Here is a 67556-nt window from a genome sequence, read left to right as displayed (position 1 = left end):
ATTTATCTCCTATAGGCTACCTGCCAGGAGAAATCGGTGTTTACATGTGAGTAAACAGGTCAATTCATTATTTGACTCATTAAAATTAGGGGTGGGGGGCTCGCTGTAGTTTTTTTAAGAATGCTTGTAGGGTAGTATGGATGCCCCCTCAATTTGTAAACCGTTCTGCGTGAAATCCCACTCGCTTGCATTCCGAATGACTTCCATACCACTTCCATTAAATATATATCTGCTCCACCACCAAAGGCGCTAATGTGGGCTCTTTCCAAAGTGGGCGAATTGTTGAGGGAGCCACTAATGGACTGGGGGGGCTTCACTCTGGGGAAACTTCTGCAGCGGCACTTTAGCGTAATTGTGATGAGCATGATTGCAATTCACAAACTGTTGGCTTTTCCAGAAAAGCATGTGCATGTTTTATACAATAAGCACGACTTTGATTCCTTATGTAATGGCGTTTGCTTTTAAAAATAAATGCCCTCAAAGAGACAAACTTTATGTCTACGTTGGAAACCACTTTTGAGAGTAGCATATATATATATAAAATACGTATATATATCTAAAATGATGAGTCATATAACCATAAAAGGTTGGACATATGTTTTTAAACAGACTACACCGCCTCACCAGATACGGCCCATTGGGATCCTTAACACGTCCCTCGTTCATGCTTAACATCCTCCCACGCCGCCTTGTTGGCCCCTCCCACAGGCACAATGCTCAAACACCGGGGACTCATTAGCGCACTGGCTGGCAAGGAACACAATCGAGAAAACACAACACATGGACATGTCACCTAATTCCGCTGACACAAACAGCCTGCAAACAAGCTAATAGGACTGTGATGGAATGAACACAAGCGAGGAGATGAGCGTAGATTTGTTTTTCCAGGGGCACAATCCATTTACTCTATATAAAATGCCATAGAGGGATTGACAGAGGTTACTAAGGTGATGGAATGTATCACATGAGTTTGGTATTGCTGTGTTGTCACATACATTTCCAGCAAGTCACGTTTTCTTTATTACCCCGCCATCACTGTATTAAGGCTTGCATTAAATTCACAATAAAAATGTAGCCAAATTTGAACGATTGCATAAACGTATTTTTTGTGTATGTAGCCATCAGTGGAAAAAAAGATGATCTGATGCACGATGGAATTCTAACAACAAAACTAGAGGAACTATTTCCATGAGGCTAAAGACTGAAAAGGCTGCAGATATATATTTTTCTTTCTGTTGTTACTCAACAGGATTTACACGCACAAACGAACGAACCAATTTGCGTGCAACTTTGTTGACTCTTTTAATCTTCCTGGCTTTTGGTAATTCAGAGTATTGTTTTTTTCTTTCTTTTGTTTGCCTGCAGGATTACACAAAATACAACTTAACCAATTTCCACGGAGAGGTGGAGCCGGAACCAAAAAAAGATGACTGCCCCATCTGAATGAAAAAAAAAAAAGGTAAGCCGATATTCATATTCAATTTAGTGCTGATCCCAACGAAAAATATTTGGCCTTGAGTGTATGTGCTCGCTAAATCTGGGCTGAAGGGAGTCCGTATTAAGGGTGGTTTAGGCATTTAGTGGGAGCAGAGGAGCAATTGGCAGCTCCCATCTGGGCGATTGTCGATCAAATGAATTACCGGAGTGTGTGAAATTTGCACAGTTGAAGATGAGCCAAAATATATTACGTACACATAGGTGCTTATTTCTTCAATCATACAATACGATCGTTCAAAGGAGAGACTGAAAAGCTGACCGATCATTATACAGTCCGACTATGGTTAATTGTTAATTATCCCCATCGTGGCAGGCAGGCACATAATACCTCCAGTTAATTGCTCATTAAGGGTTTAAATTCGCCGTACCGTTTTTAAATCCCAATTGATCCCTTTCTTGTAGCTTACAAAAAGAAAATCTGGACATCTGGTTGTCTGTAGCGGAACAGACAGAAACCTTGCCACCTTTACGATTTGTTTTGATAGTTGACAACAGTTTGAAAGGCCATGCTACCAGCCCCTGCAGGGCTTAGGCGGAACATCGCCATTTAAGAAATTTAGGACGTGACTGTCTGTAAAAGTGAACACTTTAGTCGTTAGCTTTGACTTTTTGCTACAGGCGATTAACTTCCCAAAGCGGAATTTAACAACCACTCATAGGAAGATATTTGAGTCCCATTTTGACCATCCCAAATGCACCATCTTTTGCCTCCTTGACATCAATCTAATCCTAATGCAGTTTTGGCCCATTTAGAAATCCAAAAGTGGACTGTGCACCATGATATGTCCTTATTGTGAGGGCAAGGAAACAGCTGTAGCCAAGCACTGGGCAGACGTGGCACGGGATGCAAAGAAGGATGACGGGCAGCATCTGTTTAAGAGCTCTCCAACAAGAGATGAGAGGCCAGCTGAGCTTGTGAACACTCCATCCAGGAGACTTGCAAGCGGCCGGATCCGGTTGTTGAAAGAGCCATTCAGCAGAGGGCAGTAGTGTTTGAAGGTTGTAATAGAAACGGACAGTTGTGGAGGATGAGCGGCACAAGCCGTCTCGGTCTGACTTGGGCTTGGATACCTTTCTGTCAAACTTCCAACATCTTTTAAGGCAACTGTATCTGCGTCAAGTCCTGGCAGACAAATGTTCGAAAATAGATGAGAAGCCGAAGGAACCCCGCTGATGTAATGATGGCACGCAGTGTCTGTCATTTTCCTTCGGTTCCACTTAATGTAAGACCTTCTTATAGACGACAAGCAAAATTAATTGAAGCTCTCTCCTGGAATAGAATAGCATGAGATTTTCATTTTCTTCTTGACTATTCCTTTTTCTTCAGTCACTTTTTTAATTACGTAGAACCAGCAATAGTGGAAGTCTGATTTAGTAGTTGGACATAAACAAGGTGAAACCAGCCAAGTGAAACGTCTTAAAAGCCATCAAATGAGCATTTGAAAGGATCATGTGGTATTCAGAGATGTAGTCTAATTTCCTGCGGACTCCTTATGTCGCTCCCTTTGACACTTCATCGTTCAATGATATGAAATAATGTCGTTCATTACCAAGCTATCTGCTCACGGACACTCTTATGCGCACCATTTTGTTCACATTATCTCCCAGGCATCCCCTGATAGTATTGTGACTTGATGGAGCCACATTTTACGGTCTGTGGCCAAGCAAGGTCATATGAAGTCATGTTTGTTCCCGTCTATTCCGATCAATACTCCCTTTACGTGTATTTTCGTCACTAGCTTTGTTATGAGAAATTCGTTTTTCATAATGCGTACATTAACCCCTACTAGTACTTTATCATCTGAGAGAATATTCAATTATATTGCTTTCCTGTTGGCTCATTGCTATCCAAAACACCAAGAGAGACATCTCAAGTATTTTGGATTCAATCACCTCTACCTTTAATTGAAGTCCATCTGCTTTCAAATCTATCTGTCATTTAGCTTCAATCTGACTGAGGCTTTGGAGAGACTCACTATAGTTGGCCCCTATCACCAAGCGTTCCCTTGGGCGGTGGGGGTCCGGCGATCAAGCCTTTCTGAAGGTGTATCGAGCGACTTATTGATTTCTAACACTTCGCTTTGTCTTCATCAAACAGCACCGAGACTTCAATGTTCCAAAATAGACAGCACTGTGCATCCCCGCCATCTCATTTTTTTCCCCCTCTTTCTGCCCAACCTCCAGTTCCTTCCAAACCTACTCACTCTCATGAGACTCTCTCAATCCTGCGGCAAACATCGAGAAATACGTTATTGACTTTGCCTTATTTGTCCAAGGAACAAACTTGACATATGGAGGTCATCAAATGAAAGACAAGAGCGGCGATAAGAAAATGAATGACGACGACAGTGGCCACATCTCATTTAATGTGGATTTCATCCAAACAATATGAACTACTTGATTATGTTACATATCCAGATAGTTAATGAAATGTGAGCTTGCGCAATCACTATTATCTTGACAGGATATTGTGCTTTGTTGCCTTTTAATCAGAAGTAGATCCCAAACAACAACAACCAATCTTAGATAGTATTCAAGTTTTGAGCATAAAAGGGATCGCATATTTATTATATGGTGAGACTTATAGACAAAAGAAAATAGACTTATTTGAAATGAGTCCCTTCTCAACTTTATGATTGACTGTTTTTGGTCTTACCTGGAAGTTTGGACTTAAAGGCTGTAACGCCGAGCACATCTATCCCTCCCAGCTTGATTTTGATCTTGGCAGAGGATGAAGTCGCTGAGAGCTAAATCCAGTAAAGTTGGTCAGCTAGGGATAGAGGGATTGTGTCGCCCGAAAATGAACAGGCTCACTGTGATGTTGGAAACTTATCTGCCTTGTAGGTGTTCGTGTCATTTCAAGTTGTATAGCATAACTCCACGTCCAATTTTGGCTTTCCAAAGGCTTCTACTGCCTCTTTTGTTCCAAATAGCTCGCTTTCGGCAAGGCTCGGAATTTAGCAGCTTTTTCTTAGGTCTGGTGTGTCTGCTAGGACTGCCATTGCAGTTCACGTTTGTGCTTCACCGACATCTCCATAATATAGCACTGAGCATTGAAGTTCTTTTAAGGTTCTTTATTTATCATATGCTGCATTATGGACCAAAAGTCAATCACTTAATCAATCAGAATTGGATACACCAAGAGAGAGTAGAATCAAATGAAGCCACAAGGTCAGTGACGGTTGAAGGAGAACATCTATCATACTTGCGGCGTTCTCTACGAGGCTGAGACGTCGCTATCAACGGGAATAAGCGAGCGCTTCACTCTCGAGCGCCTTAATGCCGTATGCTTCACTGACACATTCATTCCATAGTCTGAGGCTTTTTTGCCTGCAAGGCCACAATAATTTCCTTTGCGTCTGGAGGACACAACGTGACTCGTATTTTTCCAATGTGTGCTTAAATAAGCATGAAACATCACATCAGCTGAGAAAGGCTGTCAGTGGCTCAGATGGTGTCTGTCAGGCCCCCCCTCCTCCTCCATTATGAAACCTTGAAAATATTCCATTGCAAATACTGGTTTTTGTGAGCGGTGTGACAAATTTCAACACAAACGCCACAGAAGGGGACTGTGTTGCTTTCTTTTTTGTGCCGCTTAGAAGTTCCGCTCTGTTTAACATTCTTACCGGCACTCCTCGGATCTAATGAAGATGAGTGAATGGCTGTTTTTTCTTTTTTGTTTTTTTTTCCTTTCTTCCCCCCTCCCTCGCCACAACTCTCGCATTGCACGTCAATAAAACGGCTTCATAATATGTCTCTCTCCTCCTGCAACGTCAAGCTAAATTGATGGGATGATCACGAGGCATGTAGCGTGTCTGAGGCTTTTCTGAGCTGCTCTAACCTTCACATTCTCTCTGCCTTGTTTATACAAATCAAAGTGCACATACAGTCAGACATTGCAGCCTCTGCATTGCACTATAATGACATTGGTACATTCCATTCACACGGAGGGTGAACATTCTTTCAGCTGGGCCATTTCAGCGATGGTCGTATATATGTACTCTTAGACTTCCTCCAGAGCTGGAGATGTTTACTCTCCTATGTCCAGACTGCAAATGACTGTCGCTTAGATAGTAAATCCACCACTGGCTAATACTATATACGCCTTCCCATCCCGATAAAGTCATCAGCGTATTTTCATTTTGATTCATCACATTTGTAATGCATGCTTCAAATCACTTTCCGTAGTCATAGTGAAATGCTTTAGTAGCAACCTTGAAGACTGAGACCAGCCACAAGGCCATACATTCCACATTCAAGCTTGACTCCTACAAGGTAGAATTAAAACTTTTAAGAAGTCAGTGGTCTGTTTATATTGCCTGCAGCATGACATTTTACGGTTCTCAGTAGGCAACAATTGCCACACTCACAATACCTTCAAGTTAAGGAACAATAGGCCTACGTTTAACATCAAGTACGCTGTTGATGTTTCAGCGATGGAGTCAGTATGCATCAGATAAGCAGAAGGTCATCACATCCAGCCTGACTCTCTGTACCTCGCCTTTATCCAGACAAAAAGGCATCCTTTGGGGAGATGGCTTGTGTCAGGCATACGAGAGAGAGGCAAGAGCTGGATGACTGAGCAGGAATATTACCCTTGCTTGTCTTTTGAATCCTCGCCGCTGGAGTCGAGGGTGCCTTCTGCACTTTTCAACTGTATCGTCGTATTTATTATTAAAACCATCAGATGAATCTTTCATGCGCAGGAAATGAAAGAACACTGCCGAGGAGTACATGGAGGGAAGGTAGTGACAAAAAACACGAGCCGCGGCCAGTGAATGAGAGAACCGTCATGTGCTAGATCACAGAGGTAGTTGTGTAATGAATTCTAGTACTCGGTTAAGGACCCTCAACAATGGTCACATTGCACGTTCCGTTTCGGTTCGACCCCCAAACAAGAGGTTAAACTTGGGGGACAATACAAGTGATACTGTACAATACATTAAACACCTAGAATGTATCTCTTGTGTACGTCTTTACTAACACATTGAGGAGCAATAACCCGGCGTGTCAGCAACAAAACAAAAACAAACAAAAAATAGAGATGAGAATGATTTTTATGGGGCTCTTTGGGGAGCAGTGGGAGCATTAAAAAGTAACACAAAGTAGGAAACTGGAGACATTTAACTTTTGAATGGGGGGAAGGCTGTACTACTTTGCCGAAAAGAGAACGATTGTATGCGACGTTGACTGTGGTTACACCTCGGGATCGGAGGATCTTGAATCGTGACTATTAAACCCGAGCATTAATCTCTCTGAAGCAAGCTCCCGGAAACAAATCAATACTGTCCGCTGTGTTTTTTTTAATTCATCATGAAATATGATCACGGCGTGTCACAGCATGTGGCATGCCACCCTCAAACACACACAAGTCCCGCCACTGAGAGCTTAGGGAGCACTGGCGGGAGAACAGCCACAAGGCCATACATCATCACACACATCCCATAAAGTCAGACATTCCCCATGCATTACTCCATCCGAGGGATGCTCTGTGGAGGAGAGAGAGGGTGTGGGCGAAAGCCCCTCCCACCAGGATTAACCATAAATCCATGCTTTTCACAACTATTTTTATATCCCATTATTAAGCATTGATCATGCTTAGGCCCCTGGGAAATGGTCATATATATATAGTATATATATATATATACTATATATATATATTTTTTTTTACCTGGTGCTTTATCTATTCTGTCATCATTGGCTGAGGTAGAGGGCAATGCCCCCCGCCCCCAAAAAATGTGCCAGGCCACATAATTGACTTTTCGGTATTTGCCTCTTTTTCCTGTCGCTGTTGCAGACCCCCAGAAATAGTCCTGCACCTCAGACTTTATTTTTCCCTGTTGGAAATGATCCCCCCGCCGGCCCCTTCTTCTGCAGTATCTTTTCCAAAAATGTTTCCAGTCAATTACGCCCATGCCTCCTCCGCTGAACAATTTAAATGAATGCTAAACAATCGTGTTCATCGGGTTTCAAATTGCTCCGAAAGCAAACAAGCAAAACGCAACACTCAGCCAAATATCATCAAGCGCCAAGCGCCTCCTCGTGAAGGTGACATTTGGCTGAGTCATAATTGATTTGGCCATGTTTTGTGAAAGATGGTAAACAGATGAACATCACGAGAGCAGATGGAGCATCTCCCAATCTGACATTTAGTTGGAACACTGTCTAACTGTCTCCGTGCAGCCCTGTTTGTTTGCTTTCTTCAGTTTTCACCATTTGCATTGTTTGAACAGAACTACCGCCTGTGTGGGCAAAGGATCTTGAGCTTAAATGTTACTTGCTTCAAATATTGCAACGTGAAGTGATTATGAGAGGGATGTCTGGATTGATGGTGAGAAAAGTGCGAGTCGAAACAACACCTGTGCTGCTCCCTTTATGCTTAATGCGTTCTCTGGTGTTCATCTGCATGCTTTGGGCTTTTTTCTGTTGAACGGGGAGCGCGCTAAAAAGGCCACTTGAACACAGAGTGCTGAAAAGTCATCGTCAGCGATGCGTTATCCAAGATAAGCTGTGAAAGTTTCTTCTTGCCTGACAGTCTCTTTCGCTCTCTCTCTCTCTCTCTCTTCCTCCCGTCGCTCGACCCCGCTTCTCACCTCGCTAATGGCACATCGGCTTCCTGCAAACGCGGACCGCCCTGTAATGGCCCAGACAAATAACAAGCTCATTTGAAGAGAGTGTGATACTGACAGACAGCCATTTAAGGGGTGCTCATATTATGAGACCCTGTCAACTAAATAGCCAGCAGCCTTTTCTCCCCACTTAAAAAAAAAATAAAAAAAAATCCTATTCACATTTTTTCTTGCTCTTTTTCTTTTTTACTTTATTAAATGTGACGTCTAGTCTTCATCATATGAGGCTCCATCTCAATCTTCAGTCTGTTCTGGGCCTCGATGATGATATATGACGCCCCCTCTCCTAATTGCAGGACTCGCTCTTGCACAGTCATACAAGAAAACCATTTGGCGTGACGAATGGATTTCTCCCCATACCAATGAGAATGAATGGCCTTTTTATTGCTGGATTCATCTCAATGGGCCATGTTGGTCATTGGCTGGCTAAAGAAGTTTGCCATGTGTCAGCCAGAAGGGGAGAGTTGGACCGGGGGAAAAAACGGTTCCCATTTGCCTTCCCAGCTCGTGCGGAGGTAGCCGAAAAACACACTACAACGTTTCAACTTTTTTTTAACCAGCTGGGATCGGATTCCTGCGATTTGGAAACATGGTTTTGAAAATGCATGCAAAACAAACATTTTTACAGACCCTGAATTTCTTCCAAAAAAATGCTGATAAAGATTGCTCTTTACTGTGGACAGGTGGAACTGTAGCAAACAATTGCCCCGTATTCTTTGGAGATCATCAACCATCTGTTTTGTATTGCTAATTCACACGCTGTTACTTTTCCCTAGTCCAACCTGCTTCCCTTTGTGTGGCCTGATTTACTGCTCCATGTTTGGCTCATTTGAAGACAGCTTTTGATTGATGACGGCGTAGTGTTCCATGCCCTTGTTTTGCTGCCGCCATTACAAGTCTCTCCATCAACATTTGTACTTGTTCTAATGAATTGTTAATTGATCATAAGCTTTTTCATAACAAGGCCTATTCCAGTTCTTATAAAGTCCTCAGAGGCCTGTAATAAAATCATAAAAAAATGTAATGCAATAATCTACATAACAGTTCTGACGTTCTGTTTTTAGAATTGCGTGGTGAGCTGGCCGTAGATTTGCCACCCATTTTATTTCATTCGATTTGTTTATTTAAAGAATATATTTATACAATGTATACAATATCTATTTGTTTTAGTCAGAAAATGACCATCATGCAAATTATTAGGGCCTTTTTAAAGCCAATGTGACTAATAGAAAACACACATTGACATTTAACTACCTCATTAACTTGTTATGGCTAATTTCTTTGCAAGCCACTAAAAGCCTTGCGTACATATGATCAACCCTGGTAATCATTTGCTCTCATTTCTCCCACTTCCCCATGTAGTCACGGCTAGAATGGGTTGTCGTTTATCTCACTTTCGTCTTGGGCTATTTAGTCCCGACATGCTCTTACGCTGATGTTACATAGTCGGAATGGTCATTATAGGTTTAAACAAACAATACGGATGTAATCCGACTGCTTGGATGTTCTTTACTTATGGGAGGGTTGACAGATTTCACAAACTGCCGTGCACGGCGGCTCCTGCGAAGTCAGCTGGGATAGTCTCCAACTCGCTCGCAAGCCTAATGAGAACAACGGATGGATGGAGAATGATTTAATTGCGGGAGAACATGCTTCATTATATGATGTGGCATTTTTTTCCCTCCTGCTTCTTTCAATGCTGTTTTGATTGGCTGCTACTTACCTCGTTCGTAGTCCTTCTGCCCCCTTGACCTTCTCTTTGCAGTTTTACGACTTAAGCATCTGCTGTACTATCTCCCTCTGATTAAGAGAGGTGACCATGAACAGGTGGAGTCTTGCTGTGACAGCAGGGGGCACTCTTCTGCCTTCGCAGCTATTTGTTGCTGCCTCTCCTCAGCTAACGTGGATGGCTGTGCTTCCACGATGCAGAATTTTATTCAGTGTGGCTTAGATGTATGTTTGCGTGAGTGTGTGTGTTGTCGCACGCTCATGCGTACACGTGTGTGTCCTTTGATGTACATGAAAAAAAATCATGATGGCTCTTTAATATGCATGGCCAGCTGTATGCGTGTGCTCTTAAGCACCATGCCTTGCACCATGATAACACTTAAGGTCGCCTTAAAACAGTGAGCCATGTCAGATGCATGTCAATTGAATGACACTCAAAGAGGACATTTTTTGTTTCCCCAATTTAAAACAATTCCTAGGTTTCTTGTTAACACATCTGTGACAGGCTTTCATCAAAATACCCCAAGGAAAGTCTTGCTGAAATGAGCTCCCGTCTTCTCCAACTGAACAACGAGGCACTCCATACAGAGCCAATTGGCAGTATGGATTTTGTTGCCATGGTGACTTGGGCGGAGCTAGAGAATTATACAAGCAAGTATCTTCTACAGAGCACAGAATGTGCCCAAAATATTTTTTACTCATGGAGGCAGCGGGTCATACCTCTACACTCTGAAGAGAAAAGATTTACTCAGTTGTTTAATTTCACACTTGACAGCCCTGATTCTTTGTATACAAGCCTTTAAAAAGTCAATATTGCACAATTTGTTCTCTTAAAAACATTGCTTGTGCACTTGTAAAAACGGAACAAAAGTCTGGTTGGGTGCATAATGCATGAATAGCAAGCTTAAGTCTACATCACATTTGGAATGAAATGGCTGTTGAACAAACTCTTCTGGGTGCCAAACACATGACGTTTAACCGTGTGGCTGAGGAGAAATCACGATCTGTCATTGGCAATGAAATTGGAAGCATGCCTCGGTTTGTTACACAATGACTATTGGTTACTGTTTATGCAGCTGCTCTTAGCCGAGTGAATCCTTGAAATTGATTCTTGGCCATATTTGGATTTCTCTTATATTATTACCTGGGGAATTGTTGTTGATTTGTTGTTGTTGGCAAAAGGTTTCTTCCATTGCGAGGTCAACCTGTTTGCAGTAATTGTCACATCATTAAGTCTGAAATGAATAATATTTTAGTCAACCTCAGCGTGTTTAAGTTAAGTACGATTTTTCAATTCTGGTAAACATGCGTTGGGTAGCTTGGCAACCAAACATAGAAGCAAAATTGAAACTTGGCAAATAAAACATCCACGTTGCGAGTCTCCCTAAAACTGCAGCGAAAGCTTTATACAAACAAGCAACAGCTCTGTTTATGTTAAACATTGATTTGTCCTTTCAGTTTGACTTGGTCTGATATATGCTTGCCCAAATAATAAAGTTGATTAATTGTGATGGAAATATCCGGAATGCATTGTTATTGTCGCTGGTCTTAGCGATTATTCTTATGATTGAGCTTATGAGCACTCCACTATTGAATAGTGTGTGTATAAAGTGTCCTCCCTTGCACCAATGTAGGGATATTTATGACTGGCTTAACTTCTCAGCCAACATTATTGAACAGATTAAACGTGATCAATGATGTCTGCGCGTCATTTTTCCCAGCTAAATACATATCTGCTATGTTCACTCAAATTTGAGGAGAGTTGTTTGTTTAGGGCCGGTTTCACACTATTTGCTCCTAAGAGAGATTTATTGCAAAGATCCGTCAGGAAGAAAATGATGCGTCTACTAAGTACGCTGACTGGAGACTTTTCATTCAATTATGACGCGTGGCCTTTTTTTTTTTTCCCCCCTTGCACTGAAATGTCAATATCCTGGAAAGCATTACTTTGGCTGCCCTCATCCTGCTTTTTCAAATGCACTTACTGTGTGTGGCTGGAGCTATTAGGAACAATGATGTCCTAAAATTAAAGAGGATTTTAAAAGCCAATGTGCTCAAGAAACTGACGGATATTAGACAAGGAGTGACTCATAGTCCTTTCAAGCAAGACACAAGCAGAAAATTTGTAACTAAAGACCAAAACTAATTAAAAACAAAGTTCAGTAGTATACTTTTTGAACTTTATATTTCCCTTAAAGTAAATGACATATTCCTCCATCGGCTTGCCGTTTAAATATGATCCATGATCAATCTTTCCAACTGGAGGCTTGAGTGGAATACACGTCACGTGAAATGCTCGTCATGAACACATCAACGTGTACAAATGGCTAATTCCCTGACGCTCAAGCAGACAACAGCAGTGTCAGACATGGCTTGCAACTTCAATACATGACATTGTACATGTTGTGGTGCACACCAGATGAATTATTGATCGTCTTTGAGGGATGGAAAGCAACATATAGCCGCTACGTCGGCTCGATCCCGTTATTCCCTCTCTATTTTTCAAACCAGTGTGACAAAGTAACTCCCAAATGAGTGAGCTGCTATTATTCCCCGAGTAAATTTGGAGTTGATTGGATCCCGGCTGCCAATTAAGGGTGTCTTCATAAGGAAGTCTTATCACCTGAATTGAATAAACATGCAAAAGGGAGGCAGCGTGTGAAGGCGTAATTGCAATGCCATTGCTGAGTGAGTTAATCAAACAGCTTTCTCAATTAATATTCAGAAAATGTCTTGACTGCAGTTGTTTGCAATGTAATATCTAAAGGCACAATCCGGAAAAGGAAATATGAAATTTCTAACCTTGTTTTTGGGAAAGTAATGTTTATTTTCAAGCCGATTAAGTTGGAAATGACACGCATGCTGCCTGAAAGCTTGAATGGCGCATTCACCTTATGCGATTCCAAATGTGCATCTCACAAGCAGCACCTGCGGCCCGAGTGTGTGAGGATGCACGCTTAATAGAATCTATGCGGCAGTGAAAAGATCAAGCTTATCCTTTGTGACCGTCGCTTTTAAGTCCTTTTGGAAAAACGGGTGTTTCAATTTTCTTCTATGGAGCCCTCGCGGCTTCACTCGGCTCACACTTGCCCCCCCCCCCCCCCCCGATCAAACACACACACACACACACACACCCTGATAGGCTGCCGGACAAAGCATTGACCTTCCCTTTGCAATCTCTTAGCTCGATCAGTAGGCCATTCTTCCATGTAATGTTTACATCTCTGTGGGCCATTTGCTCCACAATAAGGGTTCCGCCTGCCTTGGGTCCGCAACCTCTACCGTGGTTGTTTTGACCGCTTTGGTTCATGAGAAGGACATCTGCGCCTTTCTTATTGGGATTGAAAAAGTGGAGGGTTCAGGGGGTCATAGTAAGAAACGCAGTGTGCTGCTGTCACGGATAAATTTCCATTAATGTAGACGTATATATAGCGCTTTAATGAAGTGTAACATCTAGAGCATAATAATCAATTAATTTGATCGTTTAAAGTGTTGTCACTTGTGTGGAATTGGTTCTTGATGAATCGTGTCTTGAAGCAATTGAGTCTAAGTGAATTGTCCCGAGTTGGATTTACGCTACAAGGTTCACGTTACACAATAACGCTTTTTCTTTTTCACCCAAGTGGCGCAATGTGTGTCATGGGGTAAAGGAGTGAAAAAAAAATGGTAAGTCTCAATCGGCACTGGAGAGAGAGAGAAAATAAAACACCGCCGACAAATCAATGTATTCAAGGTAGGGAGTGGCAAAGATGGCCGCTGGTGGCTTCACATTTTCGCGTCATTAATTCATTTATATATGTCTGCGGCTTCACTTCTTGCCCAAACAATGTCGTGCCAAACTACAGTAAGATGTCCCACAGGGTCACTAGTTCTCTCCAAGACATGCTGTAAGTCCTACTTTTGGAGTTGTATTTATCTTCATTGTTCCACTTTTCAAACTTTGAGGGTTAGTTAAATAAAGAAGAAACAAAGATTGAGTCTAGAATCTCAGAGTAGCACCCTTGGTAAGCGCAATGAGGTCATTTCTTTTGGTGACTTCTTTGAACTTGTGATGTCTGATGGTATGGATCAGCAATAAAATTGAAGGGCCCATCCAAAAACATCTCGCCGCATAAGTTTGAGGCCCGGGGAAGGAATACTTACTCAATGTTTTACGGTTTATGTAAGAAAGATGTGCTAGGAGGCTGGGGGCGGAGTCTATAATGCGGGAAGAGGTGAACGGTGCAATCCCGTTCGGAGGCTAATCACTCAGTCATGGCGAGTTCAGCCATTAGCAGACTGCATTCTAACACAAGTGGCGTGTGCTCAGATGGATGCAGCTGCCACGGATCTGCCACGGCTGGACAGTCACACTAATGAGTTTAACCGTAAGCAAGAAAAATATCTCTCCATTCCTTTCCAGTCTTATTTTAAGACAACACGAAGAAGAATCTGGACACCAAAATGACCTCCCAAGGCACCCAATAAAAATTTAATTATTATTTTTGACCAATTAACCACTAGAAAAATCAGACTCGATTTTTTTTTCGTCTTTAAGAAATGTTGTCTCGTCATGCAAAATACATTTTGGTCGATACGGTAGAGCAAAAGTTGCAATCAATTTTGAAGTAGATCCAGAAATTCTTTAACCTTTGTAAATTTCCCCTATACAAGCAGATTTTCCGAAATGAACACCTTTATCGTCCTTAAAAATGACCCTTAATCCTTCAAGACACAATTTTAAAGGTCTTAAAATGCCACAGACACAAGAAACATGATTCACTTTGGGAAACTTTACAAAGTTTTTATTTTTGTGTCTTTGTAACAATAATTAACTATAGTTAGTCAATAACCTACAGTAAATGACAATTTGAATGTGCCAAGCCCCCAGCCCGTGACATGGATACACTATTTTATTAGTCGACTTAACACACTCTGTATGTTTGCGCATCTGTGGCCTCCCTCAGCCATGAATAAATGTATAGGCGACATCCCATGGGCGCTGTTTTATTGCGTGTGGGTCGTTGTGCAGCATCAATATTTGGATCTCTCCAACTTCATTGCTCGCGTGCTCGCGCTCCTCAGATGTCACAACCGAAAGTGATTTCATTTGTTGGGAACTTTTATTGCTTGCTTGCTTATTAGGTTAACTTTATTATTACCTTCACCAAGAGAGCTCTCCATCACTTTTGTGTGATTGCTCGAAAAGTTGCCGAGATTGTTTTCTTTGAGAGAGAGAGCAAAGAGATGGAAAAGAATATCTGCATCCAATATTGTCATGGTGCTCATCGGAATGATCCATGAGTGTGCTTTTTGACGGCATTTTGATCACTAGAAAAACAAGGCTTGCCATCATTGAAGGCAATCTCACATCGGTAAGGACTCAAATAACTCCATCTTTCACGCTCCTCCTGTTTTGAAATTTCTTGCAAATTAGGTTGTCTGCTTATAATATGATTTGAGGCGGCATTTCACTCGCTAGAAAAAAATCAAGGCTCCTATGCCATGGCAGTGAATGTGCTGTTTGTGCAATATTAATTAATAAGGAAGTTTCTGTTCAAATAATATAAATGGCTCTACTTTAATTACTCTGTTGGCAATCAAACCTCAATCATCTTCAAATAACACCCAAGTCGATGATAACAGCGAAATAAATATGGCCAAGGCAGAAAGCATTTTCCACATTACATGAGCCTAAACAGGCTCCCAATGGTATGAAATTTATTGGCAAGCTTTGTCACACCTACACTGAATTTTGTTGACCAAATATACACTCTTGAAAGTCAGCTAAATATACTTTTTACAGTTAAGACAGAAATATCTGCTTATGTAAGCATCTACTGTAGAAGGAGAACCCCAAGTATAATAGAAGAAAATGCAAGAAGACAATATGGACAACTAATATGGAGCTCACACACACACACTGCGTTATTAATTAGAGCATGCTGGGTTGGTTATTTGTTGCTACATGGTGCATGTGAAAACATTAAAAGTGGTCAAATCATGCAAAAACGAGCTCCGTTGTTGACCAATTTATTGTCGTGTTTGTGCTGGTTGAAGAGAATGCAAATGAGCTTTTAATGATTTTGCTTCCAGACGCTATTTTCAAGGTTTACGGTGCCATAACACCCTACGGTAAGAAATTGCTCTAATTACCACGTAAGCAAACTTGTATGACTGATAGGGAAGCTTAGTGCACCTTTAAATAAACACAAAAGGCGGAGCTATGCTTGTACTGAATTATTAATAATTTTTATTGTGCCCTACCTTAAGTCTTATTTGTAACCTGACTACTTGCTTTAAAAAGTACCTTGGTTACGTTACTGATGACTTGGTTTTAAAAGTAACTTAATTTCTTGACTAATTACTTGATTTTAAAAGTAAATTATAAGACAATTTAATAATTACAGAAACTTGAATAGTTTATTTTTGTTTTTAAAAAATGAAATAAAAGCCTTTTTGACAATTGGATTGCAAATTCTTTGCAGAAACTATTTCAAGTGCGTAGAAGAACTTTTAGCAACTGAGACTGTCTGTTGTTGTTTTTCTATACACAATTTAATGCGAAACATGACAATAAGGTTAAAGGTTGAACTTGAAACATTAAAGTGCAAGAAATGGAAAGCGTCCACACATGGAAATGAGGATGAGGCGTAATGAACTGAAGACGCTCGCCTCTGGGTATCCGGAGACGAGGAAAGTTTAATTGAGGTTGAATTAGAAGAGGGGGTGGAGTTGCCTCCCTCATAAAATTTGCCGGGCTAATAATCATAATGTTTGGCCTGGGGTCAAGGCCAATTTCCATCCCGAGCCTCCAAAGTGCGAGTGGCTCTGAGCACCGTGCAGTGCGAAGTCAGGCCACGGACAGAGAACATAATTATGGTGCTTAACTCTTAATTATGTGCTTCCATATTGGCTTTTATTGTCCAAACAAGACTCTTTCAAATCCACTGAGAGGTGATTCCAGGGGTCGTTCCAAGTGCTTTTTTTTTTTTTGCAGCATAGAAGATATTTTAAGCCTTAATGTATTGTTTCTTTGCTGTCTTGTGCATTTTCTGCCTTGTTTCCTTTGAATTCTCATGGAAGTGGTCGAGCTGATCAGGGTTTCCTTTTGAAGTCTGTTTATGTCCCGAGGGGAGGCGAATAACTTAGTTGTGCTCCCCAAACTGTGCATATATCAGCCGAAAGAAAGCAATGAATCAGCTTGTTTGCATTTAAATGAGCGCCTTACACTAGCAACTCATCCAAAAATAATCTCGAGACTTTTAAAGAATACCACATCATTATGATGTGTTTTCTTTACCTAGACTTTCACTTTGTCACTTTTCAAGATGCTGAATGTGTTTATGACGTGTGAATGGCACTTGGGATTTAGTCGACAAATCCCGTCGACTCTGCGGTAGTTAGCGGCGGAGACGTGTCATTCGCTGATGCTCTCTGATGGAACCAGAAAAGCATGAAATTGAAAATAAACCATTGGATAAATGGACCTGTCTCCACCCTGAGCGGTGCTTAGGTGGGCCCTGTGCCAAAATGTTCACCTTTACTGTGTTGACAAAATATGGAAAGAGCATCACTCTGAACGCTCAGCAGAATGTCATGGCCTACTTGGTTGGTCAATAACGATTGCTGTTTGTGTATTTGAATTGTGGGGAAAAAGCGCTTTCCACAAACTGTGAAGGTGATGGACCATAGATGGTAGCAAACTTTGAGTAACCAGTTGACACGCCCCGAATAATTTAAGTCGAGTGGATGGAGCGGAGAAAACCAAATATGGATAAAATCAGCCGCAGCCGTGGGCAAATGGTGGATTTGTTTTGGGTGAAGGTCATCCGCACTTGCTCTTTTGAAGAGACTGCATTTTTGTTTTTTGATAATGAGATGCTACCTAGCTACCAAGGACAAGCACAGGACATGATGAGCAGAGCAGGAGATACTTCGGCCATTCTTGTTTGGCGGTAGAACAACGTACATGCTGGCTTTGTTGTTACAACAATACCAAAGTGGTTTCTAAAGAATGACATCATGAGTGATGAATTTCTTGAAATGAAAATCATTTTACTCGTTAGATCGTTCAGCTTAAGGTTTGGTAGGATAGAATAAGAAAAAAACAAGCTGCCACTTAGTGGGAGAAAAAATACCAAAAACAAAAACGGCAGTCGATTGGTTATCCGTATTCAAAGCTCGGGCGAGTGATGGTCTGTTCAATTGCGAAAAGGTCACGGGGACTCTAATGAGGTGCCTGCCGGGAAAATAACAAGGCCCTTATGCTTGGATGGATACCTCTTCACGTGACAGCGGGTCAGCCGGAGCATGATGGAAAAGCTTCAGCCTGCTCATGCTGACATTGTGGCCAATAACATTGTTTTCGATTGAGCACATCACATCAACTCACACGGCCTTTTACAATATTTAGGTGCTATAAAAGGGTAATCCGAACACAATGTTGTTCATCGTCATTCTGATGACCAAGCAAATGTAACATTTGTGATTTTAGAATTCACGAAAGCCAGCTAAGAGCGAGATATTAATTTGAAACAATACAAACAAGCATTCACAGTTTCCATTGGAAACAGCACGTTCCATCAGAATATGCTTAAAGTCTTCCTAAAGTAGATTTACCGTGTTTAGTTTAAGGTGATGAGGCATTTACAACCCTCTGTGTCAAAATGAAACAAATAGCTTGAGGTCATTGTACATCAAGAGCATATTCATTTCTAATTGGCTCCATTGGAGGAGGTTCACCAAGCAAAGGCGAATGGGGTTAAAATATGCTCGTGCGGCAGCTGGACACTTTGATAAACGATGGGACGAGTCCATCATTTAGAGCGCGGCAACTTGAGCTTTTAATGGACTAATTACCAGCGCACTTTGTCCATCATGCCTTCTAGCGGAAACTTACACATTTAGCAGACACAGGATGATTTACCTAATGCATTTTAGATGTTACCTTTATATATAAATATTTTGATGGTGTCAAAATTAATCACCTCGTATTTCAAGAATCAAATTTAGAGCTATTGTTTTTAAACTAAAAATTGTCCAAATCCTTTGATTTCAGGCTGTCAAAAATAATCTCTTATTTCTCTAGTCCATTATGGAAGTGTTTTGTGTTGAATCAAAAAGAGACATCTGCTTTTAATCAAATGTTTTTTTTAATACATTCTAATGCATCCGATTATTCAATGGAATAATCGAAAGAAAAATCGATTCTAAAAAATATTCAATGGTGACATAGGTCATTTTGATCCTTTTCTTCCTGCACAAACGACAGTCTAAATACGGCTGCTGAGGAAGACCGATTGAAACGATCCTTGCATGCAACAGCAGTAGCAAAACACACAACAGAATTAACGATAATACATGCTTTTCTTTGGACAGCGAGAGAGCATGTAAAAGCCTCAATCTAATACCGCCTCAGCCCCTAATGGATACCTAATACTCCCCATAATTGAAGAGGAGATATAAATGACCTAGGACACCATACGAGAAAGTACAATGACTGTACACATACTTACAAGAGCTGCATCTTGACCATGATACAATTGATAAGCATGACACATTATATCCCACAAAAGGCATTTTTTACTCCACTGCTATCGAAATCAATGTGAGCCTCATCTATTTATGCAGGTTTTGAAAGCGATAACATGGCGTATGATGTTTCATCCCCAGTGGGTACTTGACTCATTGCCAGAGAGCCGCAGTCCCTCTGACATTTGAGGCTTTTCATACAATAGCGCACAATGGCGCCTGTCACGTATGCGCTCTTAGCCTGCATGTAACAGACACCAGAGCACGGGTGTCACAGCAGCACATGTGCACCAATACAAAGCCAAGGGAGGCAATGCTGACTAAAGGTGAAAGCGCCAGCAGCGCGTGCGGACGAGGCGAGGGGCAAACGTGGCGTCCGCTGGCTGTGCTGTTTGATGTCCTTCCGTCACGGCTGACAGATTGCGGGCGAGGGGATCCGTCTGTGTTGTGGACACTGCACACGAGCGCAGGGAGGATTTGATGCTTGCTGACGCGCTGTCACACTGTCTCAATGAAGCTAGCTTGTAGAGGAGGAGAAAATAGAAATAGATGGCAAAAGGCTCTCGCTTCTGGGTACTACAGATTGCAGTCTTTGGGATGTGGACTCATTTTTTTTCTGGTCCAGTTCCGCTTGTTCAGTTCAAACAAATGACCTACATAGTATATAAATGGCAAAAGAGATTTCATTTGTTCTAGTACTACATTTAAAAAAAATAAAAGTCAATTATCTGGCCTGGCACCTGGGGGGATCCGGTGCCCCCGCGGCTCCCCTTCTAGCTCCGCCAGCGTTTGGAATATTTTGCAGAGTTTCTTTACAGAAGAGCTTTAAGAACATTTCAGGCTGCTTCAGTTTGCACACGTCAGCGCCAGGTTCAAATAAAGGAGCCGACTTCTCGGCTAATTCACAGTTCAACTTGGGGTGACCTTGTGAATTAACACTGAGTCATAATCTTGGAGGATTAGGAGGTCCTGGAACATCAGGTTTTGATGTTTTAATGCTGTCTTTATCTTTTTCCGCTTACAGCCTCTGGAGATTTTTTTTATTTCCCCTCTAAACTTGCCATCCCCTTCAGTTCTCATTTGTGAAGCACCAAGGAAAGACCCCAAACACACATTTACAGTTTATATTGGTTTTCTTATGAACTGGATGGCAAATAGATTTATTGTACTTTCAAAATGGGTCTATACTGTATCATATATTTTTAACTGTCCTCTTAATTTCACCAGTCTGTTGCCTACTGTCACGCAATTTACAGCCCTCTCTTTACTCATATATTTTGCATGCCGTGTTGATAATCCAACGATAATCTAATATATATGCAAATTCCCCATCGAGGCGATAAGAATGATCATTCCAGATGCATTTTTAATACATTTCTATGCCCACCAGAGTTAAAGTGAAAGATGGGTGATTGCATTGAACTTTAAAGAACAAGAAAAAAAAACGTATGAAAGCATTGAGAAAATGTAGTATTAATAATCAGTACGCATGGGAAGCATCACAGTGTCTCATCTGGACATGAGCCTGGAGAGCCAAAAAGAGTTGAAGACTGCTAGAGAATGTTAATGTGCCTACAAAGTTGAGCTCCATTCATAATGCGACAATAGCATGCACAGATCAGGGCGCCATTTGAATTTGGAACACCTCGTAATTAGCGTAGTTCATCATCAACTTCATTATGTCACTCTGTCCATTTATTTTTCGTTAATTTGCCCATTCTGCCTTGTTTCATCTACACCCCAAACACAATGTTCGCGCTTATCGCGGCACAACCAAAGTCTATGGAGACAAATGGAATTGACTGGTTAAAATGAAAGTGGGGTGACTTACTTCTGTCTCATTTCAAAAAATCATTCAGCCAGCAAAATGAAAATAAAAGCTCCTCAATGACTTGGCTCGCCGTCAAAGTCATTATCCCGTGGAATGGGTGGTTTTTGTGAGGCGTCTTATCAATGCTCCGCCTGGCCGACGGATTCTGACGTTTTTACTCAGTGTCACTTTGAAAGGTTTTCAATAAAATGTCGCCTTTTAACGTGTATCGCCAAGACGCTGACGAGAGGCAGTTTTATAAACGATTAGTTTGATGAGTCCCCGCCAGGGGTTTGATTAATGACCAACTTCATCTGGATGCTGCATTCTAATCACTCCTCAAAGATTTTTGTTTCACCTTTTGCAGCCAATATGGAACAGAGTTAAATTTGACGGCCAGATATTTGGTCTATCGGTCATTCCGCGGCCGTACTTCCCATTATTCATCCTCCCGGCCTAATCGGACCGAGCAGGCACACCATAAATAAACATCCGTCATCCGCCTTACTTGTGGGTCGTAGCGAACAACCTTGACAAGCTCTTCAATCCAAAAGTGACAATGATGGCACTTAATGATATTTTCATTGCTTTTGATCGACGTAATAAACCGTGCGTAGTATGACTGAATCGATATTATATTTCACTGGGTGGCATGGCAACAAGCCCCACTTATCCCATGCAAAAACCGTTCTTTTCATCTCTCCTGTTCTCTTTCATCTTTGATCATGTTTTCAATAAAGCATCTGTGGATATCTTCAAGTAGGACCACGTCATTCTGTGGGCACACTCGGCTGCAAGTTACACAGTAACAATGGTCGGCACCGCTTTGGACCGTCCATATCATCTTGCAATTATAGAAAGTGTCAAGATAAACCAAAATTGGGATTTAATAGCAGACAACTTTCAATGTATCAGTTTGTTTTGGAGAAACCGATAAATAATGAACTACCGTCAAAGCTCCCCTGTCTTGTCATCATTATAGACACGCCTCCCCCTCTCCTTATGTGAATCCTGCCATAATTATACATCCCGTCTCTCTCTAGTAAATGGAACACAATTGTCAAATGAATCACGCACAAAGGGAACGGAACACAGCACTTAATCATCATGGCCAAATTGCTCTATTCATTATTGTCTGATTGTGAGGAGCTTTTTTTTTTTTCCCCCTTACCGAATGAAACGTCAATAGGAAGACAGCTTATATGTAAATTTGAAGTGCAAGGGGGGAAAAAAGGCCTTAAATGAATGCAACATCACAATACAAATCTATAGCATTCCAACTTATATTACTTAGCGTTGATTTTGAAGTGTAGGAGCAGGAACAAAAGCTTTTGAACAAGGCAAAGTGCCTGAGAATGGCCGACTATTAAATTACTAATAAAGAATGACAAAGGTTTGAGTGTTGGCTGCATATTTTCTTGATAAAGTGCACCTGCAAAAATAAATGACATACAGGTAATGTTTATACGTGAAGCCTTTTTGCTCACAGGTGTGCTGTTTTACCTTTGAAGCTTGACTTTCTGAATTTTTGATCTTGTAATGAAATAGAAGATGATAAGTGCTGCTTTTAGAGTGTTCCGCTATTTCTTAAGCCTTCATTCACACATTGTCCTTTTCGTTAATTATTTACCTTTAAGGGCTGGAACAAAGATGCTAACCCCTTTTTATGTGTGTGCATCTGCAACTTTGAATAAAATGTCCTAGAAAGGCCTCACCACCATATATATCATTTTTGAAAATGTGCAATCAGACAGCTGTACTTTCTGGGAGTGAGCATCTAACCTTTAAGTATTGGCATTATTGAAAACAGATGAGAGTAGATCTTAAAATGTAAATGTTTTTTTTTTTTTTTTTTTCTCTGCTTGAAATTCGCCTCCCAAAAGTCTTCCCCAAGTTCTTTTCAGATGAGAAACTGACTGACTGTGTGGCCAAACGTAAACACTTCAACATGTAAATGCTCTAAAAGTGGAACTCGGCAATTTATTCAGCGCTTTGCTGTGATTTTCCTCGCTCGCACATCGCATCAACTTATTTCCATTGCCGTTACCTGACAACTTGACAGCCTTCTCGGGTTCAGAATGCATCCACGAGTTCAATGCCGGATTATCCTTAGAAATCCACGGAAAAGATACAAGCCTTCATATCAAATCATTCAAACAAATACCACCTATTAGAATAGTCATATATAGCCGCTAGAGTAAATAGGTACTGGTTGCAAAAATGTGATTTTAAAAGTGATCTGCTTTTTGTTTCGGGAGAGTTTGGCTATTAGAGGCGAGCGTTATCATTCCCGTGCAAACAAATACACGGTAAGCAGTATAGATGTGAGCCGGGATGATCCCTGACAGGGAATCTATGTTGTCTCCGCAGCAAACATGCAGCTTAAGGCTCTATTTTGGAAACAATATGGCAAGATCTCTTTTCTTTTCAGTGAATGCCATCTTTAATCCTTGTTTTTTTTGCAAAACAGCCAATTAACCAAAACCACATCACTGCTGCCTGTCTGTCAATACCAGAAAATATATGAAAAATATCTATGCACCTGAAAGATGTGAATCGTGAAGTTGTTAATTTGCCGAAAAGCAGGAATGACACATCGGTCGATGTGATGATTTGCGTGTAAGTTACTTCTTTGATGATAAGTGGTTGTAATTATTTACCCATCAAAAATGGAATGACACAAGATCAGATTTTAAGCTCCAGATAAGCTTCTTAAAAGGGCGATTAGAAGATGATGGTATCTTGAAAGTCTCACACAGCTAACAAGATTTAAAAAAAAAAATAGTAACACTTAAAATAACCTTCAGGTTGGTGAGCACAGCAGAATTTGACAGAAATATTCACAATACTCACACTGAATTAGGAGAAAGCCAAAAAAGGCTCAAGAGGAAATCAGAACAATTTGCTCAAGATTTACTGCATGCATCAACCCTTTTGAAACTCAAGTGGAAATGGCTCAAATGCTTGAAAGTTATTTTTTTAAGTCACCTTGCTTTAAGATGATTTAATCCGTTCACATGTCAACAATAGATGCACAACGGTTGCACAAAAAAATATATATATACATGAAATGAACGGAGCTAAAAGTACAAAATGTCTTCAACTCCCTGCATTCCTTTTAATAGCCTCACTTGTTAACATTATCGTAACCTTGACAACTGCACCCAGCAAATTCCCCGCTCGCCAGCATCTGCTCGATGCTGTCAATTTTTCCGAGGTCACCTTGTGCCGATGAAGTGAAGAGAGGCGAAGAGGATGTTGCTGTCGTTCTTCCCAAGTGCGCCCGTGCGTCTCGGCCCGTCCCTAATTTTTTGGCCACCTGTGTCTCTAACCATCTGGAAAAGGCCCTCCCACCTGCAACGCAACATGTATCAACAGTGTCTTGCAGCACACCTTACCTGTCACATTTTCCCAAATATTGGCAGTAGATGTTTGCTTTTCTCCCTTTTCCCATCAGGAAACAAAAGCTAGGGACCGTAATTGTAATAAGACCCTTCAAACGTGAAAAAGCTGAACCCATTTGGACAAGCAATAATATTTTCCTGCAAATGAACAAATAACAAGCTCACCCCCACAGTTGAATAAATACTCTACACACTCCCAACATTCTCGTTATTCTCTGTTTACTTCAAAGTAGCATTGATTTGAAATAGTTGCGATTTTGGTGGGCTTGTTGGTGACTTGAGCGTTGCACTAATTGGCCCTCCTGTCTTGAGTCAGCATTTCATTATACTGTAAGGTCTGTCTTGGTAGAAGGATTTGCAACACCGGCTAGCTTGTTACCCCAAATTGTAACTAATGGATGTCATCCCCGTCCCCTGATAAAAGGCTTATTTTCTCTCTCCTCGCCACCGCTATGAAGAGGAGGGGGCCGTAAAAGCATCGGCGAGCTGTTAATGAACAGCGTCGACAGTGTTTTTGTTCCACTGCTTGCTTGTTTTGTTGGTGGAGAGTCTGCGGGGAGACGCGAGATGTGAGGTGTTTTGAAGTCGAGTCATTTATTTCCAAGCTGTCAGCTTCCTCTCCTCCCATCGCTCTTCCCCGGTCCACTTTTTGTCTTTAGAGGCGAATCGGCCTCACAGCTCCCCAGCGTTTATTTTGCTCCTTGGAAAATGTTAGATTTGTCTTGAATGTTTTGCATACAAACCAGCAGAGGATTTGAAAGGCTGTTGCGTTCGTCATGTACACTATCTTCAAATGCAGGCCTTTGCGGCGCCTTTTCTCACATGTGTGGTGCTTTGTAACTATAGAGTTGATTTTTTTTCCAAAATGCCATCGAAGCAGCTTGTGGTGAGAGCGGCGGCAGCATGACAGTTCACAAAAGATCGAGAGTTGACTGTGTAAATAAAGTATGGCTTAAAAAAAGACACTCAGCCCTACTACTTCTTAACACCAAATTGATTTGCGTGGGTCTATTGGAGTTTTTCCTCCGAATTCCTGTTTTCTTTCTTACCGTTGGAACATAAAATCAATTCGTTTTGTCCGACTCAGACTAATTTTTTTCTATATTTTCTCTCCTGCTTGTGCTAGGTTCCGAGGCTCCCCTCACACTTTGAAAATCTCTTCTTCATCAACTATCGACAGTGAGCTTCATCATAAGGTCAGTGGAGCATGTTTTTTTTTTGTCATAATGAACTTGGTTTACTTTAATTGCCTATTTTGACTGTCCTGGTAATCGATGGAGACATTTGTTAAAATCCTTTGTAAAAAGCTATGTTGACATGTTTGAAATCGTAAGAACTGTCAGCCCAAAAATGTTAGCTTATAAAGTTGACTTATTCTGTGAAGGACGAGGTCATTGGAGGGGAGGAATTACTACGGGAATCTATAATGGTAAAGTGCTGCTATCGCAGGAGGAAGCATGTAATAGCATGTTAAAGTATAAATTGCTCAAGTGAGGACCCCGGTAGATTGCTATCAGGAGCCCATTTCCATTAGTTCGAAGATGCATTGATTGGATCCAGGCAAGTATGTTGCATCAGCACTTCTAGAGTTAGCAGCAACGTGTGTGTGTCTCATGCGTATGTAAGAGTGTAGGTGTGTGACTTTTGTCAGGCTGCTGAAGCTTAGATAAACTCTTAATTGGTTAATTGATTGCATTTTAATCACGGGATTCACTTGCTGCCTGCAACAAAGCCTCAGTCAGGGCAGTTGGTACTTGTTTTGTCAATGAACCAACTATGCATCATGCTGCTCTTTTGGTGACTCCATGAACTCAAAAGAAGTCAGCAAGTCATGTCTGTTTGGGCTGTAGCGCTCCAGAAAATCACAGTGGTTACCTCTGTTGAAATGCGGTTGAATTGATTTGATGAGATTTAAAGTGAAGCTGGTGACACTTTTGCATTTATGACCGTGGCGGACACACACACCTGAAGGACTATTTGTCCTTTTCACGCTGGGCCATGATTCATTTCAGGCGATTGCATGTGCACGTTGAGAATATTTATGTACGACATCAACATGCTTGCGGTGCTCGCGTACACGTCGGTTGGCGGACTGGAGCCCGTGGCCAGAGTCAAATGAAGTCTCCTCACCTGTTTGTGGCCTTTGAGCTAGACCGTGTGTGGCATAGTCCCGGGGGCCGATGCCACAGCGACTTAAAGCCGCTGGAGCAAACATGAGACCTAACACGGCCCGGCCAGACGCAGGAATCGGACCGTTCTGTTTCTAAATGGATTCGCCATGAATATTTCAGATCTTGAAGATAAGTGTACAGCAGGGTTAAGTTCACAATTTGAACTCCTCACGCACGATTTATGTAAATTGTTTGATAGATGTGCGGTGTGGCTTTTTCAAAGATTAAAAGCCCCGCCACTTTGTTGGACTTGAAGTTTTACACATGTTCTGGAGGATTCTGACAAAGGCTCGACTTCAGCGATTATCCATTCATGTGAAACTGGATGCACGGTTCCCAATCTAAGATCACTCCATTTTTCTTTCAGCTCAATATTCCTTTTGTCATGGTGCAGTGGCCCCAATTGGTCCACCCATCACGTTCATGATAGTCTTTGGGACTCCCAAGGAGAAGTCGTAGAACTTTGGATAAGGATTGTCCCGCAGAGAATACATGACCTTATTTCCATGTGTCATTGTGATAGAACACCTTTGGGCACTACAAGGAATGAGCTGAAGGTTTTAAAAATGTTCACATTTCACCTCCGCCTACGTGTCATATGGCTCTTGGAAGTGAGGATGACAAGGCAGAGAAAAAAAGAGACACACACTTTCAATTGAATCTATTGTAGAGTTCAGATAAAGCCTCAAAACTTGGGAAAATGTCTTTTTCCGTCGCATTCCTTGTCTATCTTACCTGGAGCTTAACAGTCTACAAGTCATAACACCCCCCAAAAAACATCTCATTAGGGTAAAGCGCTTTCAATAATGAAGTGAACTTGGCCAAAACAAAACGGGTGAACCTGAGAGACTTAGGTGCAGTCATTTCATGGAAGTACATTCAGTCCCGACACTTTGCAACCGGGATACGAGACGCTTCTAACGACGCCAGTATTCGCGGCATCATCAGCACTCTGCGCCGATTACAAGAAGGCAATCAACATACTGCTACCGTGCAGATATTTCCACATCACAAGCAGCATGCCTCTTTATCTTTTATGCTCTTATTTTACGAGGGAATAAACATACCAAAACGTTTTTTTAATGTCACAATGACACACAAAGCTCAATTATCTCGTTACTATTCATTGAGGCGTATTAATGGAGACTTTTAGACATGTGAGCAGATGTTGATAGCATCATGCTAAGTATCAAAATGACCGTATTAAATCGAAACGTAATGTGGTCAAAGCAGGCATTCACACAGCGTAAAGCAGAAAATCAAAAGAAGTAGTAAACGACTATTCCCAGATGAGTAAAGGAGGTGAAGAGGTACCTAACACAGGCCAAGTTCTCAATCCGCGAAACAATCATTAAGCTGACGCGCAGTGACGGAGATAAACATGTTGCTTTGCTCCGAGAGACCTTCATTAGACTCTCCATGTTGCTGTGCTCATCCAAGCTCTGGGATCTCTGCGAAGATTGATTGTGCTGGACCACAGATCAGGGAGAAGACCTCCCCCGCACTCTGCGGCTGGTTCAACCCCAATAGTGCTTTGCTGGAGAGGGGCTTAGGGACCCCCGCCATACACAGAGGCAATATCACCTGATAAATTGCCTTCTCAGGCAGGATTACACAGCAGGCGGCTCCCCGTGGTTTTCCCCTATGAGCTTTACACTTTCAGCAGATATTACAAGTGGGGCAATTTGTTATTGAAATGGACAAGCGACGATGGTCTTAAATCATGAGCATTCCATCACAGTGAGCTATTAAAACAATCATCTTATTTTAAACACCCAAAACCAATTGAATCCATGGAGAGTGGTGGTGATGTTTTAGACCTTGAGCTGAATTCCAATGAGCAGGGAGAAAGAATTGTGAGTGACTTGCGGTTCATACTTTGAATGCTTTGCCTCTAGGACATTGCCTCTAATACTGAAGTCCAACCTTTTTTGCAAATATGGAATCGTGTCTTATTTAGCAACCTGAAAATGTTCATCTTTTGAAAGTCGGAACTAAGTTCTTTGGAGGATTAAAACTTGGAATCATTGTTCCCACTTTCTATCAATCATTATATTTCACAAGTCACCGCCTCACTTCCTCGCTGGGCTACCTTCAAATAAACCCGGCGTTGCAGATCTGTTCCTTCATGGCTCAAAAGTTGCGGGCATCATCCCAACACTCACTAAGAGGTGATGACATTGCGCTACAGAAACGATTCAGACACAAAAAGTCAGGGAAAAGTCTAAAAACCATGGACAAAAATAATCAAATCAAATGGGAAGACATGGTGGTAGACAAATGTATCAAGTATGTTGAAACCATTAGACAAAACAATAATATTCACAAATAATTGATTATTGAATTGCAGCATCAGGGAAAATCGTTGGACTTCATCCAGTTCTTGTCTCAATCCTTCTTTTCTCTGTCCGTAAATGTTGTACTTCTCAAGGGCTTGGCATAAAAGCCTACAGTCGATCCCCTCGGAATTCCAAAGGTGTCAAAGTCGACACTCTGTCCGAAATAATTAAAGCTTTCATTAGCATTGAGGAGCATGGCCCTATTCGTTACCTGCTTAGGGCCTCTGTAATTGGCGGCAGCGCTGTCACAGCCTCATGTCCCCTGACACCAGTCACAGAGATGTCCACGATAGGTCGTGAGACCATGACTCCGCTATCAGGCTCCTTTGTCGATCCGCCGTTTGAACCTTTCACTGCAGTCGCAGAGAACTAAAGCCGAGTGATGCATCGTTCGGTGCTTCCATCCGTCAAACTCTGAAGACGTTGACAAATAAAAGACAAGTCTCCTACTGACACTCTGCAAGTGAAGAACTTTGGGAAACTTTTCACAGGTTTCCAAAATAGCAGCAGCACCATGTCTGTACAGCCGTTGTTTTTTGCCAAGTAGCTCATTCTTGAGCTTACATAACAATACGTAGCTTTGCGGGAAATGGTGAGGTTTTGGTGTGCTGCTGTTGACGCTATTCTAATTGGCCCTTTAAAGGAGAATATTTATACTGCAGCTAGCATGATGCACTTTGGGTATGATCTAATTAAACAATAGGGATATAATGTTTGGGAGAATTCATAGCCACTTTAATAGTTCAATCCAATTAGTTAAAGAAAGCTTTTGGCCTAAAGAGAGTGAAAATATATGTGCATGCCTGGCAGCAGTTCAGTCATTATAGAGGTTTTTCGTAGTAGACGTTGCTTTTTGTTACTGTTGTTGTTTTGTAAACAAGAGGAGTCTGGCTCGCCAAGATAAGAAGTCATCCTTGCCAATCCTTTGCAGCAAAAGATCAATAGGGATGCAGGATACTTTGAGTTGTTCCTCTCTTGAATAAAGGATCTTTTAATTGGGATTTGTTCCCTACGGCATTTTAAGCTACGAAAAAGACACGAGGTAATCACTTCTCTTCTGGAAAGACACCGCAACCCCCTGCTGTCATTTAACCTTTATGATTTGATTTTTTTTCGACAGCATAAATTACAGTTGCTCAGTCATAATTTGAGTGAAAATTAAAATGCTGTTCTTTGTGACATTACTATCGGTAAAAAACAAAAAAAAGTGATCCGCCAATAATGTGTGTAACAATAAGAATAGTAAACATTTATTCAGTTGTCATATTGCATTTCCTCACAGCTTTGAAATGGCCCTTGGACTTTTTGAAAAGTGAATGTTCCCTACCTCCCATCTACGAACTGAAAAAAAAAAAAATCCTTCCTATCCAAGACATTCTCATACCTTGAGGGAGTTCTTAAATATTCCTCTGAACACTGTCAAGCATTACTCGTACAGTATCCTCGCCCATTCTTGCCATCTAAACTAGCATGTTTCAACTTGAAAGGGGTGAGTCTGAAGGCCAGCGTAGATATCTCTGAAGTCTCTCTTTGGTCTTGTCAATAATTCAGTTTGAGGTTTTGACAAGAAATAAAATCAATGAGCATTCATGGTGTGTTACATCGAAAAGCCTTCCGCAGCTTGTCCGCTTAGCGAAATGGCTTTGGGGAAGCGTGCAACACAAACTTGTGTAAGTGATGTCATGTGTCAAGGGAACAAAATGTCTTTCGCGGCTCCAGTGGCAAGACGAGATGCAACATAACATGCAATTTAACGTCTGTTTAGTTCTATTTGTTTTTGTGGAGCTCTTTGACCTTTGAGCCAATGTACATCTACATCATCACCACGCATACCTTGATGTAGCTTAGAAGCAGTGTCCAGCATGATATAGATTGAGTTGCTTTTGGTTAACCTACAATTTATTGGATCCTTTTCTGCACTTGGACAAGAGTGAAAAGGATGAAGGAGAGAAAATGGCTCATGGGGAAAACACGAGTTGGATACGACAGTGCAGTTGATGAGACGAAGAAGGCTTCGGTGTCAGATGGACGGATAAAACCAGGCGAACACATCATGTACAAAGAGAGACCTTGTTGTGTGACTTTTGGCTCGACACCATCGCCGTTCGATCAACGTCAGATTCTTTTTCCTTTGGGTTTTACTTTCTTGCCGCAAATTACAAAGCAAACCCACGGCAGCTGAGCACACACACATCTGCTGGATGGGGGAAAGCGCCTGACAGCTCAGTGAACAGCAGCACTCGGTGCGGTGCTCTGTGGTTTAGCTTGAGGCTATGGCAGGTGGTGTGCGACTTTGTGTTAACGCTAGTTAACACGGTTCATACACTTATTTTGCTGTGCAAACTTGAAAAGTTATGGCGTCAAGTGGGTTGTTTCTCTTAGGACGGAGCTGTGAAGTCAATAGCGGCATACCTGTCAGCATCTAATGGAGCTTTTAAGGTTTCAGTGTGAGGACATGTTCCCTTATATGAGATATGTTTCTATCAAGATGTGAGGCTTCATTCAATAGATTTGTGTCCCTACTTTGTGACCTTGAAACCTTTGTCGACGAGTTCAAATGTTGCGGTTCAGTGAAATGAAAAGTCAAATCTAATTCGGGTAAGACTCCCTAAGAGAGGTTAGGCGCATAAAGAGAATACATTATTCTGCAGAACATTCAGATGTGTCAGGCAAGCGAGTTGTGCAGCGACCGATACACCAATGCATGCAAAATTAGGAATTGGCATGAAAAGGAAGAAAGCACGCTCAGTCAACATCCTCCCGTCCGTCTATCAGCGGGATTATGCCATCCACTTACATAATGTTAGCTGTAATATTCATTTGGGTTGTTTCAAGCAGTGAAAATAGGAGCTGAAGTCTAATGCTTTTTCGCTTTGTGCATGACAAAACATGCTTTAACAGCTGGCTCATTCCATTTTCATCAAACTTATTTTTGGCTTAGTTGTCTCACCCCGCCCCCCTATTTTTTTTTCTCTTTCATTCCGCCACTGTTCACTAATCACCTCGACTATGAAAGTACAGTATGTCCGGCTTAAAGTGGTTAAGCTTTTTTTTTTCCCCCATCAGTTTACACAAGCCGTTTTAGATTGCATACAAATTCATGGCTGACAATATTGAAATTGATCAATTGATCGCTTAGAATTTATTCGATTTGGTGCAGTTGGGTGTTGGTTAATTGTCTTGAAGGTGAACATCAATCATGAATCAATTCCACAGAATCGACATTGGGGTATTGTAAATGAGTTTTTTCCCTATTGATAAGTAAAATGTTTTCATTTAGATATCTTCGCATTTTAACGGGCCTCGATGTTTGTCCTATTTGGTTTGAGTGGTTGAGGTGAAGGTGGTGCTCTTTGACATTATTTTATGGCGAGAGCGAGAGAAATCAACGAATGGAGACAAATCTGATTAAAGTCACATTAGCATTCAGAGAGATTTCATCAATCAATGCCACATCCCAGGGTGTTCTCTCAAAGGCCAGCCAAAATCCCAGGACTCTTGCGGATGTATTTTCAGAGCACATGAGATATATTCAAAATAAAAAAATCAAGTCATTGACCTTTTGTCAATATCAGTCATTTATCGTGAGACTTCCAGTTACAATTTGTATTTATCGGATTTTATCGAGATGATTTGTCAACAGTTTTTCAATCATAACCTTGACTGTGCCCTCATGACTTAACATTTTTTTGGTGCAGTTTCCTTATTTTTGAGCCAGTTTCATTGTTCAGTCTCCTTGGGAAAGGTACAAAGCATTGCTGGAGAAAAAGGGAGGCTCAACCAACCATGAAGCTCATTAGAGATGCTGGGAGCAGAGCTGCTGCTTCGATGCACTCAACCAGGGTGCTGGGAAACGCGAGCGGGCTGCATCTTGAACTTTTTGCCTTAGGAGTTGTTTTAAGATCACACAACTGAGAAGGATCCTTACTCCAAGTCATCTTGCGGGGGAAAATGGCGTCATGAATGAAGTCCTCCGAGGAATCTATCCAATGCAATGTGATCACAAACCATAGATAAGTTTGAAGTATATTGGGTTAGTCAAGATTGTACCAGATTATTCAGTCTATAATCATGCCACTATATTTTATGACGTTACTAAAAAGGCATCTTTGAATGCCACCTTTGATAGGCAGAAAATAAAAAGCAACCGAGATCAACATTTTTGAAATGCCAGAAACCAAAATTATCGCAATACAGTCCCGACCGACCTTGGGCCACTGCACTCGATCACGAATTCTGCGCAGACATCAACGAAAAACATTTGCGTATCTAGATTTGACAGCACGTTGCTCCACCCAGAGTCCATAGTTGCGTCGATGAGAGTCTTGAGTCTCCCTAATCAGCGCAGCCGTAAAAGCACGCAGTTGTTTGCCTTTTCCCTCTACGGTAAATGCGCTATATAGTCTGTCTCTGCGATTTATTCAGCTGTGTGTTTGGGTGAGTCATTACGACCTGAGGGTTGCCGGACAGTCAAGGCAACAACTCACGCAAGCGTTGGCCCTTCGGCCCCCGGTGGGAAGCGAGATTCCACTTTTCCAACGAGACATGTCTGATGCTGCTGGAGTCACCTCGGGGAGAGGCGCTCATGTGGAAAGACAGACAGACAGACAGACAGACGGAGAGAGAGGGAGCAAGTGTCAAGGGAAATGTGCTGATCTAAAAGTAGCCCCTACACGGACACCCCTCGAGTGTTAACACAGAGATGGATACACCAGGGGTGAGACAAAATAATCAATACCGAAAAGTATCACATCTCATGTGATACATTACCAATACGCTTCAAACAAATAGTTCCACTACCTTTACGCATTCAGATGTTTTATTACTTATTTCAGCATTTGTCGTTTATTAGTTACACGGCTGGCTTTTTAAAATAAGCTGCGGCTCAGTGTTGAAATATCTCCGGAGGAACGTCGAGTCGCAGCTACGGGATTGATGAGTGTTTCCATTGTGCCGGAAGCAATGAGGCGAGTGGCTCAGATTAAAGTTTATGTCCATCAAACACAACCATGGCCATAAATGTAGCACTTACCACACCCATGACGCCTCATGGCGCTGTTTAAATAACCAAAATGGCGGACAATCAAAGCCTCAATAATTCATAACCGATGGTTTTACATGCATTGTTTTAAATGTTAGATGCAAAGTTGGTTCTAAGGAAGGAATGGTGCTAGTTTTCAAGCCTGGCTTATTAACATCAGTGACTTTTATCTGCATCCTTAAATTTCTCAATAAAACAAACAACCTGATCGATTAAAATCCTTTTTTAGAATTTTATTTGATTATTTTTAATACTGCACGTCCTTCTCTCACATTGCACGGTCGACATCTGCGATTCCCTGACGAGTCGTTACTAACTTTTTTCCTCCCCTAGTTTCCTGCCTCATGGCTAACAATTTTTCCAAAGTGATCACTGTAGCAAAACATAAATGACATCTGACAGGTCTGCTGGCAGCCATAAAGACCGCTATATTTTATTTTAATGTCTTTTTTATTTTTACTGATTTTTAACGACGTCTATACTTCAGCAATGTCAGATTGTGTCTCCTATATAAAACCGCTTGTAAAAACTTGGACATGATATTTCGATGAATGAATGCCCGCTTGTTCATGCATCTTGCTCATATTAAATAGGTTAGAAAAATTGTTGTTGGTTAGTCAACTCTGTTCAAAGCAACTTGCACCTGTGACATACACGCATAAATACCTGAAAGCCTTTTTGAAATCAGTTCAAACCAACCAGTCAGCTTGCAAATCATTCAACTGTGATATACTGTACTGTTGACATAATTCGAGAAAAAAAGAATTGTATTCCCTCGAGTTTTTAATTTTCTGTGTGTCTCTTAACATCTGGGTCTCCCAACGGAACCTGGAAGTACCTTTGCTTTTTAGACGGCAGATGGTAAATAATTGATTTGAGAAAAACGTCAGGTAACAAGCACAGCATTTGGCCATGTGGAAACAAGGTCAACGGTATCAGCAGATAGAAAAAGCTCACAGCAAAAATGCAATTGAATACTGAAAGGTATTGCCTTCTTCATGCTGCAGTTTAAGCGGATAAATACAGGTAATGTTCCTCATTGATTCTTAACGTTTGGAGGATTACGGCCACGCGAGTAGTGCTTAAGGTTTGTGTGAGCCTCCAGGGATGGCTGCTAATGTAACGTGCCTTGCAATGTGTTTATGTGGTGGTCCCAGTGCAATAAGCATCCTATTCATCATCTGCCTGCGGGCAGCCATTGGTGCGTCTTGACAGTTAAGCCGCGGTAATTAATCCGTGTTTATGTCGTGTCTTTGGCTAAGGGAAGGGGAACTAGTGCAACCTAGACTGGCTCGGTGTTACTATGCCGCAGAGGGATTACCTAGGAGCTGTTAACAGTTCAATACATACAGAGCAAATGTTGACTTGGGTCCAACACATCACGTGCAGCAGTCCGAAGAAGGTCAAATTATCTTACGCGTGACATTTTAACACGGGTGCGGTTCAACAGTTAATAAATGGCAACTCTAATGAAGCGTGTTTTGTATTGATGGACCTGGGCGGAAGATTCAGTACGGAGCATTTGCATAGAAGGTACTGTTGGGACATATAAAATAGTGTCCCTTTGAAGTAAAGCTAGGGCAAGCAACAAAATGTTTTTTCTTTTTTTTTTTTAGAGGACTCCTAAACAGAAATTCAGTCAACGCATACTGCGGCAAAACACACATGGTGATGAAAGCGTGAGAACAAAGCTGAGCGAGATGATTCATGCACAGGATACATTAATAATAACAGGCCTCTGCACTCGGGCGCCCGCTGAGGAAGTTGAGTCGATAAAAGCGCGCTGCGATGCGGCCGCTTCATTGGCCGTCCCCTGCAGCTCCCACCCGGCCAAGCTGAGCAACCAGTGTCTGTTCTGCAGGGGCACGGGGGGACAGCCGGGCACTAGTTTGAATTTGCTCGCCTGGATAGAATTGATTTAACAGGACAGAATGACAAGGAAAAATTCACCTTTGAAAGACTTGAACCCAGAATTTTTGTCCACCCAAAAGTCCTTCCCTCCTTCTTTTCAACGTGCATTCTTTTATTTTAAACACAATTTCTTCACAGCTAGAATATGTCAATCAGAATAACTTCAACTCACACAAATATAAATGCACCAATTTTATTGTAAAATTTCACAGCTATGTGCAATTCCCTTATGAAAAGTACATTTGGATATAATGCAGACGCTGTGCCCCCCTTTTGTACACACAACCCAAGAATCACATAGATACCAAATAACTCATGTAAGCAGGAGAAGGAATTTGATCCCTTTTGCTTTGTGACACCTCCTATAATACCGTTTATTTTGAATATTTTTTATCAACATAGATTGCGTTAGAAAATGTTTGTGTGTGCTCCTAAAATAAATAAGAATCACAAAATAAATACAGTGAAGATACAAACAAATTGATTTGGTCCTATTACACACACTTCCTGCGAGTGAAACTAAACATTCAACATGCACACGATTGCAATCCTCACTTCTTTACATTTGACACATGATGAATAAACTACAAGTCGTGTAGAATATTGAATGTTCTTTTCTGTCATCTGGCCCATTGTAGGTTTTCAGATTCAGGATATAAGAATAATGATATGTTTGCAGCCTGAATACACATATGGACAAGTTGCAGTGCAAGGTCTCACACACATACACACACACACATACATACACACACACACATCATTGAGAGATGAACCCACTCCACTAAACAAACAAACATGATATGTTATTTATTTCTCTCGGTTGCAATATGTCAGTTTGGCATTTAAGTATGTGAGTTGGAAACAGCAATGAAGAGCAGCCATGTAAAGATGACACAATTGCGCTTTAGACAACTGGTGTGGCATCTTAGGAACATAGTAGGACCAATGTTAGATTCAAAATTATTAACTATATCCTCTTGTCTCTCCCCCCCACTCCCTCAACCCCCGTACGTCCCCACCCTTTTTATTCCCTGTAAAGCGTCTTTGGGTCATTGAAAAGCGCTATATCAATTAAATGAATTATTAATTATTATTAAAATGTACAGGAAAATATTTTTGTTGAGATGGATGAGAATTTTCTTCTGAAGAAACTTCTAGAATGAAAGCATTTGATCAAGAAACGTTTAACCGGCATTATATATAATCAACATTTGTTCGATCATAGAATGAGTTTTCCCCCCCTCCCTCTCTTTTTGTAAAAACGGAACTGACCGATGTTTTTTTTTTTTCCTCCCGTGAAGCTGAAGCTCCAAAAAAGCAGAGTCACATTCGAGCAAACAGGGACAGAGCTCGGTGAGAACATCGAACCACAACATAGAAAGAACACAAGAGAAGTTAAGCTAAAGCTCCATTGACATACTGACAAAAAAAAAAGCACTCTTGATTTTTTTTTGACGATATGAACATAAAGTACAATTTATTTCCATGAAATAAATAAATACTATAAATAATAAATACCCCCCACCCTTGGATTATTCTATGCCATTAAATAAGTCTAATATATTGTAATTTTATGTAATGCAACAAGCTGAAATTACAAAATATATATTTTTATATAGACCCTTTTCTTTCTTTTCATTTTCTTTTTTAATAGAAAATCCAAAGGGCTTTTTTTTCTTTTTCTAATTTATATACATAACATCAGAGTGTGATTTACACGCGCTCTTTTGTGCGATTACAATGGTCAACAGCAAATTTTAATCAGAGACAGATTTACGTGTCCCTAAATGTATTTTTGATGCCGAGTTCCAAAATTTTCTTTTTTCGCCAGCATATCAGGTTTTAGAAATTTTAATCTTTTGTTTTCAACCTTGTGTAAAGTGAAATGTTTCATCTGTTCAAATTCATAGGTATGATGTTTAAGAAAAAAAATCTACCAAACCCCTAAGTCATGAATATTACTAAATATATTACATATTATATTGTTTTGAAAACCTGATGTACTAGAGAAAAATAGAAGGCAGATAAGGAAGGAATCATTGCAAAAAATCATTTAGAAAGTTTACTTGCATCTCTGATTAAAAAATGTCCTTTTTTTGACCAAATTTATTTTCATCTATCAAAAAATGCTTCCCCCGCCCGCCACCCGTGCATTATATATTACACGACATTATACACGACATTTACAACGCTTTCATTGCGACCTCTCTCAGCACACCACCATTCAAAGCATAAGGATCGGAGAAAATGAATATTGGTGACTTTTAGCTCAAAGTGATAAGGCTGTTTGAAAGAAAAAAAAAAAAAAAGTAAGCTTTCTATTTTGTGTCGTCTTAGAAGATGTGAGCTCCACAAATGATCCTCGGCTATCTGCACTGACATCTGCTTTGGAATGTTGTTTAGTTAAAAGGTCTTCTTTGTGGCGGCTGTGTTTTTCTCAAGCGCACAGAGAGGCTAACTTTCCTTGCGTCTCTTCTTGCATACAGATAATGCTGCCTTTTAACAGTAAACGTGTTGAAAAGTAAAATATTTTTTTGTTTTTCTTGTCTGAATGATAACCTGAATGATACTCAGCAGTAGTCGACAGGAAAAAAATGCATGGTTTTTTTTGGCCTTGAAAGGTGCATGCAATAAATACAAACACACTATGCGATAGTAAAATATTTACAATATCGATACACTTGTCCATAAACGGCATCGTCGTCGCTTTTGACTACACGTAAAAATGGTAGATGGTTACTTGCCAAATGAAAATTAGGGACGGGCATCCTAATCAATTAATTGGTTATTAAGAACAATCTGGGTTTAAAGCAGCTGCGACCAAATAGGACTGTGCAACCTGGCTGCAACTAACGCAGATGATGTCGAATCAGTCTCATCCATACAATATTTGCAAAAGTACAATCTTAATAGCGTGAAATTAGTCTTGAAGTTGAATCAAGTTTGAGTCATTTACCTTATTGCTCAGTAACGCTCTTTGTTTTTGTAAAAGGGAGTTCAGAACATTCTCAGATTCTACCATCCCATTAATATCAGAACAACAACAAAAAGAGGAACATCAAACAGTAATCTCATCAAATGCCCATCCCTAATTTGAGCTCTTTTAAAGTGCTTGACACAGCACAGTTGTAACTTGACTTGTTTGATTCACTTCATTCCCATTTGTCTACGAAAAAACAAAACCAAATGAGGCGTTGGCACAGTGAACACAAGATGATCACACACAGGAATAATTCCAATCAGCGTTTATCGATCTTTTTCTTGCCGCTTGAAGTAATGCTACAGGTTTTGCGACGTCCGCCGCGCCTAAACTGACCAATTGGATGGGATGAAAAGGGGAAGTGCGCAAATGAAAAATGACGGATGGCGTCCCCGCTCCTGAAGAAATGTCCCACACGACGTAAAGAGCGCGGTGATAAGGCTGGACGTGCGCTCTTAAAGATAGAGATAGGAGACCCAGTAGACTAGGTTGAAGAGCCCGAACGCGGTGGGGAAGAAGATGCGTGCGTACGAGTCAATCTTGGAGATGCGGATGTGCAAGCGGCCGTGCCGCCACGCCCCCGAGCGGCAGTCCTCGAAGCAGCAGAAGAAGCTGGTGCAGTCCTTCCCGTCCAGACACTCGTAGCCGTACTCCTCGTCGCGCTCCTGCATGTGCGTGGCGTTGTTCATCTGGATGGCCGTGGCCGAGCGTGGGCGGATGTCCACCGTGGGCGTCTGCTTTTAGACAAGGAAGCCAACAGTTAGCGCGTGGCAACCCGCGCCGATTCCCAATAGGACTCGACAATGGACCTGGTTCAAATTGACATTGCGATGCAATTTTCGCATCTCAAAGCTGCAATTTGGGTAAACAAAAACAACTTTAGCTTGATTTCCCTTTCAAAAAAAAAAAGAAAAAGCCCTCTAAGTCAGTGTCTATCATTCAGAAGGGAGACGAGGAGTATTTGAATATTGCATTTTCATCCACTTTTTATCTTAAAAGTCATGCCACTTTCTGTCGCATAGATTGGGATTCCAGCTGCATGGCAGATTAAATGCTTTGGCAGCATTGGAAGGATCCTCGACCTTGCTGATAAAATGAGGTTTCAAACCTGTCCCTTAGAAAGACTCGGCGTGTCGAGCATCACAAAAAGCTCACCGAGAATTTCACGTCACGACTTCCCGTCAAAAAAATGTGCCCTTGCTTTGAGATTTTTTTTTTCTTTGCTTGAGTCATGGGAAGAAGAGCTGCATGATATTTTTCTATCATTTAAAAATGATTATTGATTCGTCTATTTTAGGCCGTGGCGACATTGCGTGCTGTTTGAAAGCCATTATGCTGTTAGCATGCATCTTTGAATAAGCTTTGAATACTTCAAGTTGACTTCACAGACTATTCCCCACAGCCTCATTTAGCCCAACACTTGTGCATAAACCCGCCGTCCCTTTTGAAAACGACTCACAACCCCCATATGAAAAACATATGGGTCGCTTTGAGCACTTGGCAATTTTTTGGTGTGGTCTAAAGGAACCGTCACCATGTAGAGTTAATGAGGGAATTAAGGCCAGAAGGTTATGACTCAGTTCTCAAAGGGGATTGGTTTGTAACCGGAGGCGGCGCAATGAGTGGAAGCTCAAGCAGGAGAAGCATTAGCCACGTCCCGCTCACGCCGCCCGGGGCTGTGTGCGAGGGGTTGGTGTTAGCAAACAAACAAAAACAACCCCAAAACAAAAGGAACAGCACAGTGACGTTGGCAACTTTAACTGACTGAACAGTAGACAACCTCTCAGAAAACAAGGTGGTTGGGTTCCACCTCAAAGAAGAGCGGGTTTGTACTCTATCTGAATTTTTTGGAATCACCCAGAAGATCATTTGTGAGGTCATCTTGGACAGAAAAAAAAAAAAAAAAACAGGTTCTTCAGTTTGCTCCCTTCCACCTTGGATGCTTTCTTGTCTTACCTGATACTCAAAAGCAGCTCTAATTAGACTCATCACATTGTGGGGGTTGTCTGTTTCAGTCTGTTAAGGCTCTGCTGACTCTGTAGGAAGTGTCAGGTTGAGAAGCCCAACGAACACAAAGGCAAAGTTTCACTGGCAGGAGGAGAGGTAGGGTGGGTTGGGGTGGGGTGGGAGGGCTAGGGGGAGCTTTTGCAGCCACGCGCTGTGGTTAAAACGACAAGAGTGAAACAGGACAGAGGGAGCCAGAAGCAGTCCTGGACTTAATGTTCCATTGGCAACAGGATCAGTGGGATGCTCATTTAAATTGTAAAAATGCAAACAAAAAAAATAACAAAGTGCTCGAATCTGTCTGACTGGCTGCCTCCGCACTGTGCACAGCGGAGAGCACCTTTGAATGTCATTTTCTTTTCTGAAACCTGTTCATCAAATGAGGCGTATCATAAAAATGCAAGTAAGATAAAGACAGAAAAGAAAAGCAGTGTGGTGCTCAAAGAGCCCATAAATGCAGCAGAGGCATGCAAGTTAGACACAGGCAATATACCTTGGAGGAAAAGAGCCGGAGGAGCTTTTGTCCAGACAGGCAACAAAGAATGTGAGGAATTGAATTAGAGAATAAACAACAACAAACAGAAAATGAGAACATCAATCACCAGAATTGAAAAGAAAACATAAGATAATGCATGGAAATAAGACATTTCTGCACCAGTCAGGATGGAGAGAGAGGAGATACTGTAGAAAGACATACATACATGGCAACACATGGGGGAATGCGTGGTGGAATATAAAGTACTCTCCTTTTCCATTGCGCAGTCATGGCTCTTGAAAAGGTTTTGTGGAAAAACATGTCATCCATACTGTTAGCATTAGAACCAAAAACAACGGCTCTCTTGCCGTGCTTTCCGGTAATAGCGAAATTGCTCCCGCCGTATGTTTGCTCAAAATCTTACATATGTCATGAATGTCACCTTGATAAATCATATGCAGAAAAATGAAGCCATTTAAAGCTGACTCGTAGTTCCTCTCGGTTGAGCGTCGCCAATTACTTGGTAGGACGGGTTGGCTGGCCCTTCAGCAAAGCTGCGCCATTGCTTGATGGCTTCAAGGCAAGGCTGAAGCCAGCGCTCTGACATGTGACATGGGTCTAAATTACAACTGTAACAGATGTGCAGCGGATTTGAGCTTAAGGCCTCGCTCAGCGAGTAAGTCGAGGTGACAGTGATCGGGAAGATGCTCCCTTAGGGGTACTAAGCTTTTTTTTTTTTTCTGGGGGATTAACATCAGTGTAATACTTTGGGGGAGGGACAATGAGTGTGTCATTGAACTATAACCTACAGTGGATACAAAAAGTCCGATTTTTTTATATGAAAATGAAATAAATACAATTCAATAAAAAACATTTTTCTTCATTAATATGATCTATAATCCGTAAAACGCAATTAGGAGGAAATAGGATAAGATACGGTTGAAAAAGTCTACATCCCCAGTCATAAGAGGGTGTGCAGAGTTGCGCAACCACATTAGTTTAGGTCTCTATTTTTTATTTTTTTTAATCAGTCTGTTTCGTTCCATACAAATCGCGAAATAGAACATGAGCACTAAGATTTAGAAAGGCACTCACCGGGTTTTTCTTCTTCTTGTCCTTTTTGGCACTTGGCTTTCTGTTGCTGACAAAGTAGTGCAACGTGCCGTACTCTATTAGTGCAGCAAAGACGAAGATGAAACAGACGGACACAAACAGGTCCATGGCCGTCACGTAGGAGACTTTAGGAAGAGATTTCCTGGCTATGGTACTCAACGTGGTCATGGTCAGCACGGTGGTGATGCCTGGCAATGACATAATAGGCCATGATTCGAAAATGTGCATTCCTTAAAACCTGTGACAGTACAAATTAGGGCAAGACTTGACAAAAAAAAAAAAAGACACATTCATTTACCAGTGTGCTAATGAACTCTGGTGAAGCGGTGTGGAAATATTGCAGCGTTTAATCGATACAAAACGAGGATTAAGGGCCTTGTTTTCGATTATGCTCTTATCAGTTCCATTCCTAGGAGAGACGCATTAACATCTGTTTTGCACTCCCTGTCGTGCATATGGTTTATGGTTCATCTGCCATTGACCACCTACATTCCAATAAACGCCATCTGGTAATCCTTCTCCCTGTATGGTTGTCTTGCTCTAATGATGATGTGTGACAAGGCGGGGTTAGGGCACATGTTTATATGATCACTTCATACGGCATTAGCATCAGCGCCATAATACCTTCGGAATATAAATAAAGGCGCCGCCTCCTCTTTGACTAAATGGGGAGGTTTGCATTGGCCTGCTGTGAGACGTCAAGACATCTGTCTGTCCCAAGATGATTGTATAGCATTGTGAGTGAATTGGTTTATTTCTGGGTGGCGTTGAAGGATTACGAATTACTATGTCATCTGCATTAATCCACTCCCCAACCACCTGGATGCTTGTACTACCCCGTGTAATCTTTCAAAAAGGAAATTTGGATATTCGTTTCTTGGTATAATTTTAGCAGGGATTTGACGGTGTTAGCATTTCCACGCAAATCGTGTTGGAATCCGCCGACGCTCAAGTATACAATCTATTTTTAGAGATTGGCTGCAGACAAAAGTAATGACGACAACGAGGTGGGAGGAGGGTTTCTTCCCCGTTCAGCTATGCCAGATAATGACGGCAGCGCGTGGATTCCAGGTCAAGATTTTCAGCCTTTGGGGTCCAAAAAAGAAAGCTGACAGGGAGAAAGCTACATGGATGAAAAACACATTAATTCCCAAGGATGTCCCCTGCAGGTGAAGGAAGTTCAAAGCCTGACATGTTTTGTTGCTCTTTAAACTTTTGCTCTGGTTTTAGTAGCGTGTCCTTTTTTTTTTCTCCCCCTTTGCGGCAGCCGCTATTATTCCGGTGCTGAGGTTGCATCCCGGCATCTTTGCTGCTGTACTGCATAATGAATGTCTCATTAAGGCATGGGTGAAAACATGTGCCAGGATTGGATCTTCTAATCAAGATGGACTAGATTCCTGAGCAGCGCGCCTGTCTCAGAGGGAAAGAGGGGGCTAAGGAAGTAGGATGACTTCGTAGACTTAGACGGCTGTTCAGTAGGAGCTTAAGTGTCAGAGCTCTTCATATGTTCCATAGGCGAACTTATGAATGAATGAATTTACGTAACAGGGTGCGTGGGCCAGTGAAACTACAGATTGGAATGATGATTGGCAGCATTTAAAATGTAAAACACAGGCTCACCTAATGATGTCCTGGCTGGCACCGCATCCTTGTTGATCCAGAATGAGACCCAAGAGAGGACAACAATGAGAGTGCATGGGATGTAGGTTTGGATGGTGAAGTAGCCCATTCTCCTGCTCAGGTCAAAGAAGACGGTCAGCACCACATAGTCGCCTAAAAGAAAGGGTGACAAAATGGGGAAGATGAGATGTAGGCTTCCGGCCTCGTAATCGTACATTTATCAGAAAATTACAACAAATAGAAACTAGGTTGACATTCCAAGATGCCAAAAAATGCTCAATGTTCTGTTCTTATCATGTTGCAATTGTCTTCTTTGCTGAATTGGTGGGTTGCATTGTCACCCCATGTACAGTACACGCAGTTGATGCTGCAATTACAATCCCGCCCACACACACATGCTCGAAACGTAAGCCAGATCAGGATTTTTCTGGCTTCCAGAACAGAGCGCGATATCTTAGTTGAGAAAGAGTTTTGATTTTGAAACCAAATGGAGAGTGAGAGTGTGTCAACGAGTCTACCTATTTGTCAAATTCACACTTGGGCTTCAATAAACAAACTCACTCGAGTGAAGCTCTGCAGTATTGACAGCTTCACCGGTGCTAACGCATCTCTCAACTTCAAGACTTTCAATGTACCTGTCGGTATCTGTTGGCCCATCTCAGTTAATTGGCATCCCGGTGTCGGTGGCTTGTCTGCTAATTGATTAACATCAAAGTGTTAGCGGTGTCGGAAACCTCCGCTGGCCTCGCTATAGCTTGTCACCTGCAGGGCACACACTGTCATTTGTGTGACTGCGTGTGTGTGTGTGTTTGGTGAGTTCGATGGCTGCCGGCATTTTGCAAAAAAACTGGCTGCAGCTGGGGTACGAACAGCTGGCTAATAATTCTCCTCACGAGAAAGGCCACACTGGAGTTTATTGCAAAACAGACGCTGACATCTGTGTGTTTTTGCGTCGGCGCTAATGAGCGACAGAGAGACAAAGACGCGGGACCGTCGGTGTTTATTATTTTGTGACCGTCAGCGCCAGCGAGTTCTTGCCGCATCTGGATAGGAGCCCAAATCTGGCCAATCTGTCCCAGTATCCACCGCTGTTCACCGCGCCATTAAAAGTGTCATTTGTTAAACAAATGGCGGTGACCCCTACGGCATAGCCATAACCGTTCATATGTATTTTTTGCTGATGCAGGCTGGTCCGTGGCGTATGATTTGTATGCACCGTGGTACTCGAGGCGCCGACAGAGCACTAGGTTTGAATTTTATTAGCATTAGATTAGCAATAACCCTCAAACCAAGAACTGGTTAATCCATCCGTATATCCCGGCTTTGTCAGCAAGTACAAAGCCTCCTTGACAGTCCCACACTTTTAATAACAATGGTCTTTCCAACATGGCTGAAATCGGAAGCCGTAGGACTCTATCGCCATACGTTCGCCTTCATCCATTCACCGATTTCATTATAGGCCGCGGCTCTTGCCAAGAAGACATTTTGCGGAGGCGGCGTTATCGACCTGCGCCCTCCACTGTGGCAAGCTGATGTATCAGTATCAGCTCGCCTGCCATTAGAGCAGAGGGGTAATGTATTAGTTTGTTAATCACGCCCTGACTGCACTTTCAAACCACGTGGCTTCAAGGCTCAGGCGTGTGGATGATGTTTCGCAAACAAACATATGTTTGCATAATGAGGACTCGGTGTGTTTGAATGAGAGGGTGATGAATTTTTTTTGGTCCCTCTATACAAATATATTGGTGTTTTCAGTCATTGTAACTGGATAGGGGGCTGCAAAGTAGCAGAAGCCCTCATATAGAGCTCTCACGATCTAACGGTTTCTCTTATTCATGACTCTCACCACCGAGAGTTCCAATTTTCACCCAGCGAACCAGCTGTGAATGTAATGATGAAGCAGCTATATGTGATGCTATGATCTCCCATGGATCCAACAACGCCCACATCCTCAGCTCCTTCGCTATCCTGCTAACAATCAACTGATCCAAAGTGCTAACTTCTCCGGTAACAAGAACACGCAGATTACAAATTAGTACGTCCTATGCGACGCTCTCTGCCCACCGCTAATAAAATGAATTTCTCATCCATCGCTGTAATTATGTTGCTTTTAAGTCAATCAGTTTCTATCTAGACAAGGACAATTTTTTGCTGACCCAACCCGTGCAAAAAAATACTGACAGCAGCACAAACCTGCCATGGAGATTTCTTTTTTCTTTTTTTTTTATTGAAGATCCCACATTTACTTCAAGCTGATGTAATCTACGGAAAGCAATAAAAAACTTGGCAGGCTTGATCATTCATCAGAGATCAGCTCTTTATTGTTCGCGGCAACACATTTAACAAAATGAGAGCCAGAGCGATGGGTGGGAAGGAACAATAATTCTTTCAGCTTTAGCCTTAGTGTGAGTATATACTATACAAAAAATGTTTAATTATAATATTGGCGGCATGACTCTTATCCGAGTAAGACGGAACATTAGCGCCACAGGCAGGTATGAAACCTGGCATGCTAATTTTGTATTGCTGACCAGATGAGAAAAAAAACAAAAAAAACATGAGAATATCATATTGTCATTTTGCTAGCAGTCAAGTTGTAAATTGGCGGAGATATGGATGGGCAGCAGGCTGCTGACAGGCCGTCCTCTCAACGCTTGTGGACAGTATAAGAGGTGACAGCCAATGTAAATGTGCAAGTTTGAAAGACAGGAAGCCTGCTAATGACCGGCCGGGGTTAAGCCTTGGCTACTTGCCACCATCAACGGTATTGGCCATAATGCGAGCTCATCACTTTTTGTTGACATGAACAACAGCCGTTACCTGGTTGTGGTCCCTTTCGGCTGATGTGTCTATTTTTATACTTGTCATGATTATCAATAGTTTTGTTTTTAGTATTTTATAAGGTAACCACTGCACTGTATATGTAACTATAAAGTGATTGACAGGTTACGTTTTACAAAAAAGACAGCAATGCAAAACACCGTCGTATAATTCATCCAATGGTTCCTTTTCCTCCTCCTGTTTCTGTTTACTTCAACCTCACCTTGTCTAAAAATGGATGCATTTGTTTTTCTCACACTGAGCAGAGATGTGATGCAAAGCCGTTATGTAAGCGTGTGCTTAAATTCAACGCTCACCCCCCTTTCCCTGGTTCTCTTCATACCGCACATCGTCTCAGTCGCCTTTTCACGATTAATACAACATGCTCTTGTGTCTCACAATGATGCAATAAATTGCTCTTTACAATAGCTATAAAGACTTTTATTAGATGGGTAAAATTTACACGCCTAAAAGTCTTTTGTTTGTCCTGGGTTATCATCTAGAGTCCTATTTTATGCATATTAGTTATCTTAGGCCAGCGATATTACTTCTCATTCTTTGTTGGTCTAGTCATCACATATTTTTCCAATGACTATGTTTTCAAAATGTCAAGGCTCGTACCATGCAAATCCACATGAAAGGCAAACCTCTCCAAAAGCAACGTCGCTGATACAGTTGGCCTGTTTTTTTTGTTTTTTTTTCCCTATTCAGCCCCTCTTTTTTGAATACCCTTGCTTCCCTCTACTCGATGACCTCCATCTATGCCTACCAGCACCTCAACTGAAAAACAACCTCAATACTTCCCATCCCCTCACAATATCATTTTTATTTTAGATGCCATGTACTGTTGTGTCCTAGTTTCTCCAAGTGTGGTCGTGCCAATGAAAAGTAAATGCAGGAACGGGAGCACAGGTGTATAATCTCATAAACCCATCTTTAATATCCGCAGTCGAGCAAAATTATTTAATACCATTGTCCATCAGTTGTTTAAAAATCAAAAAAGCAAGCAGTGAGCCTCAATGAGATGAGTATCTTCGGCATTGAGCCACGACTAGCAAATGTATTGTCTAGCTGCCACATCACGTGAGGAACAAAATATTCCTCCATTTAGGTAGGTCCGTTGACTCTTCCCCATATGGACGAGTTCAACAAACACATCAAGAAAGATGATTTGCCGTGAAAAAAAGTGGCGACTTGTGAATCAGAAATGTGACGACTGCAGCGCAAGAGAGAAAGAGTGGATGACTGGAGGAGGAGATTAAGAGCGAGTAGCTATAATAGGAATGGCGTCTCACTGTGGCTAATGGATTGTTTCGGCACTCTTTAACCTCCTTTCTCTTAATAAACACCGGCTGATCGTCATCTGATTAAAGAGCAGAAGCATATTTTCACAGTCTGTCATTTAGTCTTAGAGATGACCAACCCTGTCTATGAAACCAACAAGAACATATTTGTGTATCAGCTTACACCGTCATTTTTTTTTTTGTTTGGTTACAAGATTGACTTATCACCGCAAGGTAGGCTTTAGGACATCTCCTCTTCTGCTACTTTATGGCAAGGTTTTATATCCAATCAGGACTACAATGTCTCGGTAACAATAAAACAAACTATCGGCGCCGGTGTTTTATCGCTTCCCCTTTCTCCTAACCACTTTTCTTGATTAAACCAAGCAGCCTTTGACAAGCGACCTTGCCTCAGCCGTTATATTTTCCCTCACGTCAGCGATAAACTGTTCCCGTGTCAATAATTCTACCCATATGTGTGTTACTTATCACTGCGTCTAAAACACATGTCACCTGCGAATGCCCTGCTTGGCGTGTTTTCACTAAGTGTAACAGATTTGAACAGGTTCCGCCCTCCCCAAGCAAAGTCCTCACAATTTTATTAACGTCATTTGACTACGATAAAAACATCTTTATGACGTCTGTGTGGATTCACCAAAAATAATACACCCATTCAAATGTAAAACCGTATCAGGATGTTGCATGCAAATTTTATTTCCCCGCTCTGAGGACACCATATTTGGCATATTGTTATCTTGTGGCGACAGAACTGTAACCACTGTGGTTGTTTATGACTACGTCTTTGGGGATTAAGGTCTACATCTCTATTTGCAGCCACGACGGCCTAAAGATAGAACAAGGATATGCTTGGTCATGCTATAAGAGGGAATGGCGTTGTGGCTTGCTTTTCTCAAGCTTGTTCCTTTCAAGTGCAATGCACCCCCCCGATGAATTTGTCCCATCAACAAATCATCTGTAAAGTGTGGAGCTCCGTAATCGGGACGCTGATGTGTCTCGGGGCTTTCTCCACTCAAGCTGAATCACACAGGCGGACGCATACAGACAACAGCAGCGTGGCTTTCGGAAGGTCAATCTAAGAATAGGTTTCCACACATCTCAGGCGGACAAACAAAGTCGTTGAAACGTGCGTTATTCTGTGACGTGCTTGAAAGGCATTCACACGTATGTGTGGTTGTACGTAGCAGATGCACATATGTACGCGGGTTTGTGATGCTTAAATTAAAACCGTCCATGAGTCATCGTGAAGAGGAGCTACCGAATGAGACAATCAGTTGGGAAATTACACGGCTAGCCTTTATGCTTGAACGAAAAAGCCTCTAGGACATCCTTCTTAGATGTTTTTAGGTTTTTTTTTTTCGCTAATTTGTGCTGGAACTATGACTCACAGACTTTGTGAGATCTCTCTGTGGATCTGAGTAATGGAAGCGTAACATGAATGCATTATAAATAACGCTGTGACACCATTTTAAAAATCCAAAATGTCTCCCTCTATGCTTTTGCGCAGTTTGTACGCATGATCTTGGAGGTGGACTGTTTTAGTTGACTTTCAAAGACTACACACATTTTTATGTAACAGTTAACACATTAGCGGTAATTTCTGCATGACATATCATTTTTCATTTTGTTTTTCTCCATGTAAGCCTGGGAGTGTGTGAGTGAATGCCCCGTTGATAAAAGCAGGTCTCGGCAGTGCATGCGGTCTTGATGGGAAGTGACATGTTGAGAGACGCTGCCTTTGGACACTGGCTGAGTGGGGAAGCAAATAGACGCAGACGCCCTCTTTATTAAAAGCTACGTCAAGAGCAGCAGATGGCCTGTCAACCCCAAGCACCCATTTCATTATAAAATCGATTTTATTTTTGTTAAAGCATGTCTGGTTCTTATCACTTTTTTTGGACAACTAATCTGATCACGGTCAGGACAATGAGATGGAATAAGCGCCTCTGGCTGAAGCCAGTTCACCTGCCTTGCTTGTCTGCTAGGATTAACGTTATTTCCAGTTGCCTTATCTGACCCATTCTAACGCAACAAAGAACCTGAATCGTAATCATCTTCAAACTTTTAACTTGTCCTTGAATGATCTGGGGAAAGAAAATAAGTCAATCTGCTCCTCAGATGCATTTTGCATTCTGTGCAGAAAGAACACATTTTGATATCATTTCCGCAGCTCTCGCCAAAGTGCAAAGAAGGGGGTGGGGGGGGTGCACTTTGCGGCCAGGCTCTCTCTCTTAACAGACTGCTCGTTGAGGCAGATGTTGTGCTCGCCCAACTGGCAGCAGGTCAGAAACCCAAAGTGACTGCAAAATGAGACAAGGGGTCTCTCAACCGCAGTCAAGGTTCTCTGCGCTGACAACAGAGCAGATGGCGACTTGGCTGCTGGCGGAAATAACAAACCCGATCAGAGAGGCATGCTACGAAGTCTTCACCGCATTTAATCCGCCTACGCAGATTGCCTTTTCGTGATGTCACTTGGCAACGCCCTGATTACATGGAGAAGTTTGAAATGCAACTCACAGCTCTTAGGTAAAGCACATCAGCACATTTTGTGTTGCCGTATCTTGACGGAAAGATTTGTAGATTTTGGCACCCCGCCATGATATCTGCAGCAGTGGACTATCTGACAGGCGGAACTGCAACCAACCGCTTAGCTGACACTCCAAACAAAGCTTGACTGCTCCACAGAAGCGAGTGCTGCTCAACTCAACACTTCCAGACCAATTTATGAGCTTCACTTTGTTCCACTTTTTCCCCTCTACTGTATGACATTCATTCTTCATGGCAATTTCCAACGTCAAAACATAAGCACAGAACACAGAAATTCTACAAAAATCAAAATATTTCACAACAAAATAATATACTTGCTTCGAAGTGGTCTTACCCGAGACGGTCCTGACAATCTCTGAGGTGTTCCTCAGGCCTACAAAGGAGAACTGGTAAAGCCTCCAGGAGCGGATGTCTCCAACCTCCACTGAGCTCCTCTTCCACTTGTACACAATCTCCTCCCTCGGGTAGCCATCTATGCAGGAGAGAGACGAGGAAGAGGACGAGAAGCTCAGCGGATTAGCCAAAGCGCCGTGCACAACAAACATTTCATCCCTTACAGGGGTTCTCTCTATAGAGTTGCACTCGTCATTTGTTTTATCACAGGAAAATCTATTTAAGTCGGCAAGCTTACAAAGCATCCCCTCCTAAAAGTCAGATGGTGTTTTCTGTAAACCCAAGGTTAATTAAAATGACATTTATTGGCAGTAAGGATTCACTCAAGATTTCTTCTGCTGGCTTCGGTACAGCACGTGGACTTTCTTCAGAGTGCTTTCAGGCATGATGTTGCAAATGTAGGTTGGGATTTTTGGCTAGTGTGTAGGCCGGCACAGGAGGACGAGCTGGCTCTGACCACCTACCATGAGTGTGTAGGTGCCAAAAGATTTGATTGGAAGATCTATAGGCTTCATCCAATTTAAATGAAGGACATATTTTGGCACAAACTAGTTTCTTTCTCTTGTTGCTTTTGGAGCTATTTACAAAGCCTTTCCCCAGGAGATGTATCCCTTGGTGCTTCTCTCTGTATATCCATAGAGACCTCATTAGCATAACTTTACCCCTCCTCTCCTCTTCCCAAGCGGCCAGCGCAGCGTTTCAACTCGTAGTACTTTTGAAATGTTCCTCAGCAAAGTAATTGAGTCCATCTTTTTGGTTTTTCGAAATGCTTTATTCAATCATTAACATACACTATGAAGGCCGCGCCTTTCATGTTGGAACTTGAATAGGCACCTTCTTTGCATGGCCATGATCATTTCCTGGCCAAAGAATAGCAATTTTGAAAAAATAGTCCACTTGAATAGGATGCATTCAATCACTGATTATTTGATTCCAACATTGGTACTGGCCTACTATATGAAATCGTCTAGGCAACATTATTTGAAAAAAATATCAGCCGACTATGTATGCACTTACAGCTTGAAAACTCCAAAGGACACGAGTGCTCATCCATTGGGAAGTTGTTCAGTTTCAGTTGGCATTCAGCATCAATGGTCAACCTGCAGAGAGACAACATTAACTTGGTTTAAAAAAAAAATTAAAAAACACCCTCACAGCACATTAAAGATGTTGTTTGATAATAAATGGATGTTTATCGTCTCTGCAGCGCACCTGTCTTATGGCCACTTTTCGCACTTGAGGGACCTTGAAGTCATTACAGTCATTAAACGTACTGTTAATAAAGGAACGACCTCAAGTGACATTGCCCGTCGGCGCCGACGCTATTGTCATGTATCATTGTCGAGCGTAGCGCAGCGGTCGGTCATCCCAATTAACTAGCGCGTGCGTTACGAGTTATTCGAAATTAATGAAGTGGCGAGCCAGTGTTCTGCATAGAAGAACATCAATCATGACTTGATTGAGTCTGATGGACTTTAGTTTCTTATTATCTCTCCAGATGTATTGCGGTGTCTGTAGAAAACATCTGCTGACAGTAAGAAAATAAGCTTGGTCAACATGTTTTTTTATTCCAAAGCATTCTTTCAATTTGGTCACCGTAGATTTTTAAGATAATCTTTTATGATCAGATTTAATAACTCACCAGGGTCAACCCTGACTTCCTACCTGAGCGTGTAGAGGATTCGCCCGTCGTTCCAGATCCGAAGCATGCGATTAGGCGTTGTGATCCAGTGGGCGTCAGCTTTCTTGGAGTTGCGGAAAAACGTATCGGGGATCCAGATCTTGCCGACCATGTTGCTGTTGAGACGCAGAACCTTCATCGTGCTGTTAAATTTGAGCCTTCTGTCGTACCAGGTTTGGGCAAAGAAGATGTCGATGGTGTATTCCTGTGGATGAAAAAACAAAATGTTAGATTGACTTCTTACTTTAGTCTCTCATCTGCCTGAAGCCATCAGTGAGCCATTTTTCTTAGACCCAATAAGTGTTCTCAAAGCAATGGCTCTTTTTTTTTTTTTTTTTTTTAAATCCCCAAAACTGAAGAAGAACATTTTGACTGCCTCAACCTTAAAATGAATGGGCCAATGATCAACTAATGCCTCTCATTTCTCGGCTGAGGGGCTATCAAACCTCATTACCGGCTGGAGTAAAATCTACTGTCTTCTTTTCAGTCCCTTTGAGAGCAGGCTAAGAATGTGAGGAAGTCAGATGAATGGAAGACCAGATGACATAAGCCCGGCCGGACGTAGCGGGGGAATAAAAGTCCAGGAAGCTATTGAGACGGAACTATCGGTCTTTTCTGACTTATTTACTTACTTGGACTGGTTGAGCCTGAGGTTTCAAGTAAAGTACAGCGGGGAAAAATAAATAAAGAGGGCACTTGAGTGCAAGAAGCCATAAAGCCATTAACAATGTGACAAAGCTGAACCTTACAATAAAACCCAAACCCATTCAAATAGTTCCAAACAGAAGCTAAAAAAAAAACCTGCTTCCTCACTGGGCATCATTGCCCAAGTAGTTTTTGCTCACTGGAATAGTTGTGAAATTTAGGTATCTCATTTGAGGGTCCATGGATTTGTCTGCATCCGATATTGATTGCATTCTTTTCAGCTAGTACAAAATCAAATATGCAAAATGTAGCCTGCATTAAAAACTGCATTTATACGGTATTGTCACATATTTATATCAGCAAAGGTCAGATTTTAGATCGTCCCATCCTTGACCTCGCTCATACCTAAAGCCATACTTTCCATAAATTCCCACTTCATAATTAAGAATATGAAATCGCGCTGGTGCTGAGATGCCATTTACTTCCCATTAACTGCAAAGCTCCCACGTTTGTCATGTTACAGTGTGAACAAAAGGCCCCGTGGCTGGATTACATATGAATGTGAGGCAATCCATCAACCTTTGCAGTACCCTCCTCGCGCATATGCTGCCATGCACAGATTCCCTGATGCAAGCACAAACGGCAAATACTGACACAGCCCATCCAAATCGATACCTCGCTGTGAATGCAGCCGACGACTTCTTGCATATCTATGACAGACGTGATAAAACGTTCAAAAGCAGCAAGGTATGGGTTGGGCTCGTTTAGCTTCGTGGCTTAAATGCTCAAAACCAAACAATACTGAAAATATGCTATATCATAATGGGCAACAGCTCCCTATGGATGAGGTGTCATAAGCCGTATGTAGTGAGAACCACTGAATAGTTGATCCGGTCCGGGGCAAAGGCTAGCGAAGCTGTTTCAGCCGCTGATCGACAGCAAAGCTGCAAAAAAGATTAGAACAAAAGCCACCGAAGCCGGCGGCCGCCGTGCCGAGGTGTGCCGGAGCAGCACGTTAACTGGCCAAGAAAACACCCCAACGTTCCGCTCCCGTCTCCCCAAAGCCAGGACAGGATGAATTTAGTAATTGATATTCTTCCTAAACGGCAGATTAAACAGTTCATTCGCAACGGCGGCGCTTACCATATTGATGGCGTTCACTGGGCCGATGCTGTTGACAAACATGTCTGTGTGGATCACTGTAGGTTTAACTGCAGCGAGAAAAAGCACAAGGATTGTTCAGAGAACATTAGGAAACTATTGTGATTTACAATACCTGGTGTTAAAACGTAGCATTAGTTTGAACGCAGTGTGCCTAATTTCTTCTGTATATCCTAAACACTAAGTTTCCATCTGCTCACTGCAGCGAGACACACGGATTCAAGTAGCCAGTCGATTTGTGAACATGTCAGACATGACAAAACGAGCGTGTCAAACGGAAGGCCAGATCGCGTCAGATGATGTGAGTCAGCCGTGCCGTACGCCGCTATCCAACCCGTACGGCTGACTCGACGTGACGTCCGAGATGGCTCAGGTAAAGATACAGGGCTGCCTACATGGGCCGTATATTGAGTCTCGCTAGTTGCCATGCATTTTTCATGCCAGGCATACGCGTCAAGTGCATCGCAGGACATAGGAGTGTGCAACATCGTGCGTGATAACACACCATGTGTCTTTGGTGAGGTTCTGACATATTGTGTGTTATGTCATGAATAGCAGAAAATGACTGGCTTGACTTAAAGAGCAGACTGTGTGCATTGCTTATTTAGGATGAGCCTATTCGAGTGTATATAAACGCTGACACAAAACCTGGAGTATTTGCTCGAGTGTATTTAAAGGCCGCTAAAGTCCTCTCTGGTAGCTTCTGTCGGCTAACAAATAAACATTCTGAACTTCAAAGGTAGACGCAATTAGGGATTCAGTTCAATCCACAGTATGCATGGGAGAGAAATTTTGTTTCTCAGTGCAGTAAGGCTGGTTACTTGATTGGCTGTTTGGAGTTTCAGACGACAGTATAGCCGGCTAATTATAACCCTGCGGTATCTGTGAAATTTTGACAGCAGACGTTGGAATCGTGAAAGAAATGTGTGAGAGGGAGATCAGAGCACATTTGAAGATGACGCTCGGTTATGGCGATGGCAGCCGGCCGTAGAGACTTTTATGTGTTGCTGTGGGCTGATGCAGCCACCCGATGCAGATAAATGAGATGATGCTGTTGAATTTCAAGCACAGGCACCTATGAAGACTGAAGAAGAAGGATTGTGCCCTTTATGAAATCTGTCACACTCAAAAGCAAATTAAAAAAAAAAATCTGTCAGGGAACAGAACATCAGTGTGTAAATAGAGTCAGCCAGGTGAACTTTATATATGACCACGTCGCAAAGACGCTGACACCGTGCAAAAACATGATAGCCATTTCAAGGATGAAACCAAGCACTTGTTTAATGGAATGCCGTTCAGGTTGTAAAAGGATTGGAGTGGCTCTATCAAATCCCGCAACCCACCAAAAATGACAAGAACTGGGAACTGTTTTGCTTCCGAGCATTTTTCAATGAGGAAATTGGACCCTTGAATGTTGTTTGTCATTCTGCCCACAATCAGACAACATATTAGGAGGAGATAAACCAAAGGTCTGCTTGGGCAACAAATTGTACAAACGAGCCTCCCTGGATTTTTAACACCGACGTTCAGTGCTTAGTTTGCTTGTTGATGGCGGCATGCATAAAACCAGGCTGCGTGAATTGCTTGTTTTTCCAAAGATCATTTCTTGATACTTTCATATGCATTGAATTGTATTTTTTCCCCTCCCCACTCCCTCCGTACTAGCTTATTAGCAATCATTTACAACACTCCGTCTTTGGACAGCTTCTACATAATGACAAATAGCATCATCTTTCTGCCACGTCAGAGAGACGAAAGATTTATTAGGCAGGTCTGCATGTTAATAGCTCCAAGTAGAAAGGTAACACTGAAAGGGAAAAGTGTTCATCTTCAGGAAGATCATGTAGGGGCAATCCATTCGTTTTTTTCCCCACCGCCGTCTATCGTGTCAGATTTGTGTACGAGCTATTACAAGGAAATTATTTATACATATTAGTTGTGGATACAGTCCAGCTAGATTGAAGAATAGAAGGTAGCATTATAGAAGAGGATTTGACAGATAAGCAATTTCCCTGAGATCTACGGAGCCATTAATCATGTGTTGTAGAGTAGCGGACAACACGGCCTATTCTGACCGGTTCGGATGACAAGGCGATGTATACTACATTTGTAGAAAGGGGAACTGTCTTTGTGAAGGAAGAAAGCCGCCATGACTTGATACAAAACATTGATTTTCATTGTACGCCAATGACATTGTTATGGGAGTCATTTACGTGTCTCCACTTTTATTGTTGCAAAGTAGTCAATTCTCTGCGGTCTCCTGTTAGCGTTCACAACTTTTGTCTATAGCAAAGAAGTTCCGCTTTGAAAAATCAGCACCTACCTCCGATGTCGGGTCTCAGTTTGTTGTCGTATCCATCCAGTAGGCCATTAAGGATGTGCGTGACGTCACTCTCGTACACCTTGGGGGTCAGCACCCATGTTTTGTTGGTCACCTCATCGTCGTCATCGGTCTGGAAGGAGCTGCGATGAAGAGTAGAACGCATGCACTTTTTATTTATTTTTTAAACCTTTGATGTCCATCCATTCTCTGAGCTGCTTCATCTTTCGAATAAAGAGGACGGTCTCGAGTGGACTGCGATAACTCCATATGCTTTGAAGTGATACATACATATTGACTCGACTGGAAGGATAGAGCAAAATGACTGAAATATTTGCCATGTCCTAAAGATGCTTTAAGGGCTTCGGGGAGTCTTGGAGAAGATAATTTTCTCAAATAAGCTTCTTCACCTTGCCGAATGAAAAAGTAATAACATCTCAAGAGCCCTTAACCGTGAATGTCACTAAGGCATGGGAGGAAAAAAAACATCTTGCTCTTTCACAGACATGCATGCATGATGTTGTTCTATAGTTAGTGTATATTGTGGTCAGAATTTGAGAACATTAGGTCTGATCATGTCTGTGGTTTGTTGCTGAGCGTTAGAAACAACAGTAAGGACAAAGGGGAAATAAATGTGGGCAGATTGACATACAAAGACATACACACTCGTATATAGCTGACAGAAATAGAATTCCAATATAGTGCAGCTTTGTTGGCAGACTTTGGGCAGATGGCCCGCAAGCACACAAGAGCAATCTTGAACGTGCACTGAGCTTTCTTTTAGTAAGGTGACGAGAGGAAACAAGACTTGTGGATCAAATAATAAAGTATGAAAAAGGGGGAGGCGGGGATAACGGATCTGATAGCATTCTCATGTTCCAAGGCCGAGAGCCAGGAATAACAGTTTGACCTGCACTTTTCCTTCCACTGCCTTAAGAGCCATCATATGCCATCCATTTCCACTTGGACATCCGGGTCGAAACATTACATGGAAATTATATTACTCAGGTGGACACTTCGGTATAACCCAGAAAGTTTCTAGCGGCTTATGTTTGTGCAAAAATAAGTTCATATGATCGCCATTTGAGACAATGAAGAATTAGGGTCCGCTCATATTTAAACACATCTTGTTACATAAGCAAGCTTTGAGTGTAGCTTTATACTAAATTGTTATTTATGCGATAGATTGGACCATATTTGTCATTTGCTGGTGTATTATTGTTGGTCCAATTTTGAGTCGTACGACCACATTGAGGGTTTGACTTTGGAGGTTCCACTGTAGATGGAAAAGCTCCAAATGTAAGCAGATCAAACGAAAGAGCCATGTGTTCCTCCGCGCAAGCAGATCCGTGGTCCTGCTTGCTAATTGAGTACCTGAAGGTCCGCCGAGACGCCTGAGCCAAAGTTTGTTTTTCATGCATATGCATGTACACGTCTGCGGTTGAAATGTCTCGTTCAAAGCGTTCCCGTACTTCATAACGAGTAGAAATTGCATCTGCTCTGCATGCCGCACTAATTTCAACTAAAGCGACGGCCATCCATTTGGCTTTACTAAAGCGATGAGACCATTGATAAAGATGATCACAATATCGTTAGTGTCGTCCATTAGCGTCCACAGTGAGGGAGGACAAGTTTGCGTGTTGTACTCGTAGCGCGGCAAATAAACATGCCCAACTCAAATGAACCTTTGTGCTTATCACTCCTCAACATGAAATTAGTTGTACGCCCGTAAAGCAAAACAACAGCCCCCGCTTTGGATGTCACATTGTGACCACGCTCCTCCTACACGGTGGCGCCATTAGTCACTAAATCAAAATCTAACGCCACCAACCAGCTTGTCCGGGAACAGATTCTCAAGTGGGTCAGTGCCGTTATATTCGCTCCTGACCTCTGGCAGGAAATGTTTTTGGGCTGAACTGAAAATAGATCACATGTATTCAAACTGGCACTTTATTAAAGTACAACATAATGAGATCCGAAATAAGAGCATATCAGTAGATTGCAAAAAATTGGAGGAAAAGTCACAAACTACATTAGAACAGGAAAAACAAAACTGAATTCTATCAAAATGCTCTCAAACAAAAATTTTAAGTCAAGTCGTCCTAATTTGGATTCAAAGAATAATGTCAGAGACAGCAGGGACAGAGACTCGCGAGAAAACCAAGCGTGTAACGCGCAGCCGCCTCTTCTTGTCTGACTTTGGCTCCATCGCCATGCCAACTGGGGTGAGCAGCGAGTCACCATCGCTGCGGCCACCTCCGACCCTCCAAGCTGAAAAGATTCTGACCTCAATACCTTGGTGATGAATACAAAAGACTCTCTAAAATGCAAGCAAAGTGGCAGCTCCCGTTTTTGTCTTTTTGAATGCTCGAGACAAGCAAAATTTGACATCCATCCATGGAATGAGATGCAAATTGTAATCAGTGTTTTCAAATGATGCGTCTTGACGCCACTTTTCAAATGATAACAATAGACCAATGCATTTGGAGTTTCCCTTTCAAGAGAACAATCCTCCATAATGCACCCATAGCAATTTTTCTGATACAACGGTCTTGGAATTGATGTTGCAATATCTCCAAATGACCTTGTGTGTTTCAAAGTTGGACCCTAAGGCCATTTTGCTGTGACTTTACTTCTTGCGGAGGTGTCCATTGTGTCGTTTCATGCTGTGTGATGCAATCAGACGTCACAACATATAGTAAGAGCCAATAAAAGTAACATATTACTTAAAGCGGGCCTTGAGAAAGATGTCTTATGTAAGTGTCAGATGACAGATTCAGATATTTGGTGTTGCTATTGAAGAAAACTTGCACTGTTTGATTAGATGGCCAATTAATTAGTTACAATCACCAAACACTGCGATGCTTCATGATTGGTCTGAGTCACGACCACTGGTTCAACATTCGCTTTGCTTGCACAAACTAGACCCAATCAAAATCTTCCCTTGTGAAAGAGTGCTCATTTTTTAGATTAGTCGTACAATCATGCTGATTGTTGTCATTAATGAATGTGTAGCCAATATAGAGTAGATTACAACACGGCAGCACAGATTGTTTTTATCCATCTCGGTCGGGGAGGTGGGGGCGGCATTTTGCTACTTCTTGTCGACTAAAAATGACATCACAGTGCCAGTGCAAGTGGGAAAATGGCCACCCCCTGAATTGGATATACGCAGGGGGATTTTGCTGCTTTATTTATATTCCACAAACATAATAAGCAGAAGACTGCTTTTCGGCTATTGTAAAGAACATGTTTGACTCGTTCGAGGTCAGGCATTTTGTGAACGACACAACCCTCAAAACATTAAGTGCTTGAGCTATTTGGGCAAATACTCTATAAGTGAGTTGATGTATGGCATAGTGACAACCAGTGGAAACCATAAATAGATATACTGAATACTTAATGCCATTCTGGAAATTACACTGCACGACAATACAGCACACTTATCTTGACCGATCAAAATTGAGCATTAATAAAGGCATAATCTTTCAAGACAGCTCTTTTACTGAATGTATTAAGCTTATGTACCTAATGAAGTGACCTGTGATGGTCTATGCCTCCATTTTTTCTCCCCACACTCTATCCCGAAACTGACGACAGCAAGCATGCTCTCTTTCTCCATCTCAACTAAATCCATATATGTTCAAAAAAAGCACAATAGTCATGGAAACGCACGAAGTGCATTGATGGTTTAAGCTGCAGGAGACATTTCTGCATCTGTGCTGTGCCTTATTACTTCTCTAGAGTATGCAACCGTCTGCCATTTTGAAATTTTAAAAAATACACTTATTTGACAGATCGTGCACAATCTGCTCTCTCCTCGCTTCCTCTGTAGCCGTCATCGCACACAGTTGCATGCACGTAAGAGCCGTGCAGCTTTTTGACTTAAATACACTTGATCCTTGCAAACAGCTTAGCGCTCACTATATGTAGCATCACTTTAGCTCGCCTGTGCTATTTTAACAGCAGCCTCCGATCATGCACAACAGCCCTTAAATATTAATTATGACGCTCGACGTGGGCTCTAAAGTCATTCCTCGGTCTTTTGCATGCAAAACAATACATATACAACACGTTATACACGGACAGCGTGTGGGTGTTTAACGGGTGACGTTAGACACACCGATGCAAACGACAAATACGTTGTAACGATGAGCTCAATTTGGTGGTAGTATCGTCGACTAGGCGAAGGCTAACGCTAGCTAACAGAGAATCATCATAACACCGTTTTGGAGACGATCTCGCCTACCTGGTGGGGAGGTTGACGGCGATGAAGAGCCACAGGAAGAGCTTGCGTGCAAGACAAGGAGGCTTCGCCATGGCCGTCGAGCACTTGCGGGTTAAATTTGGTGAAGTCGCCGCCGCCGTCCTCGTCATCCTCACCATCTTTTCGTCTCCTCGCCTGGTGCAGATGCCCGTCTTGTTTAGTGCTTTCCCAGCCCACGATGCATCACGCAGGTTTTTTTTTTTTTTTTTCCCCCACGCGAGAAGCCCCGCCAGGCTCGAGATCGTCCAAAACAAAAAGATGAGGTGAAATAATATTATCTCCCCAAAAGCCGTTTTAAATAACCAAATAAGATAAAAATGGGAAAAAAATCCCCCCTTTAGTTGAATAGGCCCTCGAATTACACACCTAGTGAGATGTGAAAGCAGCCTGGGTGTGAATGCAGATTAAAAAGAAGGCTGCAGGGCTGGCAAGAGGAGCCGAGGCACGTTGCTGCAGCACGGATCAACACACGCGTGATTTCACCACACACGCACGCAAGCTCTCTCCACGGCATCATTAGCCGCATGCTAAAAGACACCATCAAGTAGTTGGCTCGACTGAAAGTTGTAGCGAAGCATTTCAGACGTTATTGCAAAAAAGAAATCACAATAAATGATTTGATCATGCAGGGTAAAAGAAAAACTAAAGGCTGTCGGTTGATCTAAAACTTAAAAAAAAAAAGTTCTCAAACATTTCATACACTAGTGCAATCTAATTAGCGTCATTTTCATTGTTTGCCATCATTTGAATGCGTGTTTGTGTGCGAGAGCGACAGAAAGCGAGTTGTGATCGTTCAGGACCATGGACAGCTCCAATAGCGCTCTACGCAAGAGCGATCAGGACCACGGACAGCACCCCCCACTTTTGTGCTCAAATCCGCTCGTCTCCGGCAGACGGGAGGCCCAGAAATATGCTTGAACCTTTCAGGTGCTAGGCGGAATGATTGACTTTTGGGGTATTTTCTGATTTTTCTGGGGTACACCAAATTTCCACCTGTGCCCATAGGGAACAAATAATGAATCTGTATCAGCAACAACCTGCTGAGTTTTGCGTCAGACAGGCATTGCTCCCCCAACCAGTCTATTATAAACCTTTGAGTTATTTAAACCTTCCACCTCTTAATATTGATTGCTTATTTCTATTTTCCTGTTGTACCGAGCAGTCATACACTGACATTAAGTGTCATTTGCAGTGACTGTTCCAAATTCTATAGTCATCACATTTTTTCTCTTTTGCCATCACTGGCACAAAAAAAAAAAAAAATCCTAAGTGTTATGTAGACCTACAGTGTATAACAATGACTATGTACTGTATTTCTCAAATCTCTCCTGAAATAATGCTTTTTCATAAAGTGATCAGTATGACTGATATGGTTAGAAGTGTTTGAAAATGTCTTACAGCTGTCTGCATCACATACTTGCATTGCTCCTTTCCATATTATTCCCGTAGCTGTAAAATATGCAAATGCCGCCATTTTGATGAGGTGTAAACTCTACAGTGACTCCTTGAGGGAGTCTTAGTATGCTCGGGATGGGGGGTGTATACTTGTGATGTAAATGAAAAATTAGGTTCCCAACTATTAATATGCAGCGTTTACACATGGGACTACAGAAAGATGTATAGAATAGCAAATGTTCTGCGTGGAAATAAATAAGATCATGTAGTATGCTCATAACTGATGGTAACACTTTGCAGTAGTCCTACCCCCACCTACCAAAAAAAAAAAAAAAAAAAAACACAGAAGAGAGAGGCAGGTGCAGGCTGAACAAGCAGGTGTTGGCATATCCGCCTCAGTGTGATTTGTTAAACCCAATTTCCTACTTGGAGCATTTATTCCATAAGCGTACATGCAGTTCACGTGACACACACCTTTATTGTCCCAGGAGGCCCACCGCTCACTTGTTTCCATGAGCATACGAACTCACAAACTCATTTAATCACTCTTTAAAACGCTGGAAATGGGAAAAGTAACGTAACTGCAGCTGTCGCCACCTACAGTACAATAAGTTCGTCTTGAATAGGAAATGAGGTTGCACTTGATTCCAACCATCACCACCACCTGTTTATTGGTTGCAAATGAGGGGTGGTAAATCATCTTTAAGTGTGCCACAGATGCTTCATTAACCGTGCGGCACCGCTCAAAGTCAACTAGCCTGTAAATAAAGCATGAAGAGTCGCATCTTGCAAGATTGACTATACGCGAATGCACACTTTCTGGCTGCCTCTGCAAATAATTGCTTGTGCGCAGGGTAAATCGATTTTTTTATGAATTCTATATCATTTCCATCATGTTAAAAACATTTTATCTAACTATGCAGCTTTTTAGAGTTACAACTTTTTCACGCAATCAGTGGTGACTTCAATGTATTTCATCTGACATGATTCCTAAAGTAGTATCGGTGTGTAGTATCGGATGTTTTTTTCCTTTAGTCAGAGTATGAAAACAGACGTATAGTTTTTTTTTGCCAACAAAAGTGACAGTATTACCAGATGACAATTGTGCAAGCTACTTCAATGTATTTGTTTTTTTTTATCAACAACAGACTTGTGACATCGATATTTTGTCCTATTCATGATGAACATGCACTCTGAAAATGCAGGGCAAAGGGTTAATATCATTGCAGCAGTCTGTTGCTTATTTTGTATTCTTTTGTTAGTCCGATGCACACACGGACAAAATCAGCAAGAGAGGGAGATGTCAAATTCAATTTGCTTGCTTCAATAGTCACAGGCCACATATGAGCCAAATTGGCACGTCCCCATGATAACGGTGCACCTGTGCTCTCATGCACTCACTTACCTCTGCAAAGATTTCTTTTTGTTTTTTTTGCAGTATGAGTTCAGGAGAGAAAAAGAGCATGATGGATTTTTCAAAACTCCACAAAGATGCCTGATTTATGCTTGTCAGAACTCATTAATATGTCTAATAAGCAAAAGCATCTGCTTTAGGTGTGCATAAATATAAATGACAGAAGGTCTGATCCAAATCATCCAGGCTTTTCATTTTTTAACCAGCCAATTAGGTGCATTCTGGGTAGTGACAGCGCCGCTATTACCGTGGCTCATATTTTGTCTCGTCTGCCAAAAAAAAAACTCCAATGATGATCGTTTATGAAAGCATATTGTTTGTGCAGACATAATAGCATGACGTCATTGTTGGATCAAAAAGCTTTGAATGCTGGCTGGGCTGAACGGGGGTTAGGAAGTTGTGATCTATATTAACGTGACTGATCACACAGATGCCCGGGCTTCACTCTCAGTCCAGCTTTCCAGCCCACACATACGCTGTCACAGCCCCACTTGCTTCGCGTCAAGCTGTGCGAGCACAATGATGTGTGATATTGTAAACACCGTTGGATGCGAGAAGCGGCCTGGCATTCTACGTCGCGTGATGTAACCTTGCAAAACAATTCAGAGGAGAAAACAAGACATGCCTTACGTGGAGAATCGAATTGTCATAGCTTTTGCAATTCATCTTTGCAAGTCTATTTTTTGAATGGACTATTGTCATTATTGGTGTCTTTGTGATGTAGTTACACACAATTTTAGCAGCACATTTCTATTTTTCCCATTTTGTCAGCCTGTCCTGTCTAGTAACATTATGCAGTGTCTCTCCAGTGAGCCCTTATGAAGTAACACCCTGGGTTCTCTTTATAATCCAATATTTTCTTTCCAAAAATCGAATTGAATTTGCTTTTGCAAGATAGCATGCTGTGTTTTTTTTCTCCACCAAAATCTGGCACACTCTTGCAAGTCGCATTGTGGTCAGAACAAAACCGCTTGGGATGTGCTTGCATAAGCGAATATTTTCCACCTGAACCTATTTTACACCAACAAGCCTTATGTGAACCAGAAGGGCCACTACTGAATCAGTTACTTTTTGTCAAAGAGTCAGTATTTACTCACATTAAAAAAGCACTTTGTGGTTTTGACAAACATTCCCAGTCAAGCGGATTCTCCTTACTTGTGCACACAAAAGTCATCCCTGTGAAGTGGCTGCCAGCAACTAACCTATCCTCTGAGCTCAGAGTGGAAATGAAGCCGGGCCGCTTTCATCGCGTCTTTATGTTGAATTTGCTCTGCTTGATGTGAAGCACGTATAATCTCCCATCCCAAAGGTAGATTTACAGCCAGTTTTGCTTTCAGCTTCCATTTTTCTTTCTTTGTTGCCGCTCTCGTCGGAGTCACGGCTTTATCGGAAATAAACCGCAACTGCGGCCAAAGTCACTGATACAACGGATTACATAGGGATGCCGAATAACAATGGTGGCGCAATTAATAGCCAAGGTACAGACGGTCATTCGGGGTAAGAGAACTCCTAAAATTCCAGCTATGCCCTCTACCAACAGAAAATGGATGAATGGGCAAAGTTTTTGAAAACTTAATCATGAAAGTCAAACTTCTCAATGTGCACTGAGAAAAAAAAAAAAGCTTGATTTTCATTCAAGAAGGCAGCACTTCCTCATCAATGCAGTAGACAGCAATCCCGTCCGTTCTCCTTGGACAAGTATTGAGCAATGCCGACCGACACAATTACCTTAGTGCAGATAAAAGCTTTGTAGCCAAATGTTTTCATTCGAGCTACAAAAGGAGACTATCACAAGGGGCAATCTTCAAACAACATTTTACTGACGCACTGACTATCAAGCTCTTGTTGCTGTGATTGAAAGCCTTTTAAAGCACGGCACCGCGAAAGAAGTCATTTAATTTATTTACTCAGCCGCTATTAGGATGCCATTCAACGTCCCTTTCAGACCACAACTGCGTCATTCTGGGTCGTAAAGAAAAGAGTTTTTCAAGTGAATGGGAAGTTTTTAATGGCCAAGCAGGATGTTGTGACAGAGAAGGCCGAGCAGCAATATTTCTTTGTTATTTTTGGAAACACATTTCTGCTGTTGAACGCAATAGCGTGGTTGGTGCGCACAGAAGTCTGTGTGGAAAAAAAAAAATGCTGGTTGATATTTAATTTCACATTGTGACAGTGCCACATTTTTATTTCCATCACCCATAAACAAGACGGGCGTATAAACCAAATCCATCCAATGGGTAAAATCCATAACCCCAAATGCAGTATTAATTTATTGACCTGTTCCATACACCCAGTTGTTTCCTGTTTGAGTGCAACATTAACTTTTGAATTTATACAAGAAAGTGGAGCTATAAATTTTCGCCGTTCTTATCACTATTTTTCAAAAGCAGACATAATGTCTGACTGAGTTACCTCTTGCTAGAAAAAAAAAGACATTGTGCACTTTTTGATTGGGAGTGTGTACTCAATATGTGGGCGGTGAGTCTGATTGTTTATCATTAAAACAATCTCCTTGTCAACTCGGGCTGGAAAATGGATTGCCGTGTCGATGAATTGCATGCGGTCGGCACAATGACTAAGTGCTTAGTGGCGGAGTGAAGACTCGGGGGATAAAGATGAAGACACTATGTAATGCCACTTGGATGCATGATTTGATGTAGTGCATTTTCGAGGCGTCAGCTCCTTGTGAGGTTTTTGCTTGCTAACTCTTGATGCTTTTTCTGGCCGGCGTTCAAATCTCTCATCCGCCCTGTCTTGTTCCACACCTTGGATCTCTTCCTGCATATCTCTCTGTCCCGGTCTCGCTCCCTAACCGTCGGCTGTGAAGGTTGCCCGCAGCGGACGCTATGAAAGGGGGCTCGGGCTACGGAGGAGTCACTGGAGAGGTAGAGTGAGAAAGGGGAAAGGCAAGATAGCGCTGGGCCCCATGTGCCCCGGCGGAGTCGTATCTGATGGCCTGTCAATCACAGGCTAACCTAGCGTGGCCTTGTACTTGAGGCTCGGAGCATGCTTTGCCTTCACAAACTAGAAAAGGCATGTCCTGGTGGTTCGCAGGTCTGCCACTCTTCTGGTGTTCTGGGTTTGAATCTCCGCCATTTTCTTCTCCCATATTTCGAAACAACCATGTTTGAGAAAAAGCAAACATCAGGCCTCACTTATCTAATTGCTTCCAAGTAAGAGGGAGCTTTTTGCCTTCTCCACAAAACACAAACTTCAGAGTGTAGACTTTTACGAGTTTCATTTCCAGCAATAATATGGAAGTGAAAGTGAAGCACATTTATTGAGAGATTAGGACACATGCAAGTATGCAAGTGACAAACATGCCAGGTAGCAGTGACGCACGAGCTTTGCTTTATCTTCGCACTGCGCATGCATAT

General features: G+C 41.9%; 1 protein-coding gene across 4 annotated transcripts; it reads right to left on the bottom strand.

Annotated features, from left to right (window-relative positions):
• Nucleotides 1-37334: 37334 nt before the first annotated feature.
• Nucleotides 37335-61864, bottom strand: gabrg2 (gamma-aminobutyric acid type A receptor subunit gamma2). 4 transcript variants are annotated; one of them, XM_037269676.1, is made up of 10 exons: nucleotides 61353-61864; nucleotides 57107-57246; nucleotides 54766-54833; nucleotides 52962-53182; nucleotides 52314-52396; nucleotides 51238-51375; nucleotides 44236-44388; nucleotides 42598-42803; nucleotides 41521-41544; nucleotides 37335-39760 (listed from the first exon to the last, which is right to left on the bottom strand). In XM_037269676.1, the coding sequence occupies exons 1-10, from the start codon at nucleotides 61487-61489 to the stop codon at nucleotides 39479-39481; spliced, it is 1452 nt and encodes a 483-aa protein (XP_037125571.1). In that variant the 5' UTR covers nucleotides 61490-61864; the 3' UTR covers nucleotides 37335-39478. The 4 variants fall into 4 exon arrangements, with proteins under 4 accessions (XP_037125571.1, XP_037125572.1, XP_037125573.1 ...); XM_037269677.1 differs by having other exon boundaries at nucleotides 37335-39757; nucleotides 61353-61863; XM_037269678.1 differs by lacking the exon at nucleotides 41521-41544 and having other exon boundaries at nucleotides 61353-61863.
• Between the last annotated feature and the right edge of the window lie 5692 nt (nucleotides 61865-67556).

The sequence above is a fragment of the Syngnathus acus genome, chromosome 14, assembly GCF_901709675.1.
Source record: "Syngnathus acus chromosome 14, fSynAcu1.2, whole genome shotgun sequence".
Classification (NCBI taxonomy): domain Eukaryota; kingdom Metazoa; phylum Chordata; class Actinopteri; order Syngnathiformes; family Syngnathidae; genus Syngnathus; species Syngnathus acus.
Note: the sequence above shows the minus strand (reverse complement) of the source record. Positions and strands in the feature narration are given on the sequence as shown.

Coding starts and splice junctions, on each gene's coding strand:
- gabrg2 (XM_037269676.1), bottom strand. CDS start 61,489: ATGGTGAGGATGACGAGGACGGCGGCGGCGACTTCACCAAATTTAACC. Junction 52,397..52,961: donor CGAATCCTCTACACGCTCAG/GTAGGAAGTCAG, acceptor GTCTCTCTGCAG/GTTGACCATTGATGCTGAAT. Junction 41,545..42,597: donor ACAAGAAGAAGAAAAACCCG/GTGAGTGCCTTT, acceptor TCTGGACAAAAG/CTCCTCCGGCTCTTTTCCTC.